The following is a 72,089-nucleotide window of genomic DNA, read 5'->3' as shown; positions in this document are numbered from 1 at the left end:
GTGTCCACCTTGGTACTGAGCTTAAATAATTTAAATTATTTCCATGTACATAACTCTGTGAAAGGCCACATGAAAGCCAATGAAAATAAAGTGCAGAGCCATTCAAACTATCCTAAATTTAGATGCCTGCTTGTGTTTCATGGCAAAACTAACTAGTTATCCTGCCCTTTTTTCACTCCACCACTCATATCAGTTCTATTTTCATCTATCCCCACCATGCATTGCTGAGGAGTTATTCATATAACATTGTCATTCTTCCAATCAAAATCATTGTCTGCTCTTTAAGGAAAGCCTGTGGGATATTGGCACATCATTCAGACTTCCAAGTGTCTTCACTAATATTTTAGAAATACTTTTAAAACACTTATTTTTTTAGGTCAATTCAAATTACAAAATATCATGAAAAGTCTTAGATGTTAAACAGCTGATTGCAAATAGACACTTGCAGTTATTATAGATAGTGACACACCAGAGTCAATGCAATTAAACTCAGCTAAACTGCTTATTACTAGTACACACTCGCATCAATGTCCTACATTTATTACACCAGTGAATTGTTTAAAAGGAATAAAGACAAAGAAAGCCCAACTCCATAAAGGAATTTATTTTTAATAACTGGCTTTTGATCTGACTAAAGTCATTTGAATCTTATTGTCATTATTTACTATGAATTCATATATACTGTACTTCAGCCAAGATGGTAAAAGGAAAAGCATCAAGGTTTATTCACAAGAAATTAAACTACTTGACTCACTGGCTTGTAGTGAGATAGTTTATAGCAGAGACATGCTGGGATTGATGTAAATGCTCACGTATGCAAGACGTGACTGTCTGCATGAATGGAAATTGGGCAGCATATTAAAGAGAGACAACCAAAGATATTACTCTCAAAATTTGACATTTTTATTTACTTCAGATACAAATGCTAGAACATTTACTAAAAAAACCAACCACCTACGGTTTTGTTGTGGTGGCTACTATATATTAAATTACGGAATCATTGAGATGTTAATGCAGATCATCCCCTTTGTTTGTGTGAGCAAAAGGACACTTTGTAAGTTACAGGTTTCAGAGTAGCAGCCGTGTTAGTCTGTATTCGCAAAAAGAAAAGGAGTACTTGTGGCACCTTAGAGACTAACAAATTTATTTGAGCATAAGCTTCCGTGAGCTACAGCTCACAGTTCTCACTACTTATGTAGAAGGTAGCGCGTTCTCTGCATCGTATCACCAACTCCTCTCTCTTTTGAGTGCTCAGCTGCAATTTCCTCTCAGTTCTGCAATAATAAACTGAAGGGAGACAGGGGGAGTAGTAGTGAGGAAAGCAAGGAGCTGCGGGAAGAGCTACCAGCCAGTTTCTTGGATTCTGTAGAATGTGCCCTTCTTGTGAGAGGCCAATATTGCTTTCGAAAAATATCTCTAAAAGCCACCTACATTCCTCAGGAAATATTGCAGGTGATCCTGGCATTGGGCTCCTAAAAGATAGGGCCCTATATGATCACGTAGGTCTCTGATATCTAAACCAGTCTCTGGGTGTGGGATGAGAGGTGCTCACTCTACAAATGCATGATTATTATTATTAATAATAAAAACTAGAAGCATTCTGCTTTATGTGACAGAACATTGGGCCCCAAAAGAAAAGCTCAAAAGTTGCGGAGTAGGAACAGCTATTTCATTAGACTCCCTCTCCCTGACATTCATGAGTCATATGCCTTTAAAGGATAAAGCTTAGATCTGTCTCGCTTTAATAGTTTAACCGTTCTTGAAGAAAAAGAAAGACGATGCAAGCTGTTTCACCAGTGCTGACTAAGCTTTTTAGTTAAGACTCTACAGCGTGGAATGTAAAGACTAGAATACCTCCAGGAGACAGAATGAAAAAAAAAAAGGGGATGTCTCTCTGGACTTATATTTCCAGCCTCTGTAATTATCCTGTGCTTTCAGAAGCTGCATTTGAAAGCTATTATTTGCAGCCTGCTTCTTTTCAGAGTCTGATGATGCTTCATCACAGCCAGCTTAAGGGCAAACATTTCTAAATGTGGCTATGCAATCTTAATCAATGGTGCTGTATGTATTTGACTAGGAAAGATGATGTAGCTCCTCCCCCAAGCTTACTCTCTGGTGGCTCAAGCTTACTCTCTGGTGTTTGCTATTTGGAATGGCTTCTTCCCTCTCCATGCATGGATTGGGTCCTGGGTTCTTTTTTGTGATACCTGGGGCCTGCACCCCAAAGTGAGTGTGAGGCAAACCCACAGCCAGACTGGGGCTGGTGACTCAGCTGCACTGACTCATCCTTCAAGAAGAGCCTGCAGTGACTTATCTTTCAGGGATGCTGCAGGAGCCTATCCTGGCAGATAGCATCTGGGCACATGTATTTCACATATATCGGAGCTTCAAGTCAGTCTGTAAAACTGCACTGTGCAACAGCACTATGCAGTCAGGAGCTCTCCTGCTGCCTTGCAGTGATACAGACTCTCAGGACTTCCAGCCTGCTCTCAATCCTGTCCCTGTTCCTGCCCCAGATTTGCCCTTGCCTTGTTCTAGCCCAGGGATCGGCAACCTTCGGCACAAGGCCCATCAGGGAAATCTGCTGGCGGGCCGGGACAGTTTGTTTACCTACAGCATCCACAGGTTGGGCCGATCGCAACTCCCACTGGCCGTGGTTTTCCATTCAAGGCCAAAGGGGGCTGTGGGAAGCAGTGGCCAGCACATCTCTCGGCCCGTGCCACTTTCCGCAGCCCCCATTGGCCTCGAACAGTGAACCGCAGCCAGTGGGAGCTGCGGTCGGCCGAATATGCGGACACTGCAGGTAAACAAGCTGTCCTGGCCCTGCCAGTGGATTTCGCTGATGGGCTGCGTGCCAAAGATTGCCAATCCCTGTTCTAGCCCATTTCTGCCTTATCTGCACCCTATTTCAACCTTGATCCAGCCCTGTTTCTGATCCACTCCAGCCCTGACCTCCAGAACCTTGAACTTCCAACCTGGCTTTGACCTTCGGCCTGCAGCTGGACTCTGACTCTGATCCTGATTTGACTTCTCTAAAGACCCCAGACTGATCACAGTTCTGACCCACGGCCTGTCCCCAAGCCCCAGTTTCAGTGCTTTCATCAGACCAGTCCTGTCCAGCTTCAGTCCTTGGTTTCTGTTCTTGACAACTATTCCAACCATCAGGCCTGACAGCCTAAAACCCAGATCCTGATTGTGCCTCCCCCTGTGTCCAAGAAACAAAGGGTATCAGCTCTTGGGAAAATAAATAATGCTACCACTGCTGGCAAGGAGTATAAAACTCAATACAGAAGACACAATAAAGTACATCATAAGAAAATAAGAACGGCCCTACTGGATCAGACCAAAGGTCCATCTAGCCCAGTATCCTGTCTTCCAACAGTGGCCAATGCCAGGTGCTTCAGAGGGAATGAACAGAACAGGTAATCATCAAGTGATCCATTCCCTATTGCTCATTCCCAGCTTCTGGCCAATAGAGGCTAGAGACACCATCCCTGCCCATCCTAGCTAATAGCCATTGATGGAACTATCCTCCATGAATTCATCTAGGTCTTTTTTGAACCGTTAGTGTCTTGGCCTTCACAACATCCTCTGGCAAAGAGTTCCACAGGCTGACTATATGTTGTATGAAGAAATACTTCCTTTGGTTTGTTTTAAACCTGCTGCCTATTAATTTCATTTGGTGACCTCTAGTTCTTCTGGTATGAAAAGGAGTAAATCACACTTCCTTATTTACTTTCTCCACACCAGTCAGGATTAAAACATCAGATGCAGAATCTCTTAGGCTTTCCTCTATCCTTTTTCTTTTTCCATTAGCGCATTGCCACTCTTTGATCATCTGAGTGGCTTGGCCCATCCAACTTTCAAAATCCTCCTCACCAGAAGGAGTGGGTAATCGTTCTGAAAATGTCCTCAGGCTCTTATAGCGCCTGTCATCAATGCCAGGGGGACCACACATCTCCACAAGTTGTCTCACTAGCTGGAACCAACTATGGATGCAGGGGGAACATCCTCTGACATCGAATCTTTCAAATCCCTTAGGGTATTTTCTTTCTGTGCCAGGAAAGACTGCAACTCGGCACTACCATTCATAGGTGCAGGGTCAGCAGGCACAACTCTCACTACATCCTGAATCACTATCCCCTTCAGATGCTAGCTCCTCCTTTGGTATTCTAGGGTCATCCAGTACTTCAGAGCATTCTATCGGGGCACTAAGGCACTTTGTTTTGGTGATGGTGAGACTGCCTTTCACTGTTCCCAGACCTCCCCAGTGTGGAGAACACTGACCATCTGTTGTTTCACAGGGGATCCCTGTTACTAGAATGGATTTGCCTAGCTGCAAGCATTCTGCTTTGCTCCAGTTAGAAAGCAAAGTGCTCCCCATCTTGTACGTTAGGGCCTGCTCCACTACACTGGACTCACTGCTCATAGGCTGAGCAATAACTTCTGTACTGACTCCTTGTAAATTAAAATGCCAGCAGTGCTTCTATCTGCAGCCCCTCCCCTGTGGTGTGACTCAAATCTCCTCCCTAGTGCTTAATAGTTGGAGCAGCTTTTCCTCTCTTCTTGCATGGACTGGGTCCTAGGTTCTTTTTTCTGACACCTACTACCTCCTCACTGTGCCTGGGGCACAAAGGGTGCTGTCCCTTGGGAAAATGAATAATGCTACTACTGCTTGCAAGGACTATAAAACCCAGTTTACAAGAAACAATGAAGTACATTAACAACCCCATCAAAGGAATGAGACACCCAAACATAATGATATAACAAAGAGAGACTTTACTGAAACGGAAAAATAGGGTCTGGGTAAGGAAAGGGTTAGGATTAACTAAGAAGTAGTAAAACATAAATCAACCTATTTTTCACTAGCCAATACTCACAAGTCTTCCCAACCCCCATCTCCCTCCCTGGCACCTTCACAGACAGACAGCAAGCAGAGGACAATCCAGAGAAAGTGCTGCAGTGCTGTAAACATTGGCCATCTTAAACAAACAAACAAATAGTGTCCCTTTTAGTATCTTTGCCCCTGGATGGAGCAGAATCCTCTCCTGGCTTGCTAGTCTAGAGTCCTGTGGAGGGCTCTCAGTAGCTGGTGCCAGGTCAGATCGCTGCCACTGTGGAAGTTGGTGCTTGCAGGGCTGGAACTCCCTGACCCCATTCATTTGATCCCACAGCAGTTTGAAGACTCCCTTTATGGGGAGTGGGAGCTAATCAGAGATTCCCTGAACAGTGCTACTTCTCTTTCAGCTCCCAAACTCAAAGCTCAAAATGGAAACTAAAACAAGTCTTTGTCTCTGAGTCAGATTGTTCCCTCCCACTAAAGGGCTGAACAGCCCTGGCTTATCACTGGCCCAGCAAACTGCTTGACCTTAATATGGAAGGCCTCCCACAGAAGCCTCCCTATTGGCCTCAGCAGGAATTTCTAGTCCCTTCTGTCCCCTCTCCTGACCCCAGGCATGCTGGGAAATGGTGTCAGAGGGCTCTGGTAGCCATAGGAAAGTTGCTCCTGGAAACTCAGTCCAGAGTTCCAGGAGCTGGCAAACTCCAAATGGGAGTTACTCTGATGCACAACAGCTACACACAGTTACTGCACTACAAACAAAGGGATTAATAAATGTCTTCCAGAGTGCATATATGTATGGGACAGGAATTCCACTCTGTTTTGAGTAATCACTATTTTTAAAAAATTACTGTACCCTTCAGTCAGAGGCAAGATCAGTGCAACTTATGTTACTGCGTTCTTATGGAATCCTGTAGTTCTTTTTCAAGACCAGCTTGTGTAACCCTCAATTCAGGCTGGTGAACATTTATGTAAGTAGGGTCCCCTTGACTTAAGTAGGACTCCTTGTGTGCGTGATTGCTCACCAGTGAAGGTGAGGGTTGCACAATCTAACTTTAAATTAGGGCAGGCAAACAGGCTCTCTAAAAATGTATGTATTCCACAACTCCCACGCTCTCAACTGATTCACCTCCCTGAGGGCAAGCTTTGTAGTGTTATTCCTTCCCGTGAATGTATATTTTGGAAAGATAAGGAACTATTTTGAGGTTCCATTTATATGATGCGCTGTAAAATGAAGTCCAAGATGGATGAACGGGGGCTCTGTTTTTTAGCAACAGTGACTTGGAGATTTGCACATCAGCCATCCCTCCTGTAGAGTCTGACAGATTTAGAGTGCCTGGAAATGTTTGCCAATAAAGATGTTATTATAACTCCAGTGCCTGCTCTGGAAAGTTTGAGGTAGTGTTATAAGCTGTTCATGTTGCCTTCCCCTGGTTGATGTATAGGATAGACAATATGCCAGGTGCAACTCTGAGTAAAAGTAAAGCTACTGTGCCACTATGCCACTATCCAATGTCAAGGATTTCACATGTTGTTTTTAGTACCTAGACTTCATGTTAAAAAAGTGGAGCTATTAGTGACCCACTCCCTGTGTGTCTTTGGGCAAGTTAATTAACATTTTTGTGCTTCAATTTTTCCATCTGAAAAATGGGAATAACATCTACCTCACCAGGCATATTGTCAGGGTCAAATCGTTAAAGGGTGTAAAGACATCGACAATTCATAGTAGAAAGATTGTCTAAAGCTACAAATAATTGTTATTAATGTACAATGTTATTGCTGAATCCTCTTTCTCATTTATCACGTCAAGGTATGTGCCATTTAATGTATTTAGAAAACGTGCAGGCTGCTAACAGAGCTACTCAGAGCAGCTCATAAATCTCTCTATCCAAAGGCAGTTTCCTTGGTCAGTATAGAATAGAAATTAGCTCTACTTTTCCTCCTGTAATTACTGGAATTAATGAAATCTTCATGTGTATTTATGTCTCAAATGTATCTCTACTACATCTGCTTTGTGGTCTTCATACTTCATACTGTTTCGTTGTTATTGAGGATTATGAAAGGTTTGCTCTCTTTTATATTGTCTTGTAGCAGGATGGTTAGACTCCTTAGTTAACAAGTAGGTGAACCTTTTCCACTGACTATCCCCAACCTTATTTCTCTGACAAGTGTAAAGACAGTGGCTTGAGAACCAATCCTTTTCCTTTGAATACGTCATTGACATTAGCTGCACATTCCTTGGATAGCAGCAAAGTATTCAACTGTCTAGACGCAGCCAAATAAGAACACAAAGCTTACTTTGAGCAAATCACTAACATCTTATGTCAGCCAACAGTGGGCAGAAAGGTTTTCTTATCCCTTTAGCTGTTGTGCATGAGAGTAAGTCCAGGCTCTAAGCAAACTAAATTAGTGCAACATTTTCTGTGCCTCCATTTCCATTCTAGGAAGAAAAGAAAAAAAGTAGGGAGAGACAATAAAGAAAAGTGGAACAGGGTCAGAGAAGTCACTGTTACTTCTCTAATGTTGGTGTGGTCATTGCTGAATAGGTATAACATAATATCCGATGGCTATACCACAGACAGAGGGTACCTGGTTAACCACTCTGCTTTTGGAATGCTTCAAGGTCACTCTGTTTGGAATATTACACTATAGAGCCTGAACAACTTGTGTTGATTATTTAATTTTTATTTCTTCTTGTGGTGAAAGGATAGTTTACTGCTGAGATCAGTTTAAAGCAAATAAATAAAAAAAATGCTATATCTTTATCCTTGTGAAACATCAGTCCATAATATCAACTCCTCAATAATAAGTCCCGCAAACAGAGATCTACACACCTTCCCCATAACAAAAATTATGGAAAATATGTAAATCTCAATATGGTTGGCCAAGATTTAATGGTGAGAGGGGCTCCTTTCAATTCCTCTAGAGAGATTGTCAAGTCTAAGTGTAAATTACATGAAAACACTAAGCCTAGTTTCCTGTGATGCTATTTGGGTTTCACTTATTGACTGGTAGAGCTGAGTGACATTTTTTGGACAAATAGTTAATTTGATGAAAAATGCCATTTCAGTTAACCTGAGACTACTTCTGAATTTGACATGAATAGCTTCAGCCATTCACAAATCAACCAGAGGAGGTAGTGGTGATCCCACCAACCTCCGTTCCAACCTTTAGCATTGAAGATAGGGCATTCAACTAGGGGTGTGAGACTTTGTCACACTCCATACTATTTGCTCTATGGATGGCAGCTGGGAAAGCTAAACCCTTGTGAGGTGGGTTTTTTTTTTTTGTCTTTAATGGCCTTTTTTCACCTAGAAAAAGCCTTGAAGTTAACATTAACCCTCCTCTTTTAGAATGATATAAAATACAAACTGCACCAATCTCAGTTGCTGTAAACTCCACTCTCATATAAGGCTACTACAGAGGACCATCATTCCCAGGTACTTTGCACTTCATGGTAATGACTTTCATAAAAGCGGAGCAAATTCCAAATGCTTGGCTCCCCAGGATAATGTTGTAAAGCAGATGCTGTATGCCATATGAATTGTTCATTTGGCACAAATGGAACATGTAATGCTTCAGATCATAAGAAGGCTTTAACTGATGAAGTCGTGCAAAGAAATGACAGAACCAGACAAGAAATTCTTTACATGAAAATCAGTCAAGAAGCTGGGGCAGTAGTCAGCAGGACCAATATGTTCTTTCTATTTCACTGGTTGCTCCTTTTCATTTCCAGTGTCCACTTTCTGTTACATTGGCAACACGTTAGCTTCTGCATTACCTCTCTGATGTAATATATGAAGCCATAGGCCCGGATTTTTAAAGGTATTGAAGCCTTGCCCCACTCAGGATTTCAATGCCTCACTGACTTAGGTGCCTAAGTCTCATTTTCAAAATCGATGTAGATACTTAGGACCAAGGAGTACTTGTGCCACCACTTCCTGGACACTACAGTGCTAATAAACGATGGTCACATAAACACCACCCTATACCAGAAACCTACTGACTGCTATTCCTACCTACATGCCTCCAGCTTTCATCCTGACCACACCACACGATCCATTGTCTACAGCCAAGCTCTGCGATACAACCACATTTGCTCAACCCCTCAGACAGAGACAAACACCTACAAGATCTCTATCAAGCATTCTTACAACTACAATACCCACCTGCAGAAGTGAAGAAACAGATTGATAGAGCCAGAAGAGTTCCCAGAAGTAACCTACTACAGGACAGGCCTAACAAAGAAAATAACAGAACGCCACTAGCCATCACCTTCAGCCCCCAACTAAAACCCCTCCAACGCATTATTAAGGATCTACAACCTATCCTGAAGGATGACCCAACACTCTCACAAATCTTGGGAGACATTCCTTGCCTACAGACAGCCCCCAGTCCTTGCCTATAGACAGCCCCCCAACCTGGAGCGAATACTCACCAGCAACCACATACCACACAACAGAACCACTAACCCAGGAACCATCCTTGCAACAAAGCCCATTGCCAACTGTGCCCATATATCTATTCAGGGGACACCATCATAGGGCCTAATAACAGCCACACTATCAGACGTTCGTTCACCTGCACATCCACCAATGTGATATATGCCATCATGTGCCAGCAATGCTCCTCTGCCATGTACATTGGTCAAACTGGATAGTCTCTACGTAAAAGAATAAATGGACACAAATCAGATGTCAAGAATTATAACATTCATAAACCAGTCGGAGAACACTTCAATCTCTCTGGTCACGCGATTACAGACATGAAAGTTGCAATTCTTCAACAAAAAAACTTCAAATCCAGACTCCAGCAAGAGACTGTTGAATTGGAATTAATTTGCAAATTGGATACAATTAACTTAGGCTTGAATAGAGACTGGGAGTGGCTAAGTCATTATGCAAGGTAACCTATTCCCCCTTGTTTTTTCCTACCCCCTCCCCAGGCATTCTTGTTAAACCCTGGATTTGTGCTGGAAATGGCCCACCTTGATTATCATACACATTGTAAGGAGAGTGATCACTTTAGATAAGCTATTACCAGCAGGAGAGTGGGGTGGGGGGAGAGAAAACCTTTTGTAGTGATAAGGACCCATTTTTTCATGGTTTGTGTGTATAAAAAGATCTTCTGTACTTTCCACAGTATGCATCCGGTGAAGTGAGCTGTAGCTCATGAAAGCTTATGCTCAAATAAATTGGTTAGTCTCTAAGGTGCCACAAGTACTCCTTTTCTTTTTGCGAATAGAGACTAACACGGCTGTTACTCTGAAACCTGTACTTAGGACCAGATTTTCAAACATATTTCGGAGTTAGGTGATTAAATACTTTTACAAATCTGGTCCTTAGGAGTCTTAACTTAAAGTCTATGGGATTTAGGCTCCTAAGTGACTTTTGAAAATGAGACTTAGGCACCTAAGTCAGTTAGGCATTGAAATACTGTATCAGGCAATACCTACATACCTTTAAAAATTGGAGCCATAAACTTTTCAATCAGCATGCATATCTTTTGAAACAACAGCAAGACACCAAAAGAAGTCCAACATATTCCTCTCTTTCCAGCCATAATACTTCCCATCTACCTTTTGCTTAAGCTATTTTTGTTACTGAGAAGCACTGCTTCTTACGGCTAGGTGTTACCGCTGCAAATATATTTCATTACATAGGAGATGAGCTATACAAAGAGGTGCCACAAAGAAACTTTCATATGTAAAGAAAAAAACACAAGCTCAGTTGAACTGTAAATCTCTCTCAAATGGGGCATTGTCAACTTAGCTTAGGCCTCTAAACCACAGCAACAGCTTTCCATGATTATTTTCTAGTTCTGGAAAATAGATGGGGCCAGATTGCAATGCATTTACTCATGTCGAATAGTATTTCACTCCCCAGATAGTCCCAATGAAGTCCATGAGACTAATAATGGAACATGGTACTACTCAGGCTGAGTATTAAAATTTGGCCTTTTATTTTTTGGCTTTAAACATTTCATCTGTAGTGAGAACCTACCATCACTGCCCCATGCCACTAGTGCACTGGAACCAGAAAATGGTACCGCTTAAAAATGACTTGAACAAAAGTGAAACAGAACAGTATAGTTTCACAGTCTGAACTTAGTGAAATGAAGAAAAGGGGAAAAGTGAACGTGACTTTTATTTTTTTCCAGTTATGTGTGTTCGAAATAGAGAAAGATCATAGAATCATAGAACTGGAAGGGACCTCGAGAGGTCATCTAGTCCAGTCCCCTGCTCTCGTGCCAGGACTGATTAAATCTAGACCATCCCTGACAGGTGTTTGTCTAACCTGCTCTTAAAAATCTCCAATGATGGTGATTCTACAACCTCCCTAGGCAATTTATTCCAGTGCTTAACCACTCTGACAGTTAGGAAGTTTTTCCTAATGTCCAACCTAAACTTCCCTTGCTGCAGTTTAAGCCCATTGCTTCTTGTCCTATCCTTAGAGGTTAAGAAAAACAATTTTTCTTCCTTCTCCTTGTAACAACCTTTTACATACTTGAAAACTGTTATCATGTCCCCTCTCAGTCTTCTCTTTTCCAGACTAAACAAACCCAATTTTTTTCAATCTTCCCTCATAGGTGATGTTTTCTAGATCTTTAATCATTTTTGTTGCTCTTCTCTGGACTCTCTCCAATTTGTCCACATTCTTCCTGAAATGTGGCACCCAGAACTGTATACAGTACTCCAGCTGAGGCCTAGTCAGAGCAGAGTAGAGCGGAAGAATTACTTCTTGTGTCTTGCTTACAAATCTCCTCCTAATACATCCCAGAATGATGTTCACTTTTTTTTGCAACAGCATTACACTGTTGACTCATATTTGGCTTGTGGTCTACTATGACCCCCAGATCTTTTTCCACAGTACTCCATAGGCAGTTATACCTCATTTTGTATGCGTGCAACTGGTTGTTCTTTCCTAAATGCAGTACTTTGCATTTGTCCTTATTGAATTTCATCCTATTTACTTCAGACCATGTCTCCAGGTTGTCCAGATCATTTTGAATTTTAATCATATCCTCCAAAGCTTGCAATCCCTCCCAGCTTGGTATCGTCCACAAACTTTATAAATATACTCTGTATGCCATTATCTAAATCATTGATGAAGATATGGAACAGAATTGGACCCAGAACTGATCCCTGCGGGACCCCACTCATTATGCCCTTCCAGCATGACTCTGAACCACTGATAACTACTCTCTGGGAATGGTTTTCCAACCAGTTTTGCAGCCACCTTATAGTAGCTTCATCTAGGTTGCATTTCCCCAGTTTATTTATGAAGTCATGTGGGACAGTATCAAAAGCTTTACTAAAATCGAGCTATACCACATCTACCGCTTCCTCCCATCCACAAGGCTTGTTACCCTGTCAAAGAAAGCTATCAGGTTGGTTTGACGCAATTTGTTTTTGACAAATCCATGCTGACTTTTACTTATCACTTTATTATTTTCTAGATGTTTGCAAATTGATTATCTTTCTGGATACCGAAGTTAAGCTGACTGGTCTGTAATTCCCTGGGTTTACCTTATTTCCCTTTCTATAGATGGGTACTATATTTGCCCTTTTCCCGTCTTCTGGAATCTCTCCCATCTTCTATGACTTCTCAAAGATAATCGCTAATGGCTCAGATATCTCCTCAGTCAGCTCCTTGAGTATTCTAGGATGCATTTCATCAGGCCCTGGTGACTTAAAGACATCTAATTTGTCCAAGTAATTTTTAACTTGTTCTTTCCCTATTTTAGCCTCTTCTGATCCTACCTAATTTTCACTGGCATTCACTATGTTAGATGTCCAATCACCATCAACCTTCTTGGTGAAAACCGAAACAAAGGAGTCATTAAGCACCCCAGCCATTTCCACATTTTCTGTTATTATTTCTCATCTCTGATTTACACCTTGATAAAGATCACTCTACTGTACAAACTGTACTGTACAAACACCTTCTGTAATTGTGCACTTTGCTTTCATTCCAGCGTGTCTTCTCTGTTGCAGCTGTCCAGGGCTAGTGAGTCAGCATCCACAGATACAGCCTTCTCCTGCCAATGGTGAATAGGAGTACCTTTATTACCCATGTTTTCTCTTGCTTCCTACTTAATTATTTTATAACTTGTGTTTGTTTCTTTGTTTCACAGAAGGTGCCAAAGAAACACACCATATTTGCATTGTTTTAAGAACACAAGAACATATGAATGACCATACTGGGTCAGACCAAAGGTCCATCCAGCCCAGTATCCTGTCTACCAATGCCAGGTGCCCAGAGGGAGTGAACTTAACGGGTAATGATCTAGTGATCTCTCTCCTGCCATCTATCTCCACCCTCTGACAAACAGAGGCTAAGGACACCATTTCTTACCCATCCTGGCTAATAGCCATTAATGGACTTAACCTCCATGAATTTATCCAGTTCTCTTTTAAAACCACTTATAGTCCTAGCCTTCACAACCTCCGCAGGCAAGGAGTTCCACAGGTTGACTATGTGCTGAGTGAAGAAGAACTTCCTTTTATTTGTTTTAAACCTGCTACTCACTAATTTCATTTGGTGGCCCCTAGTTCTTATATTATGAGAACAAGTAAATAACTTTTCCTTATTCACTTTCTCCACAACACTTGGGATTTTATATACCTCTATCATATCCCCCCTTAGTCTCCTCTTTTCCAAGCTGAAAAGTTCTAGCCTCTTTAATCTCTCCTCATATGAGACCCGTTCCAAACCCCTAATCATTTTAATTGCCTTTTTCTGAACCTTTTCTAATGGCAGTATGTCTTTTTTGAGATGAGGGGACCACATCTGTATGCAGTATTCAAGATGTGGGCATACCATGGATTTATATAAGGGCAATAAAATATTCTCCATCTTATTCTCTATCCCTTTTTTAATGATTCCTAACATCCTGTTCGCTTTTTGACGGCCGCTGCACACTGCGTGGACGTTTTCAGAGAACTATCCACAATGACTGCAAGATCTTTCTCCTGATTAGTTGTAGCTAAATTAGCCCCCATCACATTGTATGTATAGTTGGGGTTATTTTTTCCAATGTGCATTACTTTACCTTTATCCACATTAAATTTCATTTGCCATTTTGTTGCTGAATCACTTAGTTTTGTGAGATCTTTTTGAAGTTCTTCACAGTCTGCTTTGGTCTCAACTATCTTGAGCAGTTTAGTATCATCTGCAAACTTTGCCACCTCACTGTTTACCCCTTTCTCCATATCATTTATGAATAAGTTGAATAGGATTGGTCCTAGGACTGACCCTTGGGGAACACCACTAGTTACCCCTCCCCATTCTGAAAATTTGCCATTTATTCCTACCCTTTGTTCGCTGTCTTTTAACCAGTTCTCAATCCATGAAAGGATCTTCCCTCTTATCCCATGACAACTTAATTTACATAAGAACCTTTGGTGAGGGACCTTGTCAAAGGCTTTCTGGAAATCTAAGTACACTATGTCCACTGGATCCCCCTTGTCCACATGTTTGTTGACCCCCTCAAAGAACTCTAATAGATTAGTAAGACATGATCTCCCTTTACAGAAACCATGTTGATTTTTGAGCAAAAATTTATGTTCTTCTATGTGTCGGACAATTTTATTCTTTACTATTGTTTCAACTAATTTGCCCGGTACTGATGTTAGACTTACCGGTCTGTAATTGCCAGGATCACCTCTATAGCCCTTCTTAAATATTGGTGTTACATTAGCTATCTTCCAGTCATTGGGTACAGTAGCTGATTTAAAGGACAGGTTACAAACCACAGTTAATAGTTCCACAATTTCACATTTGAGTTCTTTCAGAACTCTTGGGTAGAATGCCATCTGGTCCCAGTGACTTGCACTGTTAAGTTTATCCATTAATTCCAAAACCTCCTCTAGTGTCACTTGAATCCATGACAATTCCTCAGATTTGTCACCTATAAAAGATGGCTCAGGTTTGGGAATCTCCCTAATATTCTCAGCTGTGAAGACTGAAGCAAAGAATTCATTTAGTTTCTCTGCAATTATTTTATTGTCTTTAAGTACTCCTTTCTGTATCTCAATCATCCTGGGGCCGCATTGGTTCTTTAATTGGTTTCTTCCTGCTTCTGATGTACTTTAAAAACATTTTGTTATTACCTTTTGTTTTGTTTTACTCTTGGATAGGTTTTACTGGTACCATTATCAAAGTTCTATTGTGCTATTTCTGCATCCTGTGCTTTTTTCTGAAGGTTTCTGTGGAGGTTTCTTGTGTTTCAGAAGAGCAATGTGACTTATTCTTGGGACTGGTGATGGGATCTAACAATATAAGAAGGTGTATTCTGATGTTATGTTTAATAGGCAGTGGGTATAAAACCAACAAAAGGAAGCATTTCTTCACACAACATCAACCTGTGGAACTTGTTGCCAGGGGATGTTGTGAAGGCCAAGAGTATGACTGGGTTCAAAAAAGAATTAGAAAAGTTCATGGAGGTCCTTAGCCAAGATGGTCAGGGATGCAACTCAATGCTCTGGGTGTCCCTAAATCTGTGACTGCCAGAAGCTGGGACTAGATGAAATTTCCATGTTCTATTCAGTCCCTCTGAAGTATCTGGCATCGACCACTGGCGCAAGATGGGATAGTGGGCTAGATGGGCCATTTGTCTGACCCAGTATGGCTGTTTTTATATTGTGACTTACTCACTACTTGCCCTGCTTTTCTCAGAGGATTCCTCCTTTTCAGCTCATGCCATTTATTTCTCAGCTAAGCTGCTGCATAATGAGCAACTGCCTTTTTTCTTATCTTTTCTTCCTAATTTTCCCCACATCTGGTTGTGATCTCTGAGAAACCTCTCCTTCTCCTGGCAGTAGCAGAGTGTTAAGGACCATTGTGGTCAGGTGCTCTACCATGGTTGCCAGACAAATGGTGAGTCTTCTCGACCTCACCTTGCACTCTGTACTGGGCCCCCTTCTGCCCCCTTCCTTGCCCCATTCCTCACTGCCTGGTGTGTATTTGAAAATCCTCTTGCCATCCCAAGTTCCACAGTGTAGAATCAGCTGTGCAGTCTTAGCTGCATTGGCTTTTGCACCCATCTGCTTTGCCTGCAGGTACATCATCATTATGGTGGAGTTCCTAATTTTTTTTAAATGCACATTATTTTAAAACAACATATGGGGTCATGAATGCAGATTCAGATTCTGGCTTCAGTGCACATATCTTGCGTGTGTGATTTTTCACTTTTGAAAAATTAGCCCTAATCTTTTAGGGATGAATACTATGTACATCTGAGGACATCTTACAGTAGGTCCCACATTTATAGTCTAAAACTCAAGGCACTGAGAATGCCGTATGGTTACTTTCTTCATACGAAATGGTCACAGACCTGTTATCTTTTATTACAAATCAAACCATTATAATGGGTTTAATTAAGATTTAGTAAGCATCAGGGACTATTTTATATAAAGATCCAAGGCAATAAAATGTCTGAAGTAACAGTTGTTACATTTTCATAAAGTGTTCTTTGGTACCATTTGTAACAAACATCGAATAGCTGAGTTGCTGGCGTGTTGAACACTTCCTCTTTTGTTGCTTTTTATGATCCTTAATTTCATTACTGACAAGCTATGGGTCCTTAGTGAATTTAACACAAGTTAGCTGCAACCTGTCCAAACACTATTCCATCTGTTCTTTGAGACACTAAGATCTTTGAAAGGGGCTGACAGCTTACCAAGATTGCCGGAAGGAACAAACTCCACAACAAATTCAGCTGCATAAATGTGAGACAAGACCTATGTCCCTCTCTGTAGATAAAATCACTCAGAGCAGCTGATTCAACAACCAGCTTTTTGAGCATCTGGCAAAAAAACAAACAAACAGACAAAACCCCTCCACCTAATTTGATTTTGTTGTTTTTGTTTTGTTAATTTACACCAAGGGTTCTCAATTTTTTTCCAAGGGTGAACCTTTTATTACAGCTTCCAATGGAATCCATTGATCATTTTGCCATCAACTTCAAGGAAAACATGATCAAGATCCATAGAGAGTTTGTCCTGTGGAACACTGCCCTTTCCACATTTAGTATGAGCTGGGCCACTGCCACTCCCATTTGCAATCCTATGAACTATGGGTGGCCAAATTTACTGACCCTCTGAGCCACACATAACAATCTTCAGAAGTTTGAGAGCCTTGTAGTAAGCAGACACCCTTCACAGTGCCTATATCCAGACAGCGACTTTGGAACAATCACAGCTGGGAGTGATAGGAAGTGGGTCCAGGGAGGGCAGCCTTAAGCACTCCTGGCTGTCAGATCACTGACAGCCCTCAAACGGCCCTGGGTCAGAGCTTTGTGGAATGGGAGAGTCCGGGCTCCCCTACCAACAACCCCCCTGCAAGTCATGGGCCTAAGCCCTGACCACTAAGTGACACTACCCTACCGACCAACCCTAAGCAAGGACTATCACAGCTAGCCAAAGAGGGTGATGGATCAACATGGAAGGCATTCAAAGTCGTATGGAAGAGACAGAGAGAAACATAAAAAGGAATAAGGGATCATGTGATCATGAGATCAATAAGGGATCAAGGATCATGCTAGAGAGGTGAGAAGAGTATGAAAGAGGGTAAAAGAGCATGGTAAATAGTCAGGAGACATTAGATAATTGGGGAGTATCATATTCTCATTAACTTCAACTTCCATGTGCTATTCCATCCAGTCCATCAACCACCTACTTCTTCCTTCCCATTTTCTCAAACCTGTATCAGCTGTCTCACTCAACAAAATGGCCACTCACTCACACTTGTTTTTACTAAACATTACTCCTTTTCTGACTTCTCAGTATCCATGTTCTCTCTCTATCACCTCATCTTTTCAACTTCATCCACCTGCCTCCTTGTCTACTTTCAATTTCTTCCTCTCTCTTACCATAAAGTCTGTCCCAATAACCCCTAAACCTGCCTTACCCATCATCCACTTGCTTTGCTCCTACTTCCATAATGCTAAAGAAAGTCCAAAATAAGTAAAGTTGGTCAGAGAAATTTTGATGAAATCATGTCCATTTGGAATATGTGTTTCATTGAAATTAAAATGCTCCACGACTTTGCTAGAATTTTCTTTTGGAAGACAGAAAAAAAAAGTTCAGATGATACTGAAACATTGCATTTCAACATTTTTGTAATGAATCATTTTGATTTTTCATTTTGAAATGACTTCTTGTTTTGAATTTTTTTTTCATTTTGTAATATATATTTATAATACAATGAAAAATTTTAAAAAAATCAATATTGGAACAAAACATTTCAGTTTTGTTGGAATGAAACATTTTGTTCAATTGAAAACAATTTTAAAAAAACCCTTTACAGAGAATTTTGAATTTTTCAGTTTTTGCTTCAATTCTGAAGAAAGCCACATTTTGAAATTTTGAAATCTTTGTGAAATGGAACTTCTGTTCTCCACACAGTTCTGAAAATAAGTAACATTCAGGTTTGCAGAACATATCTAAACCATATAACACATTCCAGTGAAATATCTGGAAAGGAATATTTGGGAGCATTCTGTTCTTCAGTTGTTCCAAAATGACTATTAGGACATTACAAAACACATATAGATACTTGTTGGTAGGGTTCCTCAAATATCCAGTCCAACATTTTTGTGAAAAGTTCATTGCCAATTTCCTACTGTGAATATAGAAAAACCTAGTGATCTGAAACTTTTCCAACTTAAAACAATCATATTCTTGATGATCATTTTACTGCATGCCAACTCTGTGTGCTCTTGAAAATACTTTACCAGCAGTACTATTATCAAACAGAAAAATGCAAAATCATATATAATATCTGGCTTTAAAAACATTGGAATATTGCATTTTAAATACAAAAATATGACTTCTGAGTCCATTTCAAGTGTTACTAAAATCTGCTGTATGTATAGGTAATTGTATCGTATTTTAAGATTTATTCCAAGACATTTTATGTGACCAATTCAAAATAGGCTTATGTGGATTCTGCAACAAACCAGTTATTTCCCAATTCTAACTGAAGTTACAAAATCAGGCTACATTTCAGCATATTAAAAATGTTTTGGCATTTCTAATGGGCTAAACTTTAAAGAAAACAGTGAAGTATTATCTCTTCCATGACACATTTAAGTAGTCACTCCCAAGTAATTCCAGCTTTCAAAATGGCAAAATTTCCAGACACAGAAAGCAGATTTCTCTTCTGATCTTATTCTCATCTAACAATTAGTTATAATGAAACCCTGTAGTATGAGCTGCTTTAAGCAATGGGATTGAATCTTTTACATTAAATGTTATTAGTCTATATTATACAAGCCAAACTTATACAACATCTCTGATAAATCAGCAAGAAATTAGGACTTTTACAGACTTGGCCTATTATAGCAGTTCATATAAATTCCAATTTGATTTTTTATTAACTTAGTGGGAAGATCAAATATTTTTGTATAAAATATTTAGACCATGAAATCTAAAGGTTCTTTTTTCCCAAATATATATTTCCACATAATGTCCTGTCTACTCCATAAATGTAATCGAGTAATAAACAATTTTCTGAGCTATTATATCAAGTAAATAATATAATGTTATGGAGTACATTTTTTAAATACTCCAACTATATGTCTATGATAAACTCTTGCACACTCTGAGTTCATACACTGCATTCTGAAAATGTTATGTACCATTAGAGAGATTTTTCTAAAGCTATAGTAACAATAAATTACAAACAGACTGGAGAGTCACAAAGTCACATATTAATCCCATTTCTTAAATATATTGCTAAAACTGGGGAATATCAGTTCCTTTAACCCCTTCAAGAGATGGGATAAAGCAGAGACATTTGAACAAACTGTGTCCAAATATTCATTATGGGCCTGATCCAAAGTTCATCAAAGCCAGTGGGAGAGGGTTGAAGCAAGTGGAAAGACTCCCATTGACTTCAATGAACTTTGGCTAAAGCCCCTGGGAAGGAAGTTCTCCAGATTTGTCAGGGGAAAATGCCACATCAAACCTGAGCTGCAAGGCTACACATACAAAGATGCCTCATTCTGTCACAAAATATCCTCCAGCTTTTTGCAGAATATTTCTGACATCTCAGGACATGGTTCTCCAAGTAGGAAACAGCAAAGGGAATGGAAAGTTTAGAATAAAACAACCCTCCATTTTATGTCTTCAGAGAGAGTGAGAGAGAGAGAGAGAATCAGACTGAAATTTTTGCTAGGGTATGTGAGTAAATTTGACATCAGGGGTTCGTGGTGGTTAAAATAGAAACAGCCAAATTTCTCTCAACCATAAGAGAAACCACTAGAGGCTCTGAAGCAGAGTGAAAGGAAGGGCAAGCTGTCTAGTATGTGTGCTTGACGTATGTGAATGTCCAGAATATTGTCTGTATCTAAATCTCCACAACCACAACATTTAATATACAAACTGTCCTCAGATTCCTTAGCAATTTTTCCAGTGTTTTCACTTCTTCATTTTGGACGCAGTAGCTGTGTGCATCAGCATGCATACATGCACATATAAAGAACATCATTATGGACAGCCATTTCAAAAGGGACCACAGATCTTAACCTCACTGTCTATACTGTGACAGGTGCCATGTAATGAGATGGGCAGGGGAATTGTGGCTCACTTTTTCTCAGACTCAGTTGAAATCTAAATCTGAAAATAACTACAAATTATGGGCTAAATTCTCTCCTGGTGTCAATTAGGAAAGTTCCATTAAAGTTCATGGAACTGAGCAAGTTAATACAGAAGATAATTTGGCCCTATGAGTCTGTTTTTCTGTTCTTCTTCATTTAAAACATGATATATTGCCTACTTGTGTTGATGGTTAATTTAAATCCCTTTGTTTCCAGTAATGATCACTGGTGTTTGCATTGATAGCTGTCCTGTGGAGAAACATGTTGACTTCTCTGAAGCCATCATACACTGGCAAGCAGAGGGTGCTACTTGAATTAAGCAATAGAAAATGTTAGTAACCAATTATGAACAATCATCAGATGTGTCCAGATCGCAGGAATAGGATTACAGTATATTTAAATTAAAAGTCTACTTACATAGTCAGTAGTGTAGTATGCTGAAGGGTGCATTAAAGTGAAGCTGTGGGTCCTGAAAGTCAATCATGATGGCACCAGAAGTACTGTTCAGAAAATAAACATCAATTTCACAGCCAAATCGTCATAGTTTACTTTGGTAGCTTTCTCACTTCATTTTCTCTCCGTAGTTAAGCTGGAAGCTAGTTTTCCATTACAGGTCTGACTTTTTTTACTCCACCCTAGCCTTTTCCGAGACTAACTCAATATGCCTGCAATTTCATAAGCGTGATCTTATGCCAAAGTAGAATTTTAATGGAAAGTTTGAGGCAAATTCAGCAAGATGTTTGGGAGAAGTGAAGGTTCAAAAAAGCAGTTTAACTTCTAGCTTTTCCTTGGCTCATCACAACTGCAAAATGGCTTGGCTTGAAAAACTAGAAATTTGTCTTAATCTTTTGTAAGATTGGTAAAGTCTGTTTCCTTCAGCTACTTTATTAATAAAAGCCATTTATAGGATTCCTAAATCAGTATGTTTGTTGTTATGGGGCTTATGAGATCCACAACAGTAGAATGCAACTTTCCTAACAGCTGAACACAGCCTTCTCTGACTTTGCGGAATTTCTCATAGTGGGGCTGCTGTGTTTGTATAGTTTAAGGCCTACATCATAGCATGGCTACTGTACCATATATGCATATGGGGGCGTATATGCAGCTCAGAAAGTTTATATCCAGCTAGAGTAGATTTAAAAACCTACGCTCTGCAAAAGCCAAGAGGAAAAGAAGATGGTTCTCTAAAGGCCTCTTGATTAGAGGAATCCTGAATTGGATGTGGGAGGAGAGGTAAAGACCAGCAGAAATATTTTCTGTAGTGCGAAAGTATAGTCTTGTGTTCAAGGCACTAAACTGGAACTTGCACGATCAGGGTTTCACTACTGACTCTGCCGCAGCATACCTTTATGACCTGGGACAAATCAAATTGATTTCTCTTTGCGCCATTTTCCCAGCTGTAATATAGATATACTGTAATGCTTACTTTCTTCAACTCTTTGTGTGTCTCATCTGTTTAAATTATGAGCTCTTCAGGAGCTGTATCTAGTGCCTTTACAATAGAGCTCCACAAACAGAAGGAGAGGAAAATATAATGAAAGGAGGACATCTGATCAGAATAAAACAATGATTGTCTCAGGTTTGGAAGAGAATGAAAGAGAAGCTACACAGAAAAGCAATATGTAGCTTATTTGGAGGCTCAAATTGAAATTTAGGCAGGGTTATCTCATCCCTTCATCCAGAAGGTAGACACAATTTTACTTTTTTGTGCAGCTTTTTCAGACAAGGCCTTAAAATAGTTGGAAACTTCTGTGACTCTGCACCATGAAAGTTTGGCTTATCTACACTGGGAGACTCAGAAAAATTTATCTGAATTAAAAAGGTCTGAATTTAAAGTGGATTAGTTAAACTGGATTAAACCCATATGTGGACACTCATTCAGAATTAAAGCGGTCTTGTTTCAGTCTGATTTAATTCAGTGAACCACCTCCTATCCCTCTTGGCTTTTATGGAGCTTAGGTTTTTAAATCTGCTGTAGCTGGATATAAACGTTCTGAACTGCATATATGCCCCAGAAACACCATATGATACAGTAGCTATGCTATGACCCACGGCTTGAACTATACAACACAGCAGCCGTGCTATGAGAAATTTTGCACTGTCTGCGAAGGCTGCGTTGTGCTGTTGGGAAGGCAGCATTCTGCTGTTGTGGATTTCATAAGCTCTGTAAAAGCTGATGTACTGATTTAGGAATTAAGGTAAATGTACTGACATTCTGATTCAGTGAATTAAGCTAAACAGAACTCAGGTCACTTGAATTCTGAATGAGTGTTCACGCAGGGGTTTAATATAGTTTAACTAATCTGCTTTAAATTCATACCTTTAGTTATTTCGGAGAACTTTCCTAAGTGTCCCTGTATGGACAAGCCCTTAGTGTCATGCTGTCACACTGCCTGTCTCTGGAGACACTTGAGCTGGAGCACACTTAGTATAAAAGTATAAAAGATAGGCAGCTGCTGGGAAATCATTGTCAAAGCAAGCCCACTGACTTTCCTGCATCGACAGTCTGCATTTCTAAACCATATACTGAGTTACAAAGCTCTCCTCTTTTCCTCAGGCATTTGGGGAGTAGGGAGGAGGTGGTGTTTGGTTTAATGAGTGATTGAGAAGCTGAGTTATTTGGTGGGATGGGGTAGTATTTTGATGGTAGTGAAATGCTGGCAATGTGAAGGCAATTTCCTTGGTATATGAACAATGTTGTGATATTATGGATTTTAAATGTTGTAGGGGCACCAAGGGCATTTCTGATGGGTGCGTCTTTCTGTTTCTGGATTATAAAGCATAATACATTAAACTAGACACAAAAGGGAAATCCTGTCTGTTCTGTGCTGACTTTAATTGTCAGAGGATGTTGTGAAGGCCAAGACTATAACAGGGTTCACAAAAGAACTAGATAAATTCAGGGAACATAGGTCCATCAATGGCTATTAGCCAGGAAGGGCAGGTATGGTGTCCCTAGCCTCTCTATGCCAGAAGCTGGGAATGGGCAACAGGGAATGGATCATTTGATTACCTGTTCTGTTCATTCCCTCCGCAGCCCCTTCCATTGGACACTGTCGGAAGACTGAATACTGGGCTGGATGGACCTTTCGTCTGACCAGTATGACTGTTCTTATATTCTTATGTTAATTGCCCTGATGCATTTTCCAAGAGCAGGATTTGTCACTGGTGCACGATATCATTCCACAACAGTTCTTCACACTCACTTACACTCTTGTTTTTTCTTTGAAAGAACTTAGGTAAATAACCACTGGAACAATTTACCAGGGTCATGATGGATTCTCCCTCACTAGCAATTTTTAAATCAAGATTGGATGTTTTTCTAAAAACATATGCTTTAGGAATTATTTGCTCTGTGTTACACAGGAGGTCAGATCAGATGATCACAGTGGTCTCTTCTGGCCTTGGAATCTATGAAAGCAATATTAGGTGCTTCCTTATTTGCCCCAAGGTCGTACATGTGGAAAATTCTGCAGGGTTCCACCCACAAAATCTTCAGCTCATTTGTTGCTGCTAGAGGCTTGGGCCATTCCCATGAAGCCCTTTGCATTCTCATTGTCTCTACCTACCACTCAGGTTCCTGGGTAAAATATCTCCTCTGCTTGGGCTTCATTCACTTTTTGGCAGATTCTCTAAAAAGGACATGATGAGGTATGGGGGGGAAGACATACATCCATAACAATTCCATTCCCCATCATGGGCACAGAAGGTGGGTCTGCAGAAACAGCACTCCGATTGTATGGCCATAAGCAGACCCACATGAATAGAGTTACCTCACATGGATTTATAAGTCACAAAATGGCCCTTAATATAAATCCAAAGCCTTTGTTGTTTCAGCCCTGGTCTACACTAGGACTTTAGGTCAAATTTAGCAGCATTAAATCGATGTAAACCTGCACCCATCCACACGATGAAGCCCTTTATTTCGACTTAAAGGGTTCTTAAAATCGATTTCCTTACTCCACCCCTGACAAGTGGATTAGTGCTTAGATCGGCCTTGCCGGCTCGAATTTGTGGTACTGTGGACACAATTTGACGGTATTGGCCTCCGGGAGCTATCCCAGAGTGCTCCATTGTGACCGCTCTGGACAGCACTCTCAACTCAGGTGCACTGGCCAGGTAGACAGGAAAAGAACCGCGAACTTTTGAATCTCATTTCCTGTTTGGGCAGCGTGGCAAGCTGCAGGTGACCATGCAGAGCTCATCAGCAGAGGTGACCATGATGGAGTCCCAGAATCGCAAAAGAGCTCCAGCATGGACTGAACGGGAGGTACGGGATCTGATCGCTGTTTGGGGAGAGGAATCTGTGCTATCAGAACTCCGTTCCAGTTTTCAAAGTGCCAAAACCTTTGTCAAAATCTCCCAGGGCATGAAGGACAGAGGCCATAACAGGGACCCGAAGCAGTGCCGCATGAAACTGAAGGAGCTGAGGCAAGCCTACCAGAAAACCAGAGAGGCAAACGGCCGCTCCGGGTCAGAGCCCCAAACATGCCGCTTCTATGATGAGCTTCATGCCATTTTAGGGGGTTCAGCCACCACTACCCCAGCCGTGTTGTTTGACTCCTTCAATGGAGATGGAGGCAATACGGAAGCAGGTTTTGGGGACGAAGAAGATGAGGAGGAGGAGGAGGTTGTAGATAGCTCACAGCAAGCAAGCGGAGAAACTGGTTTTCCCGACAGCCAGGAACTGTTTCTCACCCTGGACCTGGAGCCAGTACCCCCTGAATCCACCCAAGGCTGCATCCTGGACTCAGCAGGTGGAGAAGGGACCTCCGGTGAGTGTACCTTTTAAAATACTATACATGGTTTAAAAGCAAGCATGTGAAAGGATTACTTTGCCCTGGCATTCGTGGTTCTCCTGGATGTACTCCCAAAGCCTTTGCAAAAGGTTTCTGGGGAGGGCAGCCTTATTGCGTCCTTCATGGTAGGACACTTTACCACTCCAGGCCAGTAACACGTACTCGGGAATCATTGTACAACAAAGCATTGCAGTGTATGTTTGCTGGCGTTCAAACAACATCCGTTCTTTATCTCTCTGTGTTATCCTCAGGAGAGTGAGATATAATTCATGGTCACCTGGTTGAAATAGAGTGCTTTTCTTCAGGGGACATTCAGAGGAGCCCATTCCTGCTGGGCTGTTTGCCTGTGGCTAAACAGAAATGTTCCCCGCTGTTAGCCACAGGGAGGGGGGAAGGTTGAGGGGGTAGCCACGCGGTGGGGGGAGGCAAAATGCGACCTTGTAACGAAAGCACATGTGCTATGTATGTAATGTTAACAGCAAGGTTTACCCTGAAAGAGTGTAGCCACTGTTTTATAAAATGTGTCTTTTTAAATACCATTCCTTTTTTTTTCTCCACCAGCTGCATGTGTTTCAATGATCACAGGATCTTCTCCTTCCCAGAGGCTAGTGAAGCTTAGAAAAAAAAAAACGCACTCACAATGAAATGTTCTCCGAGCTCATGCTGTCCTCCCACACTGACAGAGAACAGACAAATGCGCGGAGGCAAATAATGTCAGAGTGCAGGAAAGCACAAAATGACCAGGAGGAGAGGTGGCGGGCTGAAGAGAGTAAGTGGCGGGCTGAAGACAGGTCTGAAGCTCAAATGTGGTGGCAGCATGATGAGAGGAGGCAGGATTCAATGCTGAGGCTGATGGAGGACCAAACCAGTATGCTCCAGTGTATGGTTGAGCTGTAGCAAAGGCAGCTGGAGCACAGACTGCCACTACAGCCCCTGTGTAACCAACTGCCCTCCTCCCCAAGTTCCATAGCCTCCACACCCAGACGCCCAAGAACTTGGTGGGGGGGCCTCCGGCCAACCAGCCACTCCACCACAGAGGATTGCCCAAAAAAAAGAAGGCTGTCATTCAATAAATTTTAAAGTTGTAAACTCTTAAAGTGCTGTGTGGCATTTTCCTTCCCTCCTCCACCACCCCTCCTGGGCTACCTTGGTAGTCATCCCCCTATTTGTGTGATGAATGAGTAAAGAATGCATGAATGTGAAGCAGCAATGACTTTATTGCCTCTGCAAGCGGTGATCGAAGGGAGGAGGGGAGGGTGGTTAGCTTACAGGGAAGTAGAGTGAACCAAGGGGCGGGGGGTTTCATCAAGGAGAAACAAACAGAACTTTCACACCGTAGCCTGGCCAGTCATGAAACTGGTTTTCAAAGCTTCTCTGATGCGTACCGCGCCCTCCTGTGCTCTTCTAACCACCCTGGTGTCTGGCTGCGCGTAACCAGCAGATTTGCCTCAACCTCCCACCCCACCATAAACATCTCCCCCTTACTCTCACAGATATTGTGGAGCACACAGCAAGCAGTAATAACAGTGGGAATATTGGTTTCGCTGAGGTCTAAGCGAGTCAGTAAACTGCGCCAGCGTGCCTTTAAACGTCCAAATGCACATTCTACCACCATTCTGCACTTGCTCAGCCTGTAGCTGAACAGCTCCTGACTACTGTCCAGGCTGCCTGTGTACGGCTTCATGAGCCATGGCATTAAGGGGTAGGCTGGGTCCCCAAGGATACATATAGGCATTTCAACATCCCCAACAGTTATTTTCTGGTCTGGGAATACAGTCCCTTCCTGCAGCTTTTGAAACAGACCAGAGTTCCTGAAGATACTAGCGTCATGTACCTTTCCCAGCCATCCCACGCTGATGTTGGTGAAACGTCCCTTGTGATCCACCAGAGCTTGCAGCACTATTGAAAGGTACCCCTTGCGGTTTATGTACTCGGCGGCTTGGTGCTCCGGTGCCAAAATAGGGATATGGGTTCCGTCTATGGCCCCACCACAGTTAGGGAATCCCATTGCAGCAAAGCCATCCACTATGACCTGAACATTTCCCAGGGTCACTACCCTTGATATCAGCATATCTTTGATTGCGTGGGCTACTTGCATCACAGCAGCCCCCACAGTAGATTTGCCCACTCCAAATTGATTCCCAACTGGCCGGTAGCTGTCTGGCGTTGCAAGCTTCCACAGGGCTATCGCCACTCGCTTCTCGACTGTGAGGGCTGCTCTCATCTTAGTATTCATGTGCCTCAGGGCAGGGGAAAGCAAGTCACAAAGTTCCATGAAAGTGCCCTTACGCATGCGAAAGTTTCACAGCCACTGGGAATCGTCCCAGACCTGCAACACTATGCGGTCCCACCAGTCTGTGCTTGTTTCCCGAGACCAGAATCGGTGTTCCACAGCATGAACCTGTCCCATTAGCACCATGATGCATGCATTGGCAGGGCCCATGCTTTCAGAGAAATCTGTGTCCATGTCCTGATCACTCATGTGACCGCGCTGACGTCGCCTCCTCACCCGGTATCGCTTTGCCAGGTTCTGGTGCTGCATATACTGCTGGATAATGCGTGTGGTGTTTAATGTGCTCCTAATTGCCAAAGTGAGCTGAGTGGCCTCCATGCTTGCCTTGGTATGGCGTCCGCACAGAAAAAAGGCGCGGAATGATTGTCTGCCGTTGCTCTGATGGAGGGAGGGGCGACTGACGACACGGCTTACAGGGTTGGCTTCAGGGAGCTAAAATCAACAAAGGGGGTGTCTTTACATCAAGGAGTATTTCAAGCAGAACTTCATGGAGGGTTCCAATAAGAAATGGTGCACCTAAGTTATTGTTCTTATTGGAACAAGGAGGTTAGCCTGCCTCTGATTGATACATGGCTAGATTTACCTCGCTGCACCTTCTCTGTGAGTGACTGCAGTGTGACCTAGAGGAATGAGTCCCCTAGACAGGGGAGGAGGCAAATGAGTACAAAACAAATCTGGTCTATTTCTTGTTTTGATACACTCCATCTATCTTTTACATCTTTGGCTGACAGCAGACAGTGCAGAAGGACTGCATGCCATCCACATCTCATGGCTGCTCGGCAGAAGATGGTACAGTACGACTGATAGCCATCCTCATCTCTTGCCTGCCTGGCAGAAGATGGTACAGTACGACCTCTAGCAATCCATATCGCCTGCCCGCTCACCATAAGACGGTTCAATAGGACTGACTGCAGGACTAAAGAGAATGACCTGGTCAAGTCACTCCAAATTTAGTCTCTGCGCCATGTCTGCCCAGGCGCTCCCAGCCGACGTGGCCAGGAGCACCTCGGACATGACGATGACGGCTACCAGTCGTACTATACCGTCTGCTGCCACAAGGCAAGGGGTTGCTGTTACTGTGTAGCAATGCCATACCGCGTCTGCCAGCACCCAGGAGACATAGGGTGACGGTTACCTGAGCGGGCTCCATGCTTGCCATGGTATGGCGTCTGCACAGGTAACTCAGGAAAAAAGGCGTGAAACGATTGTCTGCCCTTGCTTTCATGGAGGGAGGGAGGGAAGGGGGACCTGACGATATGTACCCAGAACCACCTGCGACAATGTTTTAGCCCCATCAGGCATTGGGATCTCAACCCAGAATTCCAATGGGCAGCGGAGACTGCGGGAACTGTGGGATAGCTATCCACAGTGCAATGCTCCGGAAGTCGACTCTAGCCTCATTACTGTGGAAGCGCTCCGCCGAGTTAATGCACTTAATGCACTTAGAGCATTTTCTGTGGGGACACACACACTCGAATATATAAAACCGATTTCTAAAAAACCGACTTCTATAAATTCGACCTTATTCCATAGTGTAGACATACCCTTAGACCTGAAAGCAATGCATGGTCCTTAAGATTATATTGTAGGTAGGGATTTTTTCTTTATATGTACTGTAGGTGAGAAATGAAAACTTTTCATGACAAGGTTCGGAGGAGGATTGAACTTTTCAAATACAAATTTTATTATTCCTTCTGGCCCATCTGCTGAAGCAATTTCCTTGCAGCAACAAGTATTTTGTGGAATATCCACCCTGTGACCTGGAGAGATCCCGAAGAATTTATAATCACTCAATGGAGGTTAGCACAAACCTGGTGAAGCTGTTCAATTTTTCAGATTTTTGTGCTGCCCCCAATTTCCCATGTTCACAGTGAATTATATTTTTGTTTAATCCAGAAATATGAAAATAGGGTGAAGGGAAGTGGGATTCAACACTATAACCCATACAGAATCTGAGGAAGTTTAGGAAACCTTGAAATCAAACCGTCAAAAAGGAATGAACCACATCTTTCAAAAATATCAGGTATGCAAAATATAAAGAACTGAATAATAAACCTGCAGGCAGAATTGTCTTTCAGAAGATAAACTTTGCTCCAAAGATAACTCACCACTAATGAAACATGACTGAAACATCGGATGCATCCGATGAAGTGAGCTGTAGCTCACGAAAGCTTATGCTCAAATAAATTGCTTAGTCTCTAAGGTGCCACAAGTACTCCTTTTCTTTTTGCGAATACAGACTAACATGACTGCTACTCTGAAACCTGTCTTTTACTTCTGTTTGTGAGGCTTTAATGTAAAGACCACGTGATCAAGAGAAAAAAGTATTTTCAGAAGGGTTATTTCTGTTTGTTTTACAGTAAACACAGCATCCTGGCAGTTATTGGCTCAAGTCCTCAACTGACGTAAATGGGTGTAGCTCCAATGAAGTCAGAATATGGCCTATTAACTGGAAATATGTTAAGCTCATATCAGTTGGTCTGACTGAACTAGGGTAGGCCTATAGAGATATGTATTTCTGTGAATGAGCTTAATGAAATTACTTGTTCATTTTATAAAGGCTAGAAAGAAGTAAAAGTGGCAGCCAAATTTAAAAATAACAAGTAAAAAGAAAAAAAATAGACTCGGTGGGAGAAAGTTGTAGATAGACCCATCTGAAAATTTGCTCCAATGTAGGTGTGATCTATCATCCAACACATCAATAGAACAATAAAAGGATAGCATGGTAATGGCTGTAGTATAAGAATCTCAATAGAACAGGATAGAGTAGAAAAGGAGGCGTCAGAACACTTTTCAGGATCTAACTTAATGCTATCTTAAATGCTATGCTTCTTCCCAAGTTTTCTTAAACTCAGGCATTTCTTCATCCTGCCAGCAATCATGAGGACCATACTTCATTCAAAGGGAACTCTGCACAATCCATCTGCCTTGTTTGATTGCTCTGTGTGTGCATATGCCTGTTTTATTTTTATCGGCCAGTCAATCTTTTTTTTTTTCATATATGAAAGCAAAGGTCTAGCAAAATCTGCCTGCAGCTTAATTATTCTGGTTAGATATTTGCCAGACATGAGCTAGGCTTTATTTTGGCTATCATAATGTAATTTCAATCTGCATTAAAAATTAAAGCAAGTCCAAGAGCAGACCGGTGGCTTAATGCAAGCATTTAACAAAAAAAAAGGAGAGATGTCTGGAATTCTGCCTTCACTCTCAAGCCATTCTAAACATCTTATGTCACAAGATACATTGACCTCAACATTCTATTTGAAATAGAACTGTAACAAAAATAATTATTTTTTAACTCAGAGTTCATTCCCCCCCCCCCCCCCATTTTATCTCCAGGAGAACATTGAAGTGTTTGGCATGACTGCTTGTAAGACATTCAGAGCTCTGCTTCTAACGTTCATCAGGAGAGCTGCAGACTATGTCAAGACCCTATTTACATGTGTCCTGATTTATAATCACATCAAGAGATTCATTCTGCCAAAGCATCTCCAAATGTCAAAACTGCTATTTCTTGAGTTGATAAGGATGTCTGAATTATTAACTCATTCCTAGCTGCCAAACAGCAGGTTAGCTGTTGGTACGATTACAAGAAGATTGCAAACAATCCAAGAACAAAAGTATTGTTGTGTGCAGCCACTGGTATGTCACTTACTCTTTGTCTCTCCGCCACATTATGGTTAATGAACATTGCTGCACTGCCATGTTTGTTTTTCTGGATCCAAAGTCAACTTGCAACTTCTACTGACCTTTTCATCTTTACTGTCCCTGATCTATTGTCTGAACTATGGAATGGACTCTACATGCTAGTATGACATTATTTATCCAAATGCTTTACAGGATAAGTATCTAATCGCCTTCTATGATGAGATTACTCGTTCTGTGGATGAAGGGAAAGCAGTGGATGTATTGTTTCTTGACTTTAGCAAAGCTTTTGACACGGTCTCCCACAGTATTCTTGTCAGCAAGTTAAAGAAGTATGGGCTGGATGAATGCACTATAAGGTGGGTAGAAAGTTGGCTAGATTGTCGGGCTCAACGGGTAGTGATCAATGGCTCCATGTCTAGTTGGCAGCCGGTGTCAAGTGGAGTGCCCCAGGGGTCGGTCCTGGGGCCGGTTTTGTTCAATATCTTCATAAATGATCTGGAGGATGGTGTGGATTGCACTCTCAGCAAATTTGTGGATGATATGAAACTGGGAGGAGTGGTAGATACGCTGGAGGGCAGGGATAGGATACAGAGGGACCTAGACAAATTGGAGGATTGGGCCAAAAGAAATCTGATGAGGTTCAATAAGGATAAGTGCAGGGTCCTGCACTTAGGATGGAAGAACCCAATGCACAGCTACAGACTAGGGAACGAATGGCTAGGCAGCAGTTCTGCGGAAAAGGACCTAGGGGTGACAGTGGACGAGAAGCTGGATGTGAGTCAGTAGTGTGCCCTTGTTGCCAAGAAGGCCAATGGCATTTTGGGATGTATAAGTAGGGGCATAGCGAGCAGATCGAGGGACGTGATCGTCCCCCTCTATTCGACATTGGTGAGGCCTCATCTGGAGTACTGTGTCCAGTTTTGGGCCCCACACTACAAGAAGGATGTAGATAAATTGGAAAGAGTCCAGCGAAGGGCAACAAAAATGATTAGGGGTCTGGAACACATGACTTATGAGGAGAGGCTGAGGGAACTGGGATTGTTTAGTCTGCAGAAGAGAAGAATGAGGGGGGATTTGATAGCTGCTTTCAACTACCTGAGAGGTGGTTCCAGAGAGGATGGTTCTAGACTATTCTCAGTGGTAGAAGAGGACAGGACAAGGAGTAGTGGTCTCAAGTTGCAGTGGGGGAGGTTTAGGTTGGATATTAGGAAAAACTTTTTCACTAGGAGGGTGGTGAAACACTGGAATGCATTACCTAGGGAGGTGGTGGAATCTCCTTCCTTGGAAGTTTTTAAGGTCAGGCTTGACAAAGCCCTGGCTGGGATGATTTGATTGGGGATTGGTCCTGCTTTGAGCAGGGGGTTGGACTGGATGACCTCCTGAGGTCCCTTCCAACCCTGATATTCTATGATTCTATGATAAGTAGCGTGAAAGGTTGATTGAGGAACCAAATAGAAAGCATATGTTTAAGCAGATACACGTGTCTTCAGAGAGAAAGCCAGAAGACAAATGTTCAAAACACTGGTGCCCCAGTTTGGGTTCCCAGTAGTTCCTCTTTTCTGATTCAGCTATATCTAATTTTATTACATTTCCTGGCTTTTAATCAAATTCATAAATTTCCGTCTTCATCTGGTGCTTACTCGGCCTTATTGTTAAGACATTATTTGTGTATATTTCTGTCTGATGCAGTTTATACATTGCTTACTAAAGCAGAAAAAAGTAGGGAACTAGGCTAAAGTTATTATATTATTATATCTTTCTTAACTAGTTTGGCGAGCTTATATTTTCCCCATTTTAGCATGAGTATAGAGGATTATGGGAGTCTAGTTCATAAGTGAGCTACAGGCTTTATAAAAGCCTGGTTCATAGGTCATCACAGGGAAGAGTTTTGCTGAGAAAGGCTAACATGGCTACCACTCTGAAACTTAACTTTCAAACTCCTGAACAGCAAATGTAACTTTTCTTGTCTGCATAGTAAACACTGGCATTTTTATCTGTTTGAATAATCAAAGTGGTGCTTTCCGTGCCTTCTTGGTTGCAAAGATTTGAACTGCTTCCTGCTCAAGGACCACAGTCTGGGCCAGCTCATGCTCTATTGAGATGATTGCAAGGTAGACCAGCCTCTCCTGTGTCACTGTGGAGCGTAGATGTGTTTTTATTAATTTCAGCTTGGAGAAGCTGCGTTCTCCACTGGCAATTGTTACAGGAAGTGTTTGAAGTATGCGCAGAGCAACTACTTCAGAACAGCCTTTGGAGTTGATCCTGCTGAAATGTATCTTGAAAGGGCTTTCAGTTCATCACCTAAATCACTCGCATCAATATTGCGCATGTCACCATGTGTCAACACTGTCTCAAGTGCCCTGCATTGCTGGTGTAGGTCTTCCTCAGGTAGCGTGAGGAGTTTTGGAATATCATACAACATCCCAAATATACTGCTGTGTTCCTTGAGCTGCATGAAACGTTCTTCAACTGACTGTATTGCACAACCTAGCACCTGGTTAAAACATTCAACTTTGAATTGTTGTTTGGGGTCTCTTACGCGATTATCCCATGCCCCGTAATCAAAATGTCTTCTTCAGTGACTCTTGTATTCTTGAATGGGTGGGAAAATAGCTTCAGTGTGAAGTTCCTCTGCCAACTTCTGTGCACCCTTCAGAACATTTTTAAATCCCTCATCTGACCGATAAGACTGTAGGTATAACTTTGCTTTGTCCAGTTGTTCCATTGCTCCAGATATATCAAGGTCAACACCTTGGAGTCTCTTGCTTACAACATTTATTTCCAACAGTATGTCATGCCACAACAGTAAGCCACACAGAAATTTGAAGTTATGTATATTTCTGGTGATTCCATTTCCCTCTGCCACTGTTCTCGCATGAACAGTTCCTGTCATAGCATTATCCTCCATAATGGCAACTATGACATCATCTATCTTCCCAATGTGATATTTGATAGGCTTTATCACCTCCACTTGACTTTCCCATTGTGTGGCACTCAGTGGTTTCAGTGTCAGAGGATGTTCCCAGATGCTGCTTCAAAATTTGCCATCGATGAGTTGATGCAGAGCAAAATACATAGATGCTTTGAATTACATTAAAAAATTCAGCAGCCTCACTGGAAGCTGATGCTGCATCAGTGACCACCAAGTTCAATGAATGAGAACTGCATGGGACAAAAAAAGCTTGAGCACATCCTCACTGGGGCCGGAAGGCTCACCGTGAACATTTGTGTCTATATATCTCAGGAGAGCTCCTTCCTGCTTAGATAGAAAAGCTTCCTTTGTTTTCTTTTTTTTTCTGAATGCTGCCTCTGAGGGGCGTTTTCTTCTTTCACTCATGACTGCTGTTCTGTGCCAGCTATAGTGGCTCTCAACGCTCAGTTGAAGGGGACAAATAAGCAGGCTGGTAGCAGGGCTCCTACTACTTCAGTTGACTGCCTGTTCTCCTCAAGTGGGTTCAAGGAAGCAGCAGGGAACAGGAAGCTCCCTGAGAAGCTGGTGTTAATCAGTCCAGGCTCCTGGGGGTGCTAGAGAGGTACATAAAAGGATCCTCCTCCTCTCTCTCCCTGCAGCTCCTGCTGCTTTCTGTTATTCCCACTCACCTTTTCTCCTGCCTGCCAGTTATGTCTCTTGTGCCCTCCTTCCTCCAGCACAGCACTCCACCATCTCTGTGCATCTACAGCAGAGAGAATGCATATGCACCAGCAGCAGACACAATTTTCTACACTCTGGGACTAGTGGCGCCCCTCCATAGTCTGGCACCTGAGGCGGCCGCCTTATTTTGCCTCATGGTAAGGCCAGCCCTGCACACAATGTTGTCTCAAATTCTCTCTCAGTTTCTGTGTGTAAGTGTAATGTATGTGTATCTACATGCTCACAGAGAGATGGGGAGACCCGTGCTATATACTGTACCATACTTGAATCGTTCCATAGTAGAAACTAGCAGGGACTGAGTGATGGAAATGAGAACCCACTGTTTACAAGGCTATTTAGGAATTGGAAACCCCACTGAGGGAAATTCTGAGCTCTGTCTGGATTTGTAGATCTTTGCCCCAATGGTTCAATAATTAACGAGCGTCCTGCACTTGTGTGAAAACTGTGTCTCCAATAGCTATTCTTAGCAGAATAAAAAAATAAATTAGCTATCTTTCCAAACAGCTGTGCATAACCACAATAAAATATAAGTATGGTAATTACAGAAAACGTGAATCCCTCTTGAAATCACCTTTTGCTACAACTAAACTGTGAGCAGTTTAACTGCATTTGATATAAACTTGTACTTTTGACATCAAACTTCTAGTTTTAAAAATCAAGCTATAGCAGCTAGAAATTATTCTGAGTTTAAGTAAAACACAGCTACCATTGTGGTTAACCATTATTTGACTTCCCCATGGAAAAAATAGTTTGCTATATCATTACCAGCTCTCCTCCTTTCTACTTCCTGCTTCCTGGTTCTCTCTATTTAGATGACAACAAATTGGTAAAACAAGACCACCCTTGACTTTGTTGCAGCAGAAATTCTAATAGACAGATTTATTTTAAAACATGTATTCTGGGGACAGAAGAAAATGATCTTTGTATGAAAACCTTCAGCGAAGAAGGATTCATTTTTTTCACTTTTTGCATGTGCAAAATGTAGCCAGTTCTATGGTAGATATTAATGGACTTTTGCTCCCTGACCCTTTGGAGATACAGGAGTTTGCTATCCAGACTTTTTGCTACATGCACAGTCATGGTCTTCAGTAAGGGCCTTTACTCCCCTGCACGGGCTAAATGTCCAATGGGTCCCAGCATGCAGTTGGGGAGAGCACCATTTTTTACCATTTCTCTCTCCAGGAGGTGACTGGACTGTTTCTTGTTCTTGTTCAGAGTCAGAGATGTACAGAGTGTGGCAGGTTTGGTTCACAAGTGATTTTGTGAGTAATAAGAAAAGGAGTACTTGTGGCACCTTAGAGACTAACACATTTATTTGAGCATAAGCTTTCGTGAGCTGCAGCTCACTTCATCGGATGCATTCAGTGGGAAATACAGTGGGGAGATTTATATACATAGAAAACATGAAACAATGGGTGTTACCATACACACTGTAACGAGAGTGATCAGGTAAGGTGAGCTATTACCAGCAGGAGAGTGGGGGGGGGAGGGCAGGGGTGGAGGGAAACCTTTTGTAGTGATAATCAAGGTGGGTCATTTCCAGCGGTTAACAAGAACGTCTGAGGAACAGTGGGTGGGGGAGGGGGAATAAACATGGGGAAATGAAGTGAAGAAACAGATTGACAGAGCCAGAAGAGTACCCAGAAGTCACCTACTACAGGACAGGCCCAACAAAGAAAATAACAGAACGCCACTAGCCATCACCTTCAGGCCCCAACTAAAACTCTCCAACACATCATCAAGGATCTACAACCTATCCTGAAGGACGACCCATCACTCTCACAGATCTTGGGAGACAGGCCAGTCGTTGCTTACAGACAGCCCCGCAACCTGAAGCAAATACTCACCAGCAACAACACACCACACCACAGAACCACTAGCTCAGGAACCTATCCTTGCAACAAAGCCCGTTGCCAACTGTGTCCACATATCTATTCAGGGGACACCATCATAGGGCCTAATCACATCAGCCACACTATCAGAGGCTCGTTCACCTGCGCATCTATCAATGTGATATGTGCCATCATGTGCCAGCAATGCCCCTCTGCCATGTACATTGGCCAAACTGGACAGTCTCTACGTAAAAGAATAAATGGACGCAAATCAGACATCAAGAATTATAATATTCAAAAACCAGTGGGAGAACACTTCAGTCTCTTTGGTCCCTCGATTACAGACCTAAAAGTGGCAATTCTTCAACAAAAAAACTTCAAAAACGGACTTCAACGAGAGACTGCTGAATTGGAATTAATTTGTAAACTGGGTACAATTAACTTAGGCTTGAATAAAGACTGGGAGTGGATGGGTCATTACACAAAGTAAAACTATTTTCCCATGTTTATTCCCCCTCCCCTACCCACTGTTCCTCAGATGTTCTTGTCAACTGCTGGAAATGGTCCACCTTGATTATCACTACAAAAGGTTTCCCTCCACCCCCATCCCCCGCTTTCCTGCTGGTAATAGCTCACCTTACCTGATCACTCTCATTACAGTGTGTATGGTAACACCCATTGTTTCATTTTCTCTGTGTATATAAATTCCCCCACTGTATTTTCTACTGAATGCATCCAATGAAGTGAGCTGTAGCTCACGAAAGCTTCTGCTCAAATTAATTTGTTAGTCTCTAAGGTGCCACAAGTCCTCCTTTTCTTTTTGCGGATACAGACTAACACGGCTGCTACTCTGAAACCTGTCTTTGTGTGTAATGTTTTCAATTCCAGACTGCACATGTTTGCACCAGACAACTTCATAGTTAACCTAATATTCATGAAATATCTGAACAAACTGCAGCACAAAAGGAAGGAAAACTCCACACAGGAGACAGAAACAGGGATATTTTATTTAATACCCCTAAATGAAATAATGTGGTGGGGTAATAATTTCACACAAATTCAGAGTGGTTCCTTGTACATAGTTGATCTTGTTGAGTTACAATCCAGCTTGGGGTCTCAGTCAGGGATCAGAGCCCTGTTTTACTAAGTGATGTGCAAACAAGAAGGAAAAAAGACAGTCCCTCCCCAAAGACCTTAGAATCTTGTTTGGTGCCAGTGAGACTCAAAGGGTGAGCAAAATAGACAGATGATGAGAACAAGATAGCATTGAAATGAGCAAGTTTTGTATGGAAAGCAATAGTCTCAGCTAGCCACATTTGTAGACAGGGTTTTATAGGCACTGTGACAGAGATTATTCTTGAGTTATCATACTGGCTAGCCAGGGTCATACTAACCAATACACCATCCAGTCTTGGCGTGTAAGATGCAGCCAGATGGATGAGAGGGGGATTATCAGATAAGCAGGGTCATCCTAAAAACCAGCTGGTTGGTGAGCGCACATTGAGCCTGTGATAAATGAAAAAGGAGGAGAGGGGGTAGCTCCCTTTTACAGCCAGCGAGTAGCTATAAAATCGCTATTAGTAGCTGTTCTCTAATTGCTCTACCTGTAAAGAGTTAAAAAGTCTCGCTGCTATGCATAGGTAAAAGGAAGTCAGTGGGCACCTGGCCAAAAGAGCCAATGGGAAGGCTAGAACTTTTTAAAATTGAAACAAAGACTCCTCTTTGGTCTGTCTGCTGTTGTTCTCCCAGAGAGAGGTGGACAGGACAGAGCTATTCTGTAAGAGCTTGGGCCAGGTATGAAAAAATCATCAGTATCATAGCTAGAAACTACTCATTTAAACCCCCAGATATGTAAGTAGATCAGGAAATGTCTAGGAAGACGCGATTAGGTTTATTCCTTTTATTTTGTTATGGGTTGTGCATTCCTCTGTGCTAATCCCAGGTGCTTTTGTTTTGCTTGTAACCTTTAAGCTGGACCTCAAGAAAGCTATTCTTGATGCTTAATCCCTGTAGTTTTTTTTTTTAAATCTAGCAAAAGCCTTAGTTCCCAGATGTATTTTCTTTCTTTCTCTTCTTTTTATTAATAAACTTTACCTTTTCTAAGAACAAAATTGGATTTTTGTGTCTTAAGAGGTTTGTGCACATGCTGTTTAATTAGCTGGTGGCACCAGTTGATTTCCTTTTTTTTCTTTTTTTTTCTTTTTCAGCTTTTCCTGCGGCAGGAGGTGGAGGTGAAGGTGAAAGGGCTTGAGGGTACCTCACAGGAAGGAATTCCCAAGTGCGCCTTCCTGGGTTCTCAAAGGGGTTCTGCACTTGGGTGGTGGCAGCATCTACCAATCCAAGACCAGAGAAAAGCTGTAACCTTGGGAGTTTAATACAAGCCTGGAGTGGCCAGTATTAATTGTTAACATCCCTGCGGGCCCCCACCTTCTGCACTCGAAGTGTCAGAGTGGGGAATCAGCCTTGACAGAGCCACTGCACCATTGGCCTACACAAGTAGCTTCATCTGAGTTCTGACTATGCACCAGAGTGGCATGCCAACAGACTTGGAGGGGGAAAGGAGTGAGGAGGATGACCTGAGGGAGAGGAGGAGACACAGGTCAGCAAAAGAAACCTGGGTCTGTAAAAAGAAAGGGCTGAGATGTGTTAGAAGCAGGGCGTTATGTCTACAGCACATGACTGGGTGTCACAAAATCTGGGTTGTATGCCTGACTCAGCTAAAGCTTTCCCTTATGACCTTTGGCAAGTCACTTAGGCCACAACCAGCAAACTTGTTTGCCTCAAGTTAAGCATCTAAATCCATATTTAATGCCTCATCCAGCACTCGCTGAAGTCAATAGAGAAGGCATTGGATCAGGCCTCAGACTCCTAAAGATCATCAGATGTGTTTAACACCTGTGACAAAGTTCCTCTTCTACCTTGGTGGGTCTTGTGTTTATTGGCAGATTTGCTCACCTCGGAGATTCATGGCAGCCCTCAGTTTGGCTGTTTTCGTGAACCCACAGTCCAGGTCAATTCCTCCTGTGTCTGATCAGGAGTTGGGAGGTTTGGGGGGAACCCTAGCCCCCCCTCTACTCTGGGTTGCAGCCCATGGCCCTGTGGAATGCAGCTGTCTAGATTTCAGAGTAGCAGCCGTGTTAGTCTGTATTCGCAAAAAGAAAAGGAGTAGTTGTGGCACCTTAGAGACTCACCAATTTATTTGAGCAGAAGCTTTCGTGAGCTACAGGTCACTTCATCGGATGCATAAAGTGCCTCCTGGAACAGCTGTGCGACAGCTACAACTCCCTGGGCTACTTCCCCAGGGCCTCCTCCCAACACCTTCTTTATCCTCACCATAGGACCTTCCTCCTGGTGTCTGATAATGCTTGTACTCCTCAGTTCTCCAGCAGTACGCCTTCTCACTCTCAGCTCCTAGTGCCTCTTGCTCCCAGTTCCTCACACACGCACCATAACTGAAGTGAGCTCCTTTTTAAACCCAGGTGCCCTGATTAGCCTGCCTTAATTGATTCTAGCAGCTTCTTGATTGGCTGCAGGTGTTCTAATCAACCTGTCTGCCTTAATTGTTTCCAGAAGGTTCCTGATTGTTCTGAAACCTTCCCTGTTACCTTACCCAGGGATAAGAGACCTATTTAACCTGGGGCTAATATATCTGCCTTCCATCACTCTCCTGTAGCCATCTGGCCTGACCCTGTCACACACCTGACTGCCCTGCTGCAGTCCAAAGTGCTATCATTAACTCACAGATTTTCCTGGCATGCCATTTCAGTGCATTTTGACTCTAAAGAGTTAAAAATGAAGAGGAGGACTGTGGACACTAAATTTTATGGCGTCTCGACACTTATTAGGTTGATTCAGCCCTGATTTTTGTGGGATTTTAATGACTAATTTTGGTCTCCATCTTATGCCTTTGTGTTTCCTTTTGACACATATACTATATTGTGGTAATGTTTCACTCCAATTTCTATGGCATTGTCAAATAATTAACAAAATTGAACCTAATGTATATGAATGAAAATGACGATAACATGATTAATAACAAATAGAAACTAAAAAAAAAATCTAATCAAATTCTATTGAATAGAGTCTTCTTTATATCAAAATCCAATGTGCCCTTTTAGGAGAAAAAGCATATTATTTTTCATTTTTTGCCAAGAGCCAGCACTAAACAATGAGAAGTCAAATGTTAGAAGGATAAGGAGACTATTGTAGCAGCTATTCAATTTTACTGTTTATCCATCCATTCATCTATGCATGCAATAATAAAACACATCACCGTGGTCACTATTATGAAGTTGTATGCGCCCTTCCTATTGGAGTATCACAGGCATGGGAGAAACAAATAATATGTGTGAAAGATGCAATTTATAATTATCATTTACAAAAAAAAAGATTCTAAACAGATGCTTTAAAAGCTACAAGTCCTGATGGTCAATTCATTGCTAAATATGGCTGTAACCCAATGATAAAAAACTATCTGTGGAGAGTAGGGGATAGCTCAGTGGTTTGAGCATTGGCCTGCTAAACCCAGGGTTGTGAGTTCAATCCTTGAGGGGGCCATTTAGGGATCTGGGGCAAAAAAAAAAAAAATTGGGGATTGTGCCTGCTTTGAGCAGGGGGTTGGACTAGATGATTTCCTGAGGTCCCTTCCAACTCTGATATTCTATGACTAAATTATATATTATTAGGCAAAACAATAGGAACGTGGAGTGCTACAGGTATGAATTAGACATCTTGTGGTTGGCTTTTGCATTGTATGAGCATATTTGTCTGTCCAATGATGAAAAAAGAGTCAGAAATACTATAATCAGAGGTGCCTTTGCGTGATGCACTCAGAACCATAAGCCACTGTATTACCCCTCTGCCTCAGCAAGAGAGAACTTTGCTGGAGCTTAAATGGTGTGTCAGTTCCCTGCCACACCAGTCTGTCCACCCCACCAGCAAGCTGCTTGAGATGCTTCCAGTCTAAAACTTTCCTTGAAGGTAATATTCAGTGAACCCCAGTTGCTGAATTCCCCAGAGACCTGTCTCCATGGTGTCCAGTCCCTCTCACTGGACACTCACGGAAATGACCAAGTCCACTGCCTCCAAAGATACAGTGTACACAACAGCCAGTTAGCACGGTTTGAGGACACACATTTCATTTTGAGATAGTAGCACTGAGATGGTTTATAGTAAAACTAAGACTGTATATTAATAAAGAACAGAGATTTGAGTGATTCTAAGCAGAAACAACAGAAACAGAAAATGGTTACAAATGGAACAAAATAAAACATGCTTTCTAGTTTCCAAGACGCAACTTTAGTGAGCTACAATCTTTGCTTAGACAGCTTTCTCACTTACATCAAGCTACCAGCACCTCCAGCCAATCCAGAAGGAGGATCCAACATTCACAGTGATTTTCCTAAGAGCATGGCCTCAGTTTTTATGACATCTTATAATGATGTTGTTTGGCTAAATATTGGGACAACACTGTGTTGAGTGTACGATTAGCCAGTTGACATAAACGGGCTCTTAGGGTCACATCTTGTCCAGCTATTACTGAAGCTCTTTTGCAAACAGGACCTAGTGTAGAATGACTCATGTGAGTAAGGCAAGCTGACAGATTGGGACCTACATGGTGAGTATTAATATAGGGACATATAATACAGGACAGGAAGGGACCTCCTGGCTCCTTGTGTTCAGTCCCCTACTATCTCAGGCATCTATCACATAATTCCAATCATGGACTTATCAAACTTCATCTTAAAACTAGTGAATATATAATACACAATATAGTTAAAAGACCATACATGTTTATATATTAACAAAATTACTGCAATTAGGAGCATACTGAGTATAAAAAAAATAAGGTGAGGGCCTGATTGAAAGTTCAATGAACCGAATGAGACGCTTTCTAGTGGCTTCAATTGACTTTGAATCAGGTCTTGAAGAAATATTGATTTAGAAAGTACCTAAAAAATTAATACATACTACTACATCATTCTGTGCCAATGTTTTTTTTTTAAAATAAATGAGCCAGTAAGAACTTAACAACTTAACTTTTCATATAAGTAGCTGAGAAAATAGCATGTTAATAATAATACATGGTAGTTTTATGGAAGAGGTATGTGTCCTTTCATCTCTCAGTTCTTATGCTGAAGCTGGTCAAAAATGATAACATTATTTTCATGGACAATTTTGAAATATTTTTCATTCAGAGGTATACAAATGATTCTTAATTTCTCTGAAATTTCTCACATAATTTTTTCTTGAAAATATTCAGGTTTGGGAATTTTGTTTTTTCATATTTTCTCCCTTTCTCTCCATTTTTTCCTTTGTCTGCCCTATTTCCTCTTTTTCCAGCTTACCTCTGGAAAATGGAAAAAAAATACAAAAAAGGGGAAATGCAAGGAGAATATATATATAGAGAGAGAGCGCTAGAGAGAGAGAGAGAGAGAGAGAGAGATTTAAAAAATGATGACAAATCCTAATACCACCAAAAATATCACCAAAAATGAGATTATATGAGTAATTAATGCATTGCATGAGGGACAACTAGGAGTAACTGGGCTGAGATTGTCACCTCTGCTTTGGCTCCTTTACACCAGGTAAAATGTCTGTAGTGGTATACAGGGGCTGCAAAAGCTCCATATACAATTAGGGGTGGATCCCCCAGGCACAGATGCTGTGGGGTACAGTTATAAGGTTGCGTCCTTAGTACCTCTTCACAAGCCAGGATAGAGCTCAAGGTGGGAAGGGTGTATCTAGCAGTGTAGTCGAGGGTAAACTTGGGTAAGCTAAGTTTACTCACTTTTCATTTGCAGAATATGGAGTTTAGTTTAGGTCAGTTTACCCACGTTTTTTACCACTACAACATTGGGCGAATCAGGTGCAGGGCCACAGCATGCCACTCTATGATGATTCCAGGCAGTGCTGCAGCCTATAGGGCAGCTGCCATAACTTAGACAGAACCTCAGGGCTGTCTAAATTGTCATGGACCTCTCCAATCCCTGGAGCAGCATGGGATCAGAAAGGGCACAAAGATGCCTTAAAGCCACCATAACCCCCTTCTCCTCCTTGGCAGCTTTTAGAGATGCAGCACAAGATCTGAACCCCTTAGCTAGCAGAACACTAATCTTGAGACTTGCATGGAGCACATTCATTTATAGCCCCAAATGCTCTTCAATATTAATGTTAAAATGTTACACCTATAAGCGCCACTGATGTTTCTAATAGATACGCGGATCGCAACGTTACCCACATATTAAAAGTAACTCTAGGCAAAAACCTTATCAACCTAATAACGAATGGAGCTTCAATATACTTTGGCACTGGAGGGAGAGAAGTTACAGAGCATATTTTTAGAAAGATGCATTTTTCATTTACCAAAGATCAACAAATTGAGTAATCTGAGGAATCAGTAAGAAATATGAAAACTGAGGAATCGATTTTACCTTGCATAGTGATATGCTTCAGTTTGTAATGTGGAAATTCAAGTTTTGAGGTGTACACTCATTACATAAATTAACTTCAGAGCTGTCTTGCAACATATAGCAGCACACTTCATGTGTGGTATCCCATATCTAATATCATCATGCTGCTTAGAAAATTAGTGGACATCAACAATATAAACAAGTAGCAGATAAAACACAAAAAGAATAAAGAAATTGCAAAGAGGACACTTCCCATGTTTTATTTCTGTGCGGTCTTAGGGCACTATACTGTACTTTAGATTGATTTTATTTTGGAACTACAATGTACTATAAATTCCAGTCTGAATCATTTGCTTTCATTCTAATGTGATGAATATGGCTAACTAGAATAACATGCATTCAATTGACCAAAACTAATAACTATTTAAATGCAACTTTGATACTGTCCCAAAATTCCAGTGTAATATGTTTGCCCATCAGCAAGTGTGTGTATAAAATTGACATTGTGAAATCCAAAACCTGAAATTTGCCTTTTAGCAAACACGAATGAATTGCATATAAAAGTCTGATCTGCTAATAAAAATATAGACTGTATAAACTCTGCAAAACCATTCTTATAGACATCATATTGTCTGAGGAAAAAGCTTCTGTAACTAAAATTACTTTTTCCAATCAGAAATATCATCGCTATAAAGACCATTTCAGTAGTGGGTAGAAGATTCCTGGCGCCTCCATTGAAACACAGGCATTAAAAGGACTGGTAACCTCAAGAAGCATTTGCTTTTAACATTTTTTTTCTGTCTCAGAGCAGCCAGTCCCAACTTGTACCAGAATGATGATTTGTAGCAGTGTAGTTTTCAAAGTGCTGGAGTAGGCATGGATTTGCTAGGCAATGCACATTCAACCTTCTTACAGGACAGAGCTTAGCTTCAGCAGAGATCAACACTGTAACCTTAGAGAAAGCTGATACTACTTGTGTTGTCTTTTCAACATCCATAGTTGTTGTGCTATATGTGTTCCTTGCTCTGTATAGTATAATTAGTTTGGGTGCAAGATGCTAATCTAAGGTCCAGAATAGCCCTTACTCACACAAGTCATCCAATTGATGCCAATGGGACTGTTCACTTTGGTAAAGGCTTGTCTGAGTTCTGACAACCGAGAATTCAGCTGCCTCTTCAAAGCTAAGAGATTTCGATCACCTTTAAGATTAGTATGGATCTTCGAGAAAAGAGGTGGACATAGAATTCTAAGTATGACTGAGACTCAGACTTTCAGGGCCGTATCCTGAGGACACTGCTCCTGATGCAAGAATGGTTTGGGGTTAGAGATCACTGTCCAGCCCTCAGGAGAAACTTAGAGCAGCTTCAAGTCTTATTTAAGGCTATGTCTACACTTGGAGGTGGGGGAGTGATTCCCAACTCGAGCAGACATAATTGCACTCGTTCTCATTGAGCTAGTATGCTAAACGTAGTAGTGTAGTTGCGGACACACAGGCATCGCGAGCAGTGCATAGACTAGTCGCCCCTAGTGCAAACCCACCCAAACCCTGCAGGCAAGTACTTGGAACCGCTGCTTGCTGCTGCCCAGGCTACTGCAGCTACACTATTATTTTTAGCATGCCAGCTCAGTCAGAGCTGGGAATCACACATCCTGTTGCAGACATAGCCTAAATTGTTCCAGTCACGTACCCTGGCCACACCCTTTACCGCAAGGCAAGGAGCTGGGGAGTGATGCAAAGCTAGCATAACCAGTTCTGCATGATCTCAGGATTCCATTATGCACAGGAACCATTGACTAGCTGGTTAACCTAGCTTCCCTGCTTTGGCATGCTCCAGATCCGGTCCTGAGTTTGCATCAGCTCTCTCCGTGTTTCTCCTCACTAAATATTCTGCTGGAAGCTATGAGAAGTTAATTTGGGTATTTCGCAAACCTAAGCAAACACTGCAAAAACAATTTGCAGAAATAGGTCATGCACACATTTAAACAAATTTACTTCCCTTACATTTGCACTCGTTTACACTGACTTTTTGTGAATACTCGCGCAAGTAAGTTTACTGGCAGGGATGTCTGCAGAAACAGCAACAGTGAAGTATTATCTAATAATGGGTGATATTTGCAGAAAGTAAGTTTTGAATTCCTAGCCAGCATAGAAGCTCGCTTTGAAGGGGGTCAGAGGTGCATACTGAAACCTAAATATGCTAAGCACCATACTAAGATGCTGAGCCCGTATGCCCCGTGAGAGTTATTTCTTTCTATATATGACACATCCCACACCAAACTGTGCACGTCTCAAACAGTGTTTTGGTGGGACTGAAAGAACATTTGTGGCTTTTGGTTTATTTAAAAATATATGAGAGAGAACCAGTTCTCTCCTCTTCAAATGCTCATGCTCTGCACTGGGAATTGGAGGGGGGGGAATCAGCGGGGAATTCAGGGTGTCAGGGATAGGAAGGGGAATCAGTGTAGGTGTCTTGTATGGGGAGTGAGGGGAGCTACTGAGTGTTGCCGGGGGGAGGTGGCTGGGCTGGGAAGTGGGGTCCTTGCAATTTGTGTCCCCCTTGCCAGTGGTAGCTGCTTCTGGCCCTGGCCACATCACCCGAGTTCCTACCTGATCCGTGGCCTGGCCCTGGCCTGTGTGGCAGCCTTGACAACTTCTCCTCTAAGTCCTGCAGTCGCCTCTGCCCCCAGCAGCCTTCTTGCCCTGAGCAGACTAAGGGGCTTGAGCCGCACAGTTGCTCTCATAGGAAGTCCTGACTTCCATTCCAGTGTGGACACTTCAGGACTACACTGTCTCTCTGAGTCTCCTGTTCACACTGTGAGGATGTGTCCAGCCTGTTGCAACATCCTCACAGTGTGAACAGGAGACTCAGAGAGACAGTGTGGTCCTGAAGTGTCCACACTGGAATGGAAGTCAGGACTTCCTATGAGAGCGACCTTGGGCATCTCACTTCATCTCTCCATGCTTCTGTTTCCCCTCTTGCCCTTTGTGTTTTGACTCCAAATTGTAAACTCTTTGCAGCAGGGACTGTCTCTTACTATGTCTTTGTGTAGTGCTTAGCACAATGGGACCCTGATCCCAGTTGAAGCCTCCAGCTGTTACTCTAATTCTACTACTATCATCTCTATTTTCCAGGATATTCTCCTTCTTCCTAGAGTTGGAAAATAAAATCAGAGCTTTGAGGCCAAACAGCCAGGAGTATTTGCATTCACCATTATTTCTTTTCCATTTAGGGCCTGTTTCTGATTTCACTTCGCTCCCAAGCTACAACTATAAAAACTTTTTGATGCCAGTGAGTGACACCAATATAAATGCAATGTCAGCGTGTGAAGGAATGGGGCCCTTAGTCTGAAAAAGTAAAACTACAAAAATTTAGTGTTTGCTAGTGGTGCCAGTTGTTTTTCATACAGCTCTACTAGAGGTAAGGCTTGGAGCTAAAGTCTATTCTCAGCTATTCCTTTGTAAATCTCAAACCACTCCAGTGCAGTTCATTCTTGAGGGTGTGGCTGGAACCCTGAATTTTGCTCACAGTACCTGCCCAAATAAACATGTTGCACAAATTGTCTGATATATGTAATTAGTTCTCAGGTGTCAGATGCAAATTTTATGATCACCCATTTCCCCCCCTCAACACATAATAAAGTACTATGCATATTTTATAGGGCCTTCCTTCAGGCAAGCAAAGCTACTGATCCTGCGGAATGGTCCATAGATATCAGCCTTTATTTCTGCCCTTTGTTATTTTCCCAGTGTGGCTTTTTTTTTAGCAACTCTGACATTAAAAATTGTCCTGCCAGAAATTCATATATATTTTAGTTTCCTTGACTCACACTTGAATTACTGAGGTTTTTGCACACTGCTCTGCTCACAAGGGGCAACCTTTAGATTAATGGACAGCACTAATCTCACTCCCATTTTGCAGCTATCTTAGTAAATTACATGCAATCATTCATGATTCATGTTAACTGGCTCCGCACAGCACCAGCACAGCTCCTCACAGCTCCCCACAGGACAGCATTAATCTGCTATATTCAGAACTTTGAGGCACCTTCTATGATGGGTAATTGCCATTCATTTGCCAACCACAATATTTCTTGCATTATAAAATATTTCTGTTTAGGAATGATCAGTCACAACACCTCTGTCAGGAAATCTAGTTAATTAGGGGTTATTTCATGCAAGGACAGGGAACAATAGGTGAACTACTGGCCCTGTTGACTTCACAGGAGGCAGGATTTCACCCGTTGGATCCAATCCTGCACTCTTGGTTTCAATGTATGTTTTGCTGAGGTAAGGTCCATAGTGTAAGTAGAACCTTTGAGGCCTATGAAGTATGACATCCTGGGTCCCCCTGGTTGGGAGATCACTAGATTCCATCTTAAAAATAAGAACATTCCCAGCAATTCTTGTTGCAAAGATTGTCTTGAAATGTAATCAGTGCAAGGGTGGAACATTTGGCGGTTTTTTCCTCCTGAAAGGATCTCTCTGTTATTCATGGTCACCATTTGAGCTACACTCAATTTTTGAGAAGACCCCTGACTTTCAGGCTATCCCAGGAGTGCTACGGCTGCCACAGGCTCATTGCACAGCTACCCCATAGCTACCTGCACTGATTCTCAACCTCTCTGGGAAATTGCCGTTGGTCCTATGACCACAGGAAAGGACAGCCTAGAAAAGTGGCTGCTGAGTAAATGCTTGTGCATCTTTAATTCAGCCTCCTTGTGTGTGTCCATTATGATACAGTCTAAGATCACGTGCTGTTTTTTTCCTACAGGTCCCCTGCCTAATAGAGCTATGCAGACACACCAATGACGCATCTGGGCTCTGCTTTTCCTTCTGTAGGGGACACAGGAGACAATCACAAGACCCTCAAACAGTTATCTTGCTGATCTTCCCCAAAATCTACAGCCAGTTTGAAGCATAAATGTCTGATTACAGAGAACAAGAACCCAGTATGGTGGAGTGGGGCTGAAAAACTGAGTGGCAGACCTACTTGAAAATGCTGAAGATGGCTGTGATCATTAGTTCGTATATTACACAGTTGCATTTTTGCTTCCTGGAAGCACTGACCACCTGCTGATTTCACGCCAGAAGTCTTGGTTGATTTGTAGCTATTTACATACTGTAACAAAAGTAGTGATTGGCCTTTCCGTTACAGGGAGATTCTCTCCGCTCATCTATGAGCAAAAAGCATTCGTAAGAACCCATTGTTTTCAATTGCTTTTAGGACGTGGGAACTTTCCCCAGATGCTACATGATCTATCTGCACTGACATAAAGGTAATGCCTTGTAAGGCTTTAAAACAGGTTTGTTGACACGCTATTGGGCAGATATTTAGCAGCTCTTATGATGATGACTCATATACTAACTTTTGCGGTGATTGATAATATCAATGTCTAATTTATTCCAAGAACACTAACTGATTTTAGTAATATGTTTCACAACATCAGATCCTGCAAAATGCTAATTAATGCCGAAGTTCAGTTAAACAGCTATAAATAAATTGAAACCACTACTAACCAGATCAAAATAATGTTAGGAAGCTTTGTGAGGAGCTAATTGGGACCATCATTTGGATAATATTACATCATACAGTAACTAGATATATACTTTCTTTAATTTTATGAAATAGAAACAACGTATTCATATGTGGGGTAGAATATTCGCAATGGAATTTGCAAGGCTTGGAATATGAGTGTGCAAACATTTAATTATGGTTTCTAAACTGGTTCCATTTTAATGAAATTTCCATTCACAACGGGGCCATGTTCAGTGAAAAGTGACTCACTTGCAAGCAAAATTGCTTTAATCAAGAATACACATGTAGTTCTTTATTATACCAAACAATTTTGGGCAAAATCCTCAGCAGGTGTAAATCAGCATACCGCTACTGAAGTAATGGAACTAAGTTGATTTAGTCCAGTGGAGGAGCTTTGTTTAAGTATAGAACTATCAGTGACAGACATAACAATGAGGATATTGGGCCAGATCCTCAGCTGGTGTAAATCAGCATAGCTCCATTTTCATTAGTTAATCTCTGCCCATCAGTAAATGAGGACGCAGAGTCATAAGAGATAGCAAAAAATGTGTTTGTATAGGTCCTACAAAATTAGTATTTACTGTGTGGGTGAGCAATTTAGTGGTACTTAAAGCAATTTAATGTTGTTTTTAAAAGAACAATCTACTTAAACACAAGTGGACTCCTCAAATAGAAACTTGGACCTGATTCTTATCTCATTCACATCACATTGTGATTTTTTTTCCAGTTATTTTACTCTTAGTTTACAACAGGAGTTGTTATGTGCTATGCAAACCCTATATATATGGCACGGTATGCAAATTTTAAATAATAGCAACAATCCCACCCCGTCAGTCAGATATTGACATTTGTAAGATATAGTAGATGAAATTCCAGAACAAGTAACCTTGAGACTTTCATATTAACCATATGCAAGAATGTAAATGAAATATTTCTAGGTTACAACAAAAAAGAGGTTTGAGAATTTGATGTTAAATAAACTTCAAGTCAGTATTGTTTATCTGTGAAGTGTGAACATGTGGACTTTCTCTGTTTTACACTGAAAGCTTATACAAATATTATAAAACAGAAGGTTACTTAATGTTGATTGTGGTCCTTGTTCTCTTCCCAAAGTCTGAGTAGCCGCTATATGTTGAGCATTGATGTGGTCTTAGACTCAAGACTCTTAGCTGTAAGCTCTGCCACTGACCTGCCGTGTGAGCTTGGGCAAATCACTTAACCTTTTTTGTCTATTTACACTGTAAGCATTTTGGGATAGAGCTTCTCTCTCATTATCATAGAATCATAGAACTGGAAGGGACCTCGAGAGGTCATCTAGCCCAGTCCCCTGCACTCAAGGCAGGACTAAGTATTATCTAGACCATCCCTGACAGGTGTTTGTCCAATCTGCTCTTAAAAATCCCCAATGATGGAGATTCCACAAGCTCCCTGGGCAATTTATTCCAGTGCTTAACCACTCTGACAGTTAGGAAGTTTTTCCTAATGTCCAACCTAAACCGCCCTTGCTGCAATTTAAGTCCATTGTGTATAGACAGTGTGTACATATATGTATAAACCACAATGTGGTTCTCATCTCTGTTCAGACCACTAAACGCTACTGTAGTGCAAATAATAAAGATAATTTAAAGTACATACAACTAACACATTTCCGAGAGGGTAACTAACAGCAAATAAAGGCCCGGCTCCTCAGCTTGTATAACTGAAATCAGTGAAGCTGTGCCTCTTTTAGAGCAGCTGAGGATCTGGCCCAAAGTATTTTTCCTTCTTTGGTCTAGAAATTTGAACCCTCAATTTTCTGAAGCATGTAATGACATGGCCCAGTGACTACACTGGTGGATCATTTCCCATCTTCCCAGTATTCTCCCTTTTATTTATTTATTTGTTTATTTACCTATTTTTGTGTGTGTTTATAACCAAGTTGTGTCAAACTCTTTAAAAAAAAAAACACATGACTTTGTATTTGCTGTTTGAAAGCTGAATCCTGACAAAAATTCTTTTATTTAACAAAAAGTCATCAAGCCTGTCCTGGAAAGGAGGAAGAAACAGAGACCAGGGCCATCATTATGGCACGTCTATGTAAACTTGTGCATTGAAGTTTCATCACTAATTGATTGCCTCTAGTTTTTAACGTGGTATCTAAATAAAGCTGCAATAGCATGAGATGATGAAGTTCCTTGTGAGTTCCTTGGGAACAGAGGAACACAGGTATAAATAAATCAGTAGCTAAATTTGTGTCATGTACACATAATGCTATATTACACTGTATACAGCACATCAGAATTATAGCTCAGGGGCCTAATTCGTCATTGCCTTCCAACTTGTATAGTTATTTAGGTTGCAATTCTGAAAACCATCCCTATTAAACAAAGTACTTAACCACATGCTTAAAGTTATGTGAACTGGGACCTTATTTTCCAGAAAAGTGGATGTAAAATATGCCCACTCTGCATTTTACACCCTAACTTATACTCACATTAGCTCACACTAACTTAGCACAGATATAAATGATTACAAAGAGAAGAATCAGGCCCAGGACTTCAGATGTGTGAACGGCCGCATGCATGTTGATTGGGTGTTAACTCTGAAAACAATAAACAACAATTTAAATGTCAACATTGATACTTCGTGGCTCATTATTTTGGCAGACACACCCAGTGATAAATTTTAAGTGCTTATATACAAATGCTAGAAGTCTAAATAATAAGATGGGGGAACTAGAGTGCCTGTATTAAATGAGGATATTGATATAATAGACATCACAGAAACTTGGTGGAATGAGGATAGTCAATAGGACATAGTAATACCAGGGTACAAAATATATCGGAAGAACAGAACAGGTCATGCTGGTGGGAGAGTAGCACTATATGTGAAAGAAAGCATAGAATCAAATGAAGTAAAAATCTTAAATGACCAAACTGTACCATAGAATCTCTATGGATGGTGATTCCATGCTCGAATGATAAGAATATAGCAGTAGGGATATACTACCGACCACCTGACCAGGATGGTGATAGTGACTTTGAAATGCTCAAGGAGATTAGAGAGGTTATACAAATAAAAAACTCAATAATAATGGGGGATTTCAACTATCACTATATTGACTGGGTACATGTCACCTCAGGACAGGATGCACAGGTAACGTTTCTTGACACTTTAAATGACTGCTTCTTGGAGCAGCCAGTCCTGGAACCCACAAGAGGAGAGACAATTCTTGATTTAGTCCTAAGTGGAGCACAGGATCTGGTCCAAGACGTGAATATAACTGGACCGCTTGGGAATAGTGACCGTAATATAATTAAATTTAACATACCTGTGGCAGGGAAATCAGCACAGCAGCCCATCATGGAAGGATTTAATTTTAGAAAGGGGGACTACAAAAAATGAGGAAGTTGGAAATTAAAAGTTACAGTGCCAAAAGTGCAAGCTGCATGGAAACTTTTTAAAGACACCATAAAAGAGGTTCAACTTAAATGTATGCCCCAAATTAAAAAACATAAGAGAACCAAAAAAGTGCCACCGTGACTAAACAACAAAGTAAGAGAAGCAGTGAGAGGCAAAAAGGCATATTTTAAAAAGTGGAAGTTAAATCCTAGTGAGGAAGATAGAAAGGAGCATAAACTCTGGCAAGTGAAGTGTAAAAATATAATTAGGGAGGCCAAAAAAAGAATTTGAAGAACAGCTAGCCAGACTCAAAAAGTAAGAGCAAAATGTTTCAATTGTTAAGTACATCAGAAGCAGGAAGCCTGCTAAACAACCAGTGGGGTCACTGGACGATTGAGACGCTAAAGGAGAACTCAAGGATGATAAGACCATTGCGGAGAAACTCAATGCATTCTTTACATTGGTCTTCATGGCTGAGGATGTGATGGAGATTCCCAAACCTGCCATTCTTCTTAGGTGACAAATCTGAGGAACTGTTCCATATTGAGGTGTCAATAGAGGAGGTTTTGGAACAAATTGATAAACTAAACAGTAATAAGTCACCAGGACCAGATGGTATTCACCCAAGGGTTCTGAAGGAATTCATATGTGAAATTGCACGACTACTAATTATGGTTTGTAACATATCATTTAAATCAGCTTCTGTACCAAAGGACTAGAGGATAGCTAATGTGACACCAATTTTTTAAAATGGTTCCAGAGGTGATCTCAGCAATTACAGGCCAGTAAGCCTGACTTCAGTACCGGGCAAACTGATTGAAACTATAGTAAAGAACAGAATTGTCAGACACATAGATGAACATGGGGAAGAGTCAACATGTTTTTTGTAAAGGGAAATCATGGCTCACCAATCCGCTAGAATTCTTTGAGAGGGTCAACAAGGATATGGACAAGGGGGATCCAGTGAATACAGTGTACTTAAATTTTCAGAAAGCCTTTGACGAGGTCCCTTACCAAAGACGTTTAAGCAAACGTCATGAGATAAGAGGGCAAATCCTCTCATGGATTGGTACAATGGTTAAAAGATAGGAAACAAAGGGTAAGAATAAATGGTCAGTTTTCAGAATGGAGAAAGATAAATAGTGGTATCCCGCAGGGGTCTGTACAGGCACCAGTAATATTCAATTTATTCATAAATGATCTGGAAAAAGGGGAAACAGTGAGGTTCAAAATTTGCAGATGATACAAAACTACTCAAGATAGTTAAGTCCAAAGCAGACTGTGAAGAGCTACAAAAGGATCTCACAAAACTGTGTGACTGGGCAATAAAATGGCAAATGAAATTCAGTTTTGATAAATGCAAAGTAATGCACATTGGAAAACATAATCCCAACAATACATATAAAATGATGGGGTCTAAATTAGCTGTTACCACTCAGGAAAGAGATCTTGGAGTCATGGTGTATAGTTTTCCGAAAACATCTATTCAATGTGCAGCGGCAGTCTAAAAAGCTAAGAGAATGTTGTGAGTCATTAAAAAAGGGATAGATAATAAAACAGAAGATGTCATATTGCCTTGATATAAATCGATGGTACTATGCCCACATATTGAATACTGAGTGCAGATGTGGTCGCCCCATCTCAAAAAAGATATATTAGAATTGGAAAAGATTCAGAAAAGGGCAACAAAATGATTAGGGTTATGGAACGGCTTCTGTATGGAGGAGAGATTAATAAGATTGGGACTTCTCAGCTTGGAAAAGAGATGACTAAGGGGGGATATGATAGAGGTCTATAAAATCATGACTGGTGGGGAGAAAGTAAATAAGGAAGTGTTATTTATTCCTTCTCATAACACAAAAACTAGGGTTCACCAAATGAAACTAATAGGCAGCAGGTTTAATACAAACAAAAGGAAGTATTTCTTCTACAGTCAACTTGTGGAACTCTTTATCAGATGAAGTTGTGAAGACGAAGACTATAACAGGGTTCAAAAAAGAACTAGATAAATTAATGGAAGATAGATCCAACAATGGCTATTAGCCAGGATGGGCAGGGATGGTTTGCTAGAAGCTGGAATGGGCAACAGGGGATCGGTCACTTAATGTTTACTTGTTCTGTTCATTCCCTCTGGGGTACCTGGCACTGTCCACTGTCTGAAAACAGGAAACTGGGCTAGATGGATCTTTGGTCTGACCCAGTATGGCCATTCTGATGTTCTTATGTTCAGTAACTGTGATTATCCTACAATCCAGGGCCACCTCTCATGTCTGCCAGCTGGCCAAAGCTTAAATTTTGCCTCAGATTACCTCTGTATTTAATGCATAGTCAATATTAAAAGTATATATTAAAATATTAAAAATGGAAGATGTGGGGAAGACATAGCAAATTTAATTTAATATTGAAAGTGATAACACAGGAGCTTATGTGCTGACTGTAGTCTTTTTTTTTCATATTAAATTTATTTATTCTGATTTTTAAAACATACACATTAGCAGCTTCCTTCCTATTGCCCATTGCTCCTTCCAATGTTTAAAATGGCACAATAATCAACTATTATGCTCAACCACTAAAATCCAGTCCGGACCACCTTACAAGAATAATCCATTCACTCCCCCAATAACTCCATTACATCACAATTATGAAAACTATCTTACCCAGTCCTCATTACATACACTGCCAAATGGCCAAGAATTAAGGAGGGCCTTGCAAAATGCCTGGAAGGTTAATAAATGTGGGCTCTTACAAATCAAGGGAAGAACATTCCGTAGTTGATAGTGGTCCACCAGTAGATCTATCTCTTCTGTTCTGAGGCACCTCCAGTACGAGTGCCTCTGCTGATCATAACTATGGTAGAGAGCCAGTCTCCTTCAAAAACTGGACCCAATCCAGGTAGAACTTTAGGGTGGGGTTTTGAAAAAAAGCTCAGTGTTGATTTTACTTCAATGGGAGGAGAATTAGGTCAAAGATAAGTGCTTTTGAAAATGCTACTCTTACAGGTGAACACTATCAGTAGGAACCCCATCCAGAAGCTGACAGGCAGTGAGTACAGATTGCACAGCACTGGTGTTATGTGTTTACAAAAACCTCCTTTAAAAAAGAAATAATGTCCAATGTACCACAGCAAAGTGACACAGAATCCCAGGGTTCTTAGCGCAGAATTTAAATCTAGCTAGTCAGGGCCTTTAATGTTGGGCCTACATATACTGATGTCTTTTTAACTTATAGTACACTTTGTATCATGTATCTGCCCGCTCACCATAAGACGGTTCAATAGGACTGACTGCAGGACTAAAGAGAATGACCTGGTCAAGTCACTCCAAATTTACTCCCTGCACCCATGTCTGCCCAGGCGCTCCCAGCCGACGTGGCCAGGAGCACCTCGGACATGACGATGACGGCTACCAGTCGTACAGTACCGTCTGCTGCCACAAGGCAAGGGGTTGCTGCTACTGTGTAGCAATGCCATACCGCGTCTGCCAGCACCCAGGAGACATAGGGTGACGGTTACCTGAGCGGGCTCCATGCTTGCCGTGGTATGGCGTCTGCACAGGTAACTCAGGAAAAAAGGCGCGAAACGATTGTCTGCCCTTGCTTTCACGGAGGGAGGGAGGGAACGGGGGCCTGACGATATGTACCCAGAACCACCCGCGACAATGTTTTAGCCCCATCAGGCATTGGGATCTCAACCCAGAATTCCAATGGGCAGCGGAGACTGCGGGAACTGTGGGATAGCTACCCACAGTGCAACGCTCCGGAAGTCGACTCTAGCCTCGGTACTGTGGAAGCGCTCCACCGAGTTAATGCACTTAATGCATTTAGAGCATTTTCTGTGGGGACACACACACTTGAATATATAAAATCGATTTCTAAAAAACCGACTTCTATAAATTCGACCTTATTCCGTAGTGTAGACATACCCTCAGATACATACACTTCTGAACTTCATTGTTAAAGACATGCACATCAGAAAACAAATAGAAAATAGGCTGCTAGGCCAGATATTATGTCTGGCCTTCCAAGGAAAAAGTCACCTTTTACACAGTGGCAGACAGTAAGGGCTGACCTACACTGGGAATTTACACGGACAATAGCTATGTCTCTCAGGGGTTGTGAAACGTCCACACCCCAAAAGACGTAGCGATGTCAACTTAGCCCCTGGTGTAAACCGCGCTAGGTCAACGGAAGAGTTCTTCCATCAACCTAGCTACCACATCTTGGTGAGGTGGATTCCCTGCGTCAATGGGAAAATCCCTCCTGTTGGCGTAGGTAGTATCTACACTGAAGTAATACAGTGGCACAGCTACAGCACTGTAACTGTTGAAGTGTAGGCATAGCCTTTTAAAGTGTATCTTTTCAAGTCAATCACAGCCTCTTTAACGTTTCCATTTGTAACGCACACACCTCCTGGATGTGGTGTTCTGTCCCCTCTAGGGGCACCAAGACCACTTAGAGGTTAATGAGTCTGCTACGGCCTTAGCTAATAGCCATGTGGCTTTTTGCTCGTGCAGTAGAGGCTCATGCATTTAGATCCAGAGGTCCCAGGTTCTATCCAGCCCAACAACAACTAGGGTCTGTCGGTGTTACAGATTTACAAAGAAGCAGGAGTCAAACCTCTGTTTAAACATAGGTATACAAGCCGATAGTTTCACATTTGTTTGGTGGGTGTTATTTTGCCCTTCTTTAAACTGTAATGGAAAACAAAATCTTTTCCCCAAAAACAATACATTGTTTTTAAATAGTGCATTTTTGCAAAGTTATGAATAACTCTGCCTAGTAGAAATTTTGTGGCCAGATATATCATTATCTTCATAAAAGGTCAACCACAGATTATAACCTTCCTTTTGCTTGAGATGATGTGTGGCTTTTCCATAAACAATGAAAAGATACACAAGAAATTGATGAGAACAGAATCTTAAGAGCAATAAATTGTTTTGGGTCCCATAATTGTTTTGCTTCTAGGCCAGATTTATTTATTTATTTAGTATGTTGTCAGTTATCAAATTGTGCATGAGCAAATTTCAAACTAGAGAATTTCTATGGGTTTTTCATCTGTGACTAGATGGGGGGTGGGGTGTTGTACATTAAATAAATGTTGACGGATAATACAGATTTCTGGTGCCAATCCCACAAATCCAAATGTACAGCATTTTTCATGTATTTATGTTTTACTATGCATGCTTTGATTTATGTCTATGTGGTATCTTGTATTATTTACCTGGAAAATGGTAATGTCAAAAATTTGTTAAAATCGCCATCTTGAATGGTGTCTAGTAGTTGTTTGGCAGCCATGTTGACTACCTTCTCTTTTGAAATTTGGTGCCCTTTTGTTTGAGTTTGGCGCTCCTTTGTGGAAAGGTGGGAAAAGGACTGGTCAAGTGGTCACTAATCTGCTTAGATACTAGAGGATATAAAAGCCACATACACAGGCTCTAGGGTGCTGTCCTCCTTAGCGGCAGCCCACGCTCGCATCATTGGATGAAGAACCACCGGAAGATCTCTGAGAGAAACCACCACAGGTTCTTACCTGAGAAGTAATCCTGATCCTGATCCTAATCCTGGTTCAGCAGTCATCAAAGGTCCAAGTTCTTCCTGCACTGCCTGTCATTCCCAAGTGCAGTGGTAGGTCCGGATCCAACATCTTGAGGCCAAGGCAGATGATCAGAGAGAGGAGCTTTGATCTGTAAAGTATGAATACCTTTGTCTGTCGTTTGTAGAGGGAGAGGGTTCTGGGCTTCATGCGCATGCAAGCCACTGAGATATTTTGTCCATATACTTACCTTATATTAAATAAAGAACCTTTTTGTTTACCTTTTCTTGTCCCTTATCCTTTTTTGCACTGAGATCAATTAGGTGATGGATCCTAATTCAGGGACAGCTGTACCTGTGACTTCTTAGCAGGGGTCCATAACATCCTTAATTTCTTCCCCTACATTGATACATTGTGACAACCATGGCAGGACTCCTGATTTTGGTCACAGTGTTAATTAATTATAATTTTGCCAGTTCAGACTTGCTAAAGTTCCACTGACCTTGCGGGAGGTGAGCTACTCTCTCAATGACGACGGGAAAGCAATTCCGGCTCAGGCTGATGGGTCTGTGGAAGCAGTGAGGTTTGGGGCTCAGATCATAAGACCTGTGGAAGCCACTAATTGGATTTCGGCAGCTCTGGCCAATATGGCCCAGAGAGCTGCTTGTTTTTTGCTCAGGCTGTAAAAGCCCGTGGAAGCAATCCACTGACTCTGACCCCACAGTTAGGAGTTAAGGATTCTGCTCTGACCCAGTGGTCCAGCAAGTTCATAGAATCATAGAATCATAGAATATCAGGGTTGGAAGGGACCTCAGGAGGTCATCTAGTCCAACCCCCTGCTCAAAGCAGGACCAATCCCCAACTAAATCATCCCAGCCAGGGCTTTGTCAAGCCTGACCTTAAAAATATCTAAGGAAGGAGATTCCACCACCTCCCTAGGTAACGCAGTCCAGTGTTTCACCACCCTCCTAGTGAAAAACTTTTTCCTAATAACCAACCTAAACCTCCCCCAACGGCAACTTGAGACCATTACTCCTTGTTCTGTCATCACCTACCACTGAGAACAGTCTAGATCCAGCCTCTTTGGAACCCCCTTTCAGGTACTTGAAAGCAGCTATCAAATCCCACCTCATTCTTCTCTTCTGCAGACTAAACAATCCCAGTTCCCTCAGCCTCTCCTCATAAGTCATGTGTTCCAGTCCCCTAATCATTTTTGTTGCCCTCCGCTGGACTCTTTCCAATTTTTCCACATCCTTCTTGTAGTGTGGGGCCCCAAACTGGACGCAGTACTCCAGATGAGGCCTCACCAATGTCGAATAGAGGGGAATGATCACGTCCCTCAATCTGCTGGCAATGCCCCTACATATACATCCCAAAATGCCATTGGCCTTCTTGGCAACAAGGGCACACTGCTGACTCATATCCAGCTTCTCGTCCACTATAACCCCAGGTCCTTTTCTGCAGAACTGCTGCCGAGCCATTCGGTCCCTAGTCTGTAGTGGTGCATGAGATTCTTCCATCCTAAGTGCAGGACTCTGCACTTGTCCTTGTGGAACCTCATCAGATTTCTTTTGGCCCAATCCTCTAATTTGTCTAGGGCCCTCTGTATGCTATCCCTACCCTCCAGGGTACCTACCTCTCCTCCCAGTTTAGTGTCATCTGCAAACTTGCTGAGTGTGCAATCCACACCATCCTCCAGATCATTTATGAAAATATTGAACAAAACCGGCCCGAGGACAGACCCTTGGGGCACTCCACTTGATACTGGCTGCCAACTAGACATGGAGCCATTGATCACTACCCGTTGAGCCCGACAATCTAGCCAACTTTCTATCCACCTTATAGTCCATTCATCCAGCCCATACTTCTTTAACTTGCTGGCAAGACTACTGTGGGAGACTGTGTCAAAAGCGTTACTAAAGTCAAGGAACAACACCTCCACTGCTTTCCCCTCATCCACAGAGCCAGTTATCTCGTCATAGAAGGCAATTAGATTAGTCAGGCATGACTTGCCCTTGGTGAATCCATGCTGACTTTTCCTGATCACTTTCCTCTCCTCTAAGTGCTTCAGAATTGACTCCTTGAGGACCTGCTCCATGATATTTCCGGGGACTGAGGTGAGGCTGACTGGCCTGTAGTTCCCATGATTCTCCTTCTTCCCTTTTTTAAAGATGGGCACTACATTAGCCTTTTTCCAGTCGTCCGGGACTTCCCCGGATCACCATGAGTTTTCAAAGATAATGGCCGATGGCTCTGCAATCACATCCACCAACTCCTTTAGCACTCTCGGATGCAGCACATCCAGCCCCATGGACTTGTGCTTGTCCAGCTTTTCTAAATAGTCCCGAACCACTTTCTTCTCCACAGAGGGCTGGTCACCTACTCCCCATGCTGTGCTGCCCAGTGGAGTAGTCTGGGAGCTGACCTTGTTCGTGAAGACAGAGGCAAAAAAACCATTGTGTACATTAGCTTTGTCCACATCCTCTGTCTTTAGGTTGCCTCCCTCATTCAGTAAGGGGCCCACACTTTCCTTGACTTTCTTCTTGCGTCTCCAAGTGTGATTTGGCCTTCCTGATTTCACTCCTGCATGCCCGAGCAATATTTTTATACTCTTCCCTGGTCATTTGTCCAATCTTCCACTTCTTGTAAGCTTCTTTTTTGTGTTCAAGATCAGCAAGGATTTCACTGTTAAGCCAAGCTGGTCGCCTGCCATATTTACTATTCTTTCTACACATCGGGATGGTTTGTCCCTGTAACCTCAATAAGGATTCTTTAAAATACAGCCAGCTCTCCTGGACTCCTTTCCCCCTCAGATTATTCTCCCAGGGGATCCTGCCCAACAGTTCCCTGAGGGAGTCAAAGTCTGCTTTTCTGAAGTCCAGGGTCCGTATTCTGCTGCTCTCCTTTCTTCACTGTGTCAGGATCCTGAACTCGACCATCTCATGGTCACTGCATCCCAGGTTCCCATCCACTTTTGCTTCCCCTACTAATTCTTCCCGGTTTGTGAGCAGCAGGTCAAGAAGAGCTCTGCTCCTAGTTGGTTCCTCCAGCACTTGCACCAGGACATTGTCCACTACACTTTCCAAAATCTTCCTGGATTGTCTGTGTACCGCTGTATTGCTCTCCCAGCAGATATCCGGATGATTGAAGTCTCCCATGAGAACCAGGGCCTGCAATCTAATAACTTCCGTTAGTTGCTGGAAGAAAGCCTCGTCCACCTCATCCCCCTGGTCCGGTGGTCTACAGCAGACTCCCACCACAACATCACCCTTGTTGCTCACACTTCTAAACTTAATCCAGAGACTCTCAGGTTTTTCTGCAGTTTCACACTGGAGCTCTGAGCAGTCATACTGCTCTCTTACATACAATGCAACTCCCCCACCTTTTCTGCCCTGCCTGTCCTTCCTGAACAGTTTATATCCATCCATGACAGTACTCCAGTCATGTGAGTTATCCCACCAAGTCTCTGTTATTCCAATCACAGCATAATTCCTTGACCGTGCCAGGACTTCCAGTTCTCCCTGCTTGTTTCCCAGGCTTCTTGCATTTGTGTATAGGCACTTGAGATAGCTTGCTGTTTGTCCTGCTTTCTTCATATGAGGCAGGAGCCCTCCCCTCTCACGCTCTCCTGCTCATGCTTCCTCCTGGTATCCCATGTCCCCACTTACCTCAGGGCTTTGGTCTCCTTCCCCCGGTGAACCTAGTTTAAAGCCCTCCTCACTAGTTTAGACAGCCTGCTTGCAAAGATGCTCTTCCCTCTCTTCGTTAGGTGGAGCCCGTCTCTGCCTAACACTCCTCCTTCTTGGAACACCATCCCATGGTCAAAGAATCCAAAGCCTTCTCTCCAGCACCACCTGCGTAGCCATTCATTGACTTCCACGATTCGACGGTCTCTACCCAGGCCTTTTCCTTCCACAGGGAGGATGGACGAGAAAACCACTTGCACCTCAAACTCCTTTATCCTTCTTCCCAGAGCCACGTAGTCCGCAGTGATCCGCTCAAGGTCATTCTTGGCAGTATCATTGGTGCCCATGTGGAGAAGCAGGAAGGGGTAGCAATCCGAGGGCTTGATGAGTCTCGGCAGTCTTTCCGTCACATCGTGAATCCTAGCTCCTGGCAAGCAGCAGACTTCTTGGTTTTCCCAGTCGGGTTGGTAGATAGATGACTCAGTCCCCCTGAGAAGAGAGTCCCCGACCACCACCACCCGCCTCCTTCTTTTGGGAGCGGTGGTTGTGGAACCCCCATCCCTAGGACAGGGCATCTCATGCCTTCCAATCAGCGGAGTCTCCTTCTGTTCCCTTCCCTCAGATGTATCATCTAGTCCACTCTCCGCATTAGTACCTGTGGAGAGAACATGAAAAAGGTTACTTACCTGTATCTGCAAAAAGAAAAGGAGTACTTGTGGCACCTTAGAGACTAACCAATTTATTTGAGCATGAGCTTTCATGAGCTACAGCTCACTGCATCCGATGAAGTGAGCTGTAGCTGACGAAAGCTCATGCTCAAATAAATTGGTTAGTCTCTAAGGTGCCACAAGTACTCCTTTTCTTTTTGCGAAGACAGACTAACACGGCTGTTACTCTGAAACTTACCTGTATCTGCGTTGCTGGTACATGGACACTCCACTTTACTGTTCTGGAGGTCACGTGTTGCCAAATTTCTTCACCGTCCTCCTGTCCCCGCTGCGCAGCCTGCTCTGAATCTTCGGAACAAGTTCAGTGTAAGGCTCTGGCTGTAGTCAGCCCAGTGAGCCATAGCCCATTCTGGTCAATAGGACCCAGAGAACACACAGTTTATTGTTCCAGGCCTTTGCCCATGGAGAACAAAAATAGAATCAGCTTGGACCCCACAGCTGGTAGCCATAGCCTGTGCTCCAGCATACATGGTCTGGGAAGCTGCATTCTGCTCTGGTCTTTAGTAAGACCCAGTGAGCTACATATTCACTCTATTGCTGGCTCTGACTCCACAGTCCACAGTCCAGTAGTTAAGCAGCAACTGTCTGACCTTCACCGTCCACAGAACACATCTTGCCAAAGACAGACACACACTCTGTTTTATTCTACTATAACATCACAAGCAGAATAATGAACAGCAACAAGAAGTATGGATCCCATAGATAGAAAAAGCAGTGCAATAAAATCTCGCTGGAGTACAGTACAAATTCGGTTGGGAAAGGGAAGAACCCATTGGAGGAGGATTTATTTGTTGGAGATAATGCTCTAAAAAAAACTAAGCATTAATTGGGAAGGCTTTGTGACATCCAAGCCAAAACCTAGCAAGAAGCTAAGAAAACGGGCATTAATATATGGGTTTGCCATGGTAGCTAAGGAGCTGGACAAGTATATCAAGTCTTAGCAGGGTGCCATTTCAGAGGTTAAGGAACAAATGACATCAAAAAACTCTGAAATGAAGAAATTAACAGCACATGCCAATACATTGTCTGCTCAAGTCTCTAACCAGACCATTCAGATTAATTAACTGGAGCAATCGGTGAAAGATCTTAATATGTGTTTCGCAAAGAAAGACAAAGATAATTTTGTGCTAGCAACCAAATTGGCAGTTTCACAGGCAGCCTTGAGTGAAATGGTTAAAGAGGTTAAGATTGCCAAAGAAAGCTCCAGTAATCATGTCTCCTGTAATTTCAATATCAATTTGTTAAAAGAGAGGCTGAGGAAAACCCAGGGAGCAGTGAGTGCCATCCAGAGGGGATATGAGTCCCAAAACACCAGTGATATAGACTGAGATGGGGAAGCGTATGTTGACAGCATGGATGCTTGGGAGGAAGGAAGAAAACCGGTGAGGTCAGTACAGCCTTCTGCTCCCCCCAGAATTTAGAAAAGGTACCGTATGGGGAAAAGGAGGAGGGGAAATTATATCCTCCACTGGCCTCAATAACAACTATAGTCATACAATACGGTACAAACAAACCCCCGGAGACCTGGTATGAAACAAAACCATTTGGGCTGGAACAGGTCTGGGCCACGGGTAAAAATTTGGGAGCTCTCAACAAGGAGTCTGCTCTTGACTGGCTCACTAAGATTAGCAGTACACCAGCTCTGAGCAAGGAGGACACAGTCTCCTTAATACGAGAGTGCATAAATGGTGACGACTTTGAGGCATTGCCAGGAGATGTGCAAATGGCAAATACCAGGGACATTGGAGAGGTATATAATTCTGTGTTCCATCTATATTATCTGCATGAAAATATTATTGGCAAGTTCTATTCTGAGAAACAAAGACGGGGAGAAGCCAGAAAAATATCTGGCTTGAAAAAGGTTACTTTATTGGTTGATCGGTATGTCCCCCAAATAAATGGAATTGCTGTAAGTGGCACCTCTGAGTTTAAAGTGGCCCTGGTCCAAGGCTTATCACCTGCCATTAGAATCAACATGGGCCCAATAAATGTAAAGAATGTAAATCTTAAGGAATTGGAAAGGTTAATGCAGGAAGCTTTTGAATTACAGAAGGAGGCTTACCCTAGTCATTGGGGTAAGAAAAAGATAGCAACAGTTAAAGAGTCTATCTGTGAGATTAAAGAAAGCAAAGACAGCCCTTACCTTAAAAGAAGTCAAGCAGCAACGAATAGCCAAACTAATCAAAATCAGGCTAAAGTTGATAGAGAGGATAAGGAGTTTGACAGAAAGTATGAAAAGGAGCATGATATAAGAGGATTTTGGTCCATCCTCTGGAGGAGGCTTTTAAAGTATGAAAAGAAAGATCAGCTTCATCCTCTCCTGAGGGAGGAATTGTTCAGGAAATTGGCTCAATATGAAGGGGGTGGTCAGGATCCCATATCAGCCAGTCATCAGCAGCAACGAGTAGGCCAAGCTCTCCCTCCTCCCTCTTTTGTAACACCAATCTCAAACAATATGTGGGGGAGGCCTGTAACTATGGGTACCCTTGACAGAGAGTTTGGAATAGTTAATCAAATTATGTTATTAGACACAGGTGCTACAACATCCCTTATTTGTACTAGAGCCGCTCCTAAAATCAAGAGATTACCAGTTCAGGAGATTAAGGTAGGGCAAGGTTATAATGGAAAGGAAAGTGCAGTCCCTTTTACAAAACCAATCTCCTGTACTATTGGAATAATTAAGACTACACTGACATTTGGTCTGCAGTGCTTAGACAGACATGGAATTCTAGGATGGATGCACTCAGAAAATTAAACGTAATTGTGGATTTACCTAATGGTATGCTAAGTAAAACGAACAATGGGCTGGGTGGATTCACAGTGCCTGCCTCACATAGTGTCAGCAATGAATGCCCCTCAGCCAGTCACCACACCTGAATGGGAGAAAGCAGTAAAGGAGGTTACTGATCAGTTTCCACAAGCCTTTGCAATGAATAAACTGCAATGCAGAAAAATACAGGCTGAAGTCAAGGTGGAGGGTCCCAATGCTAATGTCCAAAAACAATACCGGTTTTCAAGAGAAGCCAAAGAAGGGATAAAAGATGCCATAGAATCCCTTAAAGAACAAGGGGTATTGGTTTAAGCGAGAACATATGTAATTCCCCAATATGGCCTGTACTAAAGGCGGATAAACGAACATGGAGACTGACAGTAGAGTACCGTGAACTGAGTTGGATTACACCAAGACTTGCACCAGTCATGGCTAAATTCCACGAGATTATGTCTACTATAGCTGCCAGTGCTCAGTGGTTCACAATAGTAGATTTAACAAACACCTTCTTTTCTATTCTGCTACACCCTAGTGCATGGTTTTTTACATATAGGAATCAGCAATTAACGTTCTCCCGTGTGCCATAAGGATACCATAATGCTCCATCTCTGTGTCATAAATTCGTCTTGAAAATGTGGGAAGAGCTCAGCTGTGGAGATAATATAATCAGTTATGTAGACAATATGTTGATTGCCACCGTGACCAGAGAAGAAAACTTAAGGATCTTGAAAGAGGTATTGCAGGCTATTAGTGCAACTAGTTTTATCGTTAGCCCAAGCAAGGCTCAAATGCTGCAGCAGCAGGTCACCTATCTGGGCATGGAGTTGGGGATACATAGGAGGTGATCAGATGCTGCCGGGATAGAATTAATTAGTAAGTTACCTGCGCCTCAGGATATGTCATCGCTCAGGTCTTTCCTGGGTCTAACGGGCTTTTCAAGGGACTTTATTGAAAATTATTCAGAATTGGCACAGCCAATTTTTTGTTTTCTTTATTTGTTATTAAGGAAAGGACAGGAGTGGAAATGGGGGGAAGAGGAAAGAGCTGCTTTTTACAGTCTCAGCCAGGGTCTCCTCCAGGCCCCAGCCCTTGCATACCGTAGCCTGACACAAAGTTGGGTAAATATAATTGTAACTTGAGGATTAAAAGGTTTTTGTTTTAAGATTAGGCTCAGTAAGATTATTGTAAAGTTATTATATAATTTGGGGACCCCGATGTGCATAGGTGCAACACTCACACTATAGGAACTTTTATATATATATATATATATATATAAATAAATATAAATATATGATTTATTAATAATTTAGCAAAGTTATACACACACTTAAACTTAACAAAGCAGATAGAGATAATACAAAAAGTATATTTGGACGTTCATAGTTACACCCTGGAGTGTTAACCATTATTTTTCATATTACCGTTATCGTTCTTATTTTCCCTGGTGGCCATTATTTTGGCTCTTTCCAAGGTTTACATTTTTTTAACCTCTTTGCTGCCCCTGGGATGTTACTTTTAGAGTAGGTTACGCTGACACTGCCATGACCAATGCATATTTAATAGATGTTTTTATTTGTATTTCCTCCCCTTAAGGTGTTCTTTTTTTATAGGTTAGTATATGTATGATCGGCAAAGAGTCCTATGGCACCTTATAGACTAAGAGATGTATTGGAGCATAAGCTTTCGTGGGTGAATACCCACTTGGTCGGATGCATGAGGACATGGGTATTCACCCACGAAAGCTTATGCTCCAATACATCTACTAGTCTTGAAGGGGCCACAGGACTCTTTGCTGCTTTCACAGATCCAGACTAACATGGCTACCCCTCTGGTATAGGTATGATGTTACCCTATTAGCATGCACGTCAATCTGCTGTCATGGCAGCTTTGCAATCAGAGGTTCTGTCCGGAACTTTCCAGATGCTGGTATCAGCTGTGTTCTGTGCTGGGGTCAGTTGTGTTCTGTGGGTGGCTGATGTTAGTATTCTGGACAAAATTTCCCCTCTGGCATACCACTTTCAGTTCCCTATAACTTATGAGTTACTTGAGTTTATCTATACCAAAGGTTATAGGCCTCAAGCCTCACACTATCTACTAAAGCCAAATCTTACAGGATAAAAGCCTGTAGTTTCCTTGCATTACTACTAAATATAAGAAAGCAGAATAATAAAGCAATGAATATAATACAGGTAAGTTGGCCCACTGGGCTACAGGCTCCCCTTTGATAGGGTGAATTGCCAATGAACCCTATCACATAAATTAGGGCCTTACTGTATATTTAAAGCCTGTGCCTTACATGCACAAGATGACTGATGGAAGCACCATTTGCCCAATTAAGATGTAGGTATAAATGCCTGTGGGGTGTAACAATATTTAATGTGACCTTATGTCACAGAGTCCCCGGGCAATGCTCTGCAAATGCTCCCTTCGAAGCCGGGTAGGACCCTGGTGAAGTCTCCTCTCTGTGAGCAGATTGCTGTAGGGCAAAAAGCTCACACAGCTTCCACCTTCCTGGGTCTGACCTCGGAGCATTCAGTATCCTCTGCCCCTCCGTGTGCTTCCCACAGCAAGTCTGCCCAGGTGGGGTCCTGGGGAAGCCAGAGGGTCCTGCACCCCAGCTTCACAGTCAGATGTGACTCTTAGCCAGCCAGTAAAACAGAGGTTTATTAGATGACAGGAGCAGGGTCTAAAACAGAGCTTGCAGGTACAGGTCTAAAACAGAGCCGGGTCCATTCTGGGGGGCAGTGAGCCAGACAACCACATTTGCACTTCACTCCTCGTCCCCAGCCAGCCCCAAATTGGCTCACCGTCCAGCCCCTCCTCCTCTGGGCTTTGTCCCTTTCCCGGGCCAGGAGGCCACCTGATTCCTTTGTTCTCCAACCGAATAGTTTTCACCTTGCAGGGGGGAAGGGCCCAAGCCATCAGTTGCCAGGAGACAGAGCGTCAGCCATTTATGTACCCTGGCCCTTTGGTCTGCAACAATTCTACTCCCTTATCCCACCACCTAGAGACTTAAGAAATGCATAGGGGAAACTGAGGCACCCCTACAGTATTCAGAGGAAACATTAAGAACCGTCCCACTTCGTCACACCTCACACTTAATTGAGCATAAACATAATTTGATATTTGGTTATTGCCATACTTGCCACTTTTGATAACTGTTACCCTTTATATACTTGGTTAATTAGGCGGGTTACCAATGATGAAGATGACAACGGATTTTGTTGGTACCTTTTTTTTTTGGCCACACCACAGTGTGTTTACCCCAAACATTACTTTGATGTACTGATTTCCTTGTTAAAACACCAGGCTATTAGTGAAACTTTTGATGTTGGGAGGAATATGACCAGAGGAGGTACATTGCTGTGACAGTAGTAGACATTATTATGCGGTGACCTACTGAGTGAAGCTGCCAAGTGAACAAATACATCCTTATTTGGATTGGACCCAGTTAAGGAGGTACCATAACGCCATTTTAGTTAAATAAGAGTTTTAATTAGGGTGTAGTGTTACAGACCCCATATCTGAGCTGCCCTTCATAGAAAACAGTGACATTCTTACTTCTTACAACCTTAACACTACTAAATTGCAACTATATATATTTTCGTTTAAATGTGGGGTTTCTTAACCCATAATTATGCTATATGTGTATACCATATGCAGAAATTGATATATGATATAATTTGATATAAGTGTAGCCACCTTCCACCCTGGAGTTATTGATGAGGGGATGGGTTTGTTTCAGGTTACTACAGGTGACATGGTTACATGTGTTAGATGGGGGTTACACCTTTACTTGGTGTACCCTTTTGCCATACGTTTACTTTTTATACATAATGTATTTTAAAACACACACACACATATATATATATATATATATACACATTAATATTATTAATTTAGGCAATACAATTAATACTGTTAGTTTTGATTATTGTACCAATGTACCAAAAGACTGTTCTTGTACCAGAGCAACAAAAAGTATTTTTATATTAATTTTTTCCAAGTTTGGTATACTAGGGATGAAATCATATGTCTTCAAGGAAGGCACCAATGTACCAAAGAGTGTCCTTGCACCAGAGCAACAAAGAGCATTCTTATATTTTTTAGCCCATGCTTACTTTAGCACTAAGAGTTTATTATTTGGAGGTTTAGAACAAAGTTTTTGTTTGTTTGTTTGTTTTCTTTACATGGTACAAACACTGGAGCTTGTGAGTTTGCATTTTTGAACAAACTGTTAGGACCTTAAGACTGCTGCAGAGGAGGAACAATGCTGTTAGCAAAGTGCTATAAACTGGATTTGGGTCCTCTCTGAGGGTTTTGTTTTATTGCTGAGCACCTGTAAAGACATGGTTTTTTTGGTTTTTTTTTGTTTTGTTTTTTTGGTACAGCATAGTGAGATTTGATATTATAAGATTTACTAATTTAGCTATTTTAATTTTTTACTATTTTTAAACAAAACATTTTACAAGGGCAAATCCACAAATAGCTAAATAGTTAACTAGATTACTTTGAATAGATATATACACCCCACACACACTTGTTGGGGTGATAACCCTGATGGTTTAATACCAGGTTACATTAGCTATAATATGAGAATCAAGCAAAATATATTACATTATAAAGCACTATGGCTATAATATAGCTATTAATGTTACACTAATAGGATGATGGTTTGCTTAAGGAACTTTTGAATTGTAATTTGGGTTTTGCCAAACAACTGGCCAGATTGCCTGACAAATTCCAAATTAAAGCTAATTATATATAGAGAGAGAATTAGTTTTACCTAAATTGTTTATTGAGACAAACATGCCTATATTTTTGATTGATTTTATGCACAGATTGAACCACCCCAGGTGTCATAGAAGGACAGACACCATGGTGGTTAGATTTTAATTTTACTACTAAAATAGTGTGGTACCACAAAGAAAAAATATATTATTAATAATTGCGCAAAAGTTTATTGTTGCAACAAAAACTTTCCCAACATGTGTGGAGAAAAAGAAAAATGGTTTAGTCACATGACACATGACAATATTTTTTAGGAAATATGAAGGCACAACTGTAAATAGATTAATTCCACATTTTACATTGATGAATTAGGAACTATAATGATAAGCATGATTTATCTTTCGGGTAGCCAAGTTTGCCACATGTTGAAGAAGTTTCAATACTTTCTTAAAATAATGATTCCTGCATAACGCAGAAAGATTATATGTTGCTGACTTTCTTTCTCGTAGAGGGTAAGTTTGGAGTTGCAACTAACCTGATACCTATTTATGGAATAATAATACACAACTGATTAGTTAGATTAGGAAGGTCTGTAGAATACAAACATGCAAGTAACAAGTACTGAATGTTTGAACTTGTCCTAAAGGCATTACCTTGCCTGCTTTCAACACTTACAGGGTAGGCGCAGTAAAGGTTTTATTTACCTTGTACATGCATATTAGGCATACTAGACATAACCCTTTTTTATTTAAAATGATTTCTTTTTACTTTTTCCCTTTACAACATTTAATTGCTTATTTTCTAAGATGAAAGTATTTGGCTTACTTTTCTCCTCCTTTTGCCGGAGGACTTCCCATATGCGATTAAATGTTTAGGGGTTTTTAATTGTAATTATCTGTTATTATTTAGTTATTATTTAACTGCTAAACTTGAGTTAGAAGCAGTTTGCTTTGCCTATTTCCCTTATTTTTCCCAAGCACAGAGTACAAAAGCACTTTCCCTTTCTAGCAACATGTTAGCTGCTGGTTAAAGCCTCAATGATTTTGCTGCTGAGGATTTCTTTGACATTTCAAGTTAAAGGCACATAAACTGTTGTCTTGGTGGATTACATAATATGGGGAAAAGGCATGGCTACAAGGTCCTTATGACCCATGGGGGAACAAATATTTTGGTACCTTTTGGTAAGGATTTTTCTGGTTCCTTTAATACCCCATTAATTAACCATTTTTACATTATTATATAATTTAGTTTTTTGGGATTTTAACACCCTGCTTAGGTGAAAGTTGGACTTGTACTTACAGCTGTGCTCAGACCGTTTTTATTTATGTATTTATCTTATTATTAATAATTATTTAATTTGAGTTACTTACCAACTTTACTTTACTTTCTTTAACTTCCACTTAAAGCTTACGTAAATTACATGACACACACACACACACACACACATATACATATATAGGGACATCTCACCTTAAATAATTAACCCCTTAACCAGTTTAACAATTACATAAACAAGTCCCAAGAAAAAACAGAGGTGAGGGGGGTTCTGCTCCCTCTTTCTTTTCTTGATGGATTAACTCGCCGAGAGGTATTTCTTCCCCCGATGGACCAACCCACCAAGAGGTATCTCTTCCCCTGATGGATTAA

This window comes from Lepidochelys kempii, chromosome 3 (assembly GCF_965140285.1).
Source record: "Lepidochelys kempii isolate rLepKem1 chromosome 3, rLepKem1.hap1, whole genome shotgun sequence".
NCBI classification, from domain to species: Eukaryota; Metazoa; Chordata; order Testudines; family Cheloniidae; genus Lepidochelys; species Lepidochelys kempii.
The sequence above is the reverse complement of the archived record's forward strand: the minus strand, read 5'-3'. Positions refer to the sequence as shown.